The sequence below is a fragment of the Ornithorhynchus anatinus genome, chromosome X1 (genome assembly GCF_004115215.2).
Source record: "Ornithorhynchus anatinus isolate Pmale09 chromosome X1, mOrnAna1.pri.v4, whole genome shotgun sequence".
In the NCBI taxonomy this organism is placed as follows: domain Eukaryota; kingdom Metazoa; phylum Chordata; class Mammalia; order Monotremata; family Ornithorhynchidae; genus Ornithorhynchus; species Ornithorhynchus anatinus.
The window spans coordinates 79,914,441-79,966,107 of record NC_041749.1 but is presented as its reverse complement, the minus strand read 5'-3'; the positions used below and the strand labels follow the sequence as shown (position 1 = coordinate 79,966,107).

Below are 51,667 nucleotides of genomic sequence, written 5' to 3'. Positions count from 1 at the left end.
CCGTTCAGGAATTGGAGTGGCAGGAGAAAGCAGTAATGGACTGGGACAGTGAACGAGCTTTCAGGGTTTAAAAGCCTTCTAAGTGCTTTCCGCCCTCAACCTCACTGAGCCAGGGCGATAGCGAGACAGCTCTGGTATCTCTGCTAATTGCCTCATTTATTTCTATAGTGTCTGCGGGGCTTAGGGTGGGCAGCTCTCTGGCAGGCAGGGACCCAGGTTCGGGGAAACCCACTCAAGAGCACAGGCCCATCGTGCGATAAGGGCAAAATCGAGTTTGTATTGATTCTGACTCGGGCTCACTTCAAGAGGCTAGGACTAGACCCAGCTAAGCTAACCAGAGGTCCCTGAGCAATGGGAGGGAAGGGGATGGAGCCTTCTAGGAGAATCGCCAAGAAGGGAGGTATGGGGGCAGGAAGGTGGGGTCTCATTGGAGAAAATCCAAAAAGGAGCCTCAGTAACTTCAGAATCCACTTTTCCCAATGGATCAGCCATGAATAAGGGGTTTCCTAAGCCTTACATCCCTGGTACAAGATTTTGGAGGCTGCCCCAAGGCTGCTGTGATTGAAGGCACATCTCCTCCAAAAGGTCTTTCCCTGACTAAGCCCTCATTTCCTCTTCTTCCACTCCCTTCTGCATCATCCTTGCACTTGGATTGGCTCCCTTAATTTACCCCTCCCCCAGCCCCACAGCACTTGCATACATATTCATAATTAATTTACTTATGTTAATGTCTGTTCCCACTCTAGACTCTAAGCTCCTTGTGGGCAGGGAAGGTGTGTACCTACTCTGAGTGTACTCTCCCAAGCGCTTAGTACAGTGCTCTGCACAAAGTAAGTGCTCAATAAAAACAACTGATTGATTGATTCTCCTATGGCCTTATCTCTGGGGGGGAGCTAATGTCTTTCTCTCTTGGGTTCCTGATCTGATGCCTCTTTGTCAGGACCCTACTCTCACTAAGGCTTTCTAGCATGGGCTGGTCTGTCTTGGCCAAGGCTTTTTCCTTCTGAGCTGGACGGTCCCGAGTTTACTCCTTCCCTCCCCGTCCTCACAGTAGCTAGGCCTGGCTTCAGAAGTCTGAGGCCTAGAGAGCCTCCCTGACCATGGCTGCCCCTCTTCCCTCTATTATGTAGTCGAGGGCCGCCTGCCTCTTCTGGTCCAAGGAACAATGCTCTTCCTCTGCCATACACACACCAACTACCAGAGAACAGAAAACCGACAACAAGGGATTCACGTTTCTCCCCCTGCCACCTCCCCGCGCCACCCTAATTCAGGCCCAACACCCCTCTCAGCACATCTGGCCTTTATAACCATTTGCAGATGGTTAGCATCCCTCCTGGAATCCCCCAGCCCGGGTGGAAATACTCTTTCCACGACTCTCCAACCTCGAGCTAAATACTTTTCCGCATGGAAATGGTCTCAGAGCCCAGAACCAGCTCTGTGCCCAGGAGGGAAAGCTCCCGGCCGGGAGCTAATCTATTCCATATGTCTGAGGGGTGGGGGCAGAGTGGGATGGGGGACCCACGAGGCTGGGAGCTGCCGGGCACATGCTGAAGTTGGGCTGGATTTCCAGAGCCTTTGATATGGAGCCAGGAGGTAGGCTGGGCCCCACACTAAAGCAGCTGAGATCAAGGCCGGCCTAGAGAACTGGTCCAGTTAGAGAGAACCTTCCTTTCTTCCCCCGCCTCCCCCCCCCCCCCGAAGTGGGGGAGGGTGGATTTGCCACTGAATCCCTTAAGTCCCTGTGATCTGGGAAAGATGAGTAGAGTTGACCTTGTGAGCATTTCTCTGAATCAGTTGGCCGCAACTTCCCCAATACTTCTCCACAGCCACTTGCCTCCACGCCACCCCCTGCCTGCCCAGTTCCCCGGATACTTTCCCCAATCCCACAGCACTTATATACATAGTCTTACATTCCGCCATTTCCCCTATCTGTAATTCATTTTAATGTCTGTCTCCCCCGATAGACCATAATGAGCTCCTTGTGGGCAAGGATCATGTCTACCAATTCTGTTGTATAGTACTTTCCCAAGCACTTGGGTCAGTGTTCTGCATACGGTAAAGGCTCAGTAAATACACTGATTGATTGAAATACAAAATGAATTTTTTGGGGGGCCTTTCTTTCCAAGAAGCAGCTGGGATCATGGTTCCCAGGCTTATATTCCAACAGCTCCTTTGCCCCAGCTCTCTTTCTCTGGGCCAGTTTTGCTGACCTAGCAGCCTTTCTTTCGGATGTTTGGCAGTGACCCAAGTTTTAAGGTAGATTCAAGGCCCTTCTATTGATAATAAAAGAGTCGATGCCTTGGACTCATTTTGGGATTTTTCATGTTCCCCCGCCTTCCCTCGGTCTCTCCCTTGCCCATCAGTCTTTCTCTAACAACCCTTACTCTTGCCTCTCATCCCTCCATCCCCCATCCTAGGTGTGCTCCCTCATCGCCAATCCACTCCCTTGGTGACTGTGATCGTCTGGGTGGGTGGTAGGCTTTTCCTGCCTGGCCCCATCATTACTAGAGTAATATAGAAGGAAAGTACCCAGTCGGTTATGTTGAGTTGAGAGGGTGAAGAAAAATTGGGGGGTAAAGCTAACCTAGAATTGGATCTTATAGGCTCTGCTCACCCCACCTTCCTTCTGTGAGAAGTGAGAAACTTATTGTTCACCCAAACCCACTTTCTCGGGGATCTGGTAGGCAGCACACAATCCCAATCAAAGCCCCGGAGTCTCATCTTAAGAAGGGCAGCAGTTCAACCAGCCGAATGTGGATGCAAGGCAAGTCACTCCCCGGTATTCCAGCAATGAGTCTGTTTGTTTGGACCTCCTTCAGGGTTGGTTAGCGACCCCCTCTGCTGTCTGGAGGCAGGAATACAACACGACCCGTGACTGGATGAGAAAATGACCGACAAAGTCGATAGTGTCTTCTCTAAGGAAATCTGAGCCTCCTGAGGGCTGGGCCAGGGACAGCGGAGGGCTTAGGGGGGAAGGGGAAGGGAAGAACAGGAAGGGGAGCAAGGGCAGCAGGGAAGGTAGGAAAGTGAAGGCTGTAGTTCCCAGGAAGAAAATTTGGCTTGTTAGGGAAGGCTTCTTCTTCCTGGCTGGAATTGAGCACCCTCTTGCTACAAAATCCTACAGGAGGGGCTGGAGGAAGTGATAAAGGAACAGTTTTGGAAAAAAAAATCTAACTGAAGCATTGGTGCCCCCTCCCCCCCCCCCCCATGTGGGCTTTCTGTGAGATTGGTGGTGAGTTTACTGTGGAGAGTGGCCAGCCAGATAGTTACTGAAGAAGATTCCAGGCATGTCCCCCAAGGCCATGGGAAGGGCTGGGTAGATCAACCTACCACTCCTCCCCTCACTGATGGGGGCTCTGCCACTGCCATTCCCTTACCACACACTCCTGCCAACCAGAACACTTCTTCTGTGACTTTTTCTTATTCTGAAACTGAGTTCGGGCCTGGTCCAGCTTACTTCCAGCACTGTAAACGAAGAACAAGACATAGTTCATGGCCTGGAAAATCTCCCAAACTACAGAAATAGGGATCCTTGTAAATGCCATGTCTAAGTGCTGGCAGAACTGGAGTGGTTGGAGTGAAGAGAGGCAGGAAGGGTATGCCTCGCCTCCTCATGGTGGAGGAGGATTTTGGAGAAGGGCATGGTAGGGCAAAGAGGTGGAAAGAATGGCAAGTGTGATGGCTTGGAGCCTGATTTTTGACCTCCAAGCTGCTGCAGCCTCATCTCATTCATCTAGTTCCCAAATGAAGACTCCAAAGGAGGCAGGGCTTTTGGGTAATTTGGATCTCTTAGAACGTTCCCTTTTGCTTGCCTTTTTAAGGTCCTGTTGGGATCATCGGCTCCTTCAGCTCTGGTTGAGAAGAATGGGGTGGGAATCTTCCTGCTTCAGAGTCCCCAGGAAGCTCTTGGAAATTGCTGCATTCCTGCAAAAATCCCTGACCAAACAGGGCTGAAAGGAGGCAGAAAGTGTCAAATGACATGACATGACAGGAAGGATTGACCAAAGACGGAGAGGGAGAATCCCTAGTCCCAGGAGCTGGAAAATAGGGGGGAACACCCTTGGTGGCTCCAACCTGAATCCGACAGTCTTCCACTGACTACTCCCCCAGCCCACAACACAAAGGCTGAACTTCCCAGATTGTTCCAGCACAATGATGGTGCCCCAAATCATGGGCACCCAGTCTTTTAAGAGATCTAGAGATTATCTTGGCAGGGTTGTCCGGTTCAGTAGGGTCTCTGGGGAAAGAGTCCACAACCTCCCTACCACCTCACAACTTTACACCTTCTGGAAGACCACAGCAGTGGGCAGGCTCACCTGGTGAGAAGCATCAGGAAAGGGAGGGCCTCTGAGGCCAGACTCCTGGACCCTCCCTTTAGCCTTCTCTCCCTGGATTCAGTCCTTCTCTTTCATTATCCTGAATCTAGTCACCAATTCATCCCCATTTTGGCTGCTGCTTCTTTCACAGTAGATCCCCCAAGTGATCATTTGGGGGGAATTCAAGCAGATCATGTATGGGGCCAAAAAAGGGAGGAAGGATAATGAGTGGAGGATGGGAAGAAGAAGGGGGTGGGGGAGAGGAGGAGGGAGGAAGGGAAGGAGAGGGGAAGAAAAAGAGGGGAAGAGAGTCAGTCTGGGCAACTCACCAGGCACAGCTGCAGCTTCAGTTGCTGCTTCATCTATCAGCTGCCACTTCCTCCACTGCCACCTGGGCTGCAGGTGCAAGCACTGTTGGTGTCACTACACAGGGCACAACAGCAAATGGCAGTAGTGACAACATTTGCTGCTGCGACCACAGCCAAAGGCAAATCCTGGAATTTTCTGCTATACCCAGAAATGCATCATTTTGGATGCACCAGAAGCCTCCAGGCTATAGCCAGGAAATGGCCATTTCAGCTGCTGGCAGCAGTGGTTGCAGCTGTAAAGGAGGTAGCTAGGCAGCCTCTCCTCCATTCCTCCACTCCTTTACCTCCTACGGTGGCTACGCTGCCCCCAAGGCTGCTGGGTGCCCTTCCACCACTGTGGCTGAAAGTGGATCGCTATCGGGTCCTGTCAGCAGCTTTTTGAGGACTGGGATAGAACCCCCAAAATAGTGACCGCCCCACCTCATGCTGGACATCTGGTCATGTTACCCGAGCCACCTGCGTGTCCCGAAGGTGGGCCCCCTTGCTATCACCTTCCAAAATACACAGCCCTGAGCCCGGAGACAAAATAAAATGCTGACAGAAATAGCAGGCAGTTTCTGAAAAGCCTCGATGTGGGTTGAAATTTTCTACTTGGCCTCAGCCTAAAGGAATCCAAAGCTGTGGCTAAGCCCTGATTCAGCATTTGGGTAAGATCCCCCAGTGCCCAGAGACTTCAGCCAGCATGTAGCTTGTCTTACACTTCGCCCAATCCATCTCCTTTCCCCTGAGCAGCATAGAGATTCAGTTCTCAGTTACTATGACCCACATCTGTGACTTCTTTTTGGATTAAAGTTCAAGATTACCTAAGGGGGCTGTTGCAGGGGCATCAGACCCCCCGACTGCTTCAACCGCCCTGATTTTTCCTGACCGCTCTCATCTTCTGTTCTTCTCTGTCCATGTCCTGCATTTCAGCCAAGTAAACCAGCTCACTATCCCCTGCACCCCGACAACTCTCCATCCTGTGATTTTGCTCAGCCCATCTCCCCAGCTAGACCTTCCCTTTGTTTGCACCGAGCAAGATCTCCTCCTTCCTTCAAAACTCTGCTTGAAACTTGCTTCTTTCAAGAAGCTCTCCCAGATTGACACCCTCTCCCCCCCATGCCCCAACATGGCTATGGTCACTCGAATAACTTTATGTTGACTTAGATGTGTGTGATTCTGTAGGTGTCCTGTCTCTGCATTATACTGGTAGCCCCTTGAGGGCAGGAACCATATCTTTCTTTGTCTTCTGCCCCTCCCTGCAGAGCTCTGTCTAGGGTGAGCATTTAATCAATGTTGTTGACAGGCTACTTGACCTTTCAATCTCCTAAGAGGGTTGTGGTAGTAACTAGAACTATGAAAGGAGGTTTTCTGGCTGCAGCTGTAAAGGTAGCTTTACTAAGGAGCTCTGATGCATCCCAACCCAGAGAGGATACTGAAAAGGGAATAAGGACTCTGAGCAGTTTGTGGATGAGATATCACATGGTTTCCAGTAGGGAAATGTTCTTCTGTATTAGGTAGGACAACCAAGAGTTTTGGGGGTTCTCATCCTGCCGTCTGCAAAGATCCTGGCAGGACTCTTTAGGGTTTCATTTTCATCCGGGGTGGTGGGAGGAGCCCTGATAGCTGTAATGGTAGTGACACGACAGCAGAGAGTTGGATGAGTGGAGGAAAAGCTACCTAACTTCCTTTTCTTCTCTCTCCTCCTCTGCAACAACTGCCAGTGCTGTCCCTACATTTCAGCTCTAGCTTCACCTGAAATGGCTTGTGACTGGCTGCATCCTGGAGCAATTGATGTGTTTCTGGAATTCAGCCAGGGAGGGAGGTCGAGGCAGCTAAGGCTCTGGTGACAGTGCTTGCTGCTGCAATTTGAGAAATGATCAGACAAGGCAGTGGGCAGGGGAAGCAGTAACAATGGTTGAGTGAGTCTGTTCCTTCCCTCTTTGTTTCCTTCATTTGCCCCTATTTCTACTTCCCTTCCTTTGCCTCCCCCATTTTTTGCATGTGTGATATTTGTTAAGCACTTACTATGTGCCAAGCGCTGTACTAAACATTGGGGCAGATACAAGGTAATCAGGTCCCATATGGAATTCACAGAGTAAGTAGGAGGGAGAACAGGTATCGAGCCCCATTTTGCAGATGAGGCACAGAGAAGTAAAGTGACTTGCCCAAGATCACACAGCAGGTAAGTGGAAGAACCACAATTAGAACCTAGGACCTCTGACTCCCAGGCCCGTGCTCTTCCTATTAGGCCAGGCTGCTTCCCTTTTTGGTTCCATCTTATGGAAGTCCCATCCCCATTCCACAATGAGTCTCCACAAAATGTCCTCTTCAGAAAAAATCCAAGGATCTGGCTTGGCTCCAAGTCCTATGCAAATTCTGTATTTGGTGTCTCTGCCCCCACTCCATTTTGCCTAAGGAGTCGAGTAAATGATCTCCATGTGTTTACTATTCCCAGCACTGTAGTGCAGGTGTTAGGTAGCAAGTACATGCTTACCCAGGGACTGGGTCTTTGGTCTTGGTCTGCAGCAAACTTCCCACATGCATTCAACAAATAGCCTAGGGATCTCAAAACCAGAAGAATGTAAGTCACCCCATCCAAGCCCAAGACTAGCCCAAACCCAAGGTTAGTTTTTAATTATCAGGTCTGGGCCTAGAATCAATCAATCCATGGTATTTTTGAGCACTTCTGTGTGCAGAACACTGTACTAAGCACTTGGGAGAGCAGAAATGCTCTGGGCATGTCACCCTCTTCCTCAAAAATCTCCAGTGGTTGCCTATCAACCTTCGTATGAAGCAAAAACTCCTCACTGTTGGCTTCAACGCTCTCCGTCACCTTGCCCTCTCCTACCTCACCTCCCTTCTCTCCTTCTAAAGGCCAGCCCTCACACTCCGCTCCTCTGCTGCTCACCTCCTCACTGTGCCTCATTCTCACCTGTCCCGCCGTCGATCCCTGACCCATGTCCTATCTCTGGCCTGGAATGCCCTCCCTCCTCACATTCACCAAACTAGCTCTCTTCCCCCTTCAAAGCCCTACTGAGAGCTGATCTCCTTCAGGAGGACTTCCCAGACTGAGCCCCCCTTTTCCTCTGCTCCTCCTCCCCACCCCATCGCCCCTACTCCTTCCCTCTGCTCTACACCCTTCCCCTCCCCACAGCACTTGTGTACATTTGTACATATTTATCATTCTATTTTATTAATGATGTGTATATATCTATAATTCTATTTATCTATTTTGATGCTAATTATACCTGTCTACTTATTTTGTTGTCCGTCTCCCCCTCCTAGACTGTGAGCCCGTTGTTGGGTAGGGATTGTCTCTATCTGTTGCCAAACTGTACTTTCCAAGCGCCTAGTACAGTACTCTGCACACAGTAAGCGCTCAATAAATATGATTGAATGAATGAATAATAAAATAGAATAGGGAGATGTGATCCCTGCCTACAAGGAGCTTATAATCTAGAATATGTATGGCAGTGATGACTACCAGGACTCTTCTCAAACCTTTGTCTGAGAGGAAACAGAGATAACAATGGTAAAATGTTCTGAGGACACAGTATAAGCATTGGCCCTACTGGACTCTGACCAGGACCAGGACAATTTGTACAGAATCTTCAAGCTGGAGGGACCCTTCTGAGGTCATCCCATCCATCTCCCTGTCTTCACGAATAGGGTCTCTTCTATGCTTAAAGACTTCTGGGGTTGGGGTTCAGTAATCTTGGTCACCTGGTCTGTTGCTTAATTTTCGGTCAGAAAGTTCTTACTTATGTCCCATTTAAGCTCTTCCTGCTTTCAAAGCCTTATTGAAGGCACATCTCCTCCAAGAGGCCTTCATTTCCTTCACTAAGCCCTCATTTCCCCTTCTCCCACTCCCTTCTGTATCACCCTGATTTGCTCCTTTTATTTACCCTTCCCTCAGCCCCACAGCACTTATGTGCACATCGATAATTTTTTTTATATTAATGTCTATCTCCCCCTCTAGACACACTATAAGCTCTTTGTGGGAAGGGAACGTGTCTACTGACTCTGTTATATTGTACTCTCCCAAGAGCTTAGTACAGTTCTCTGTACACGGTAAGTGCTCTGTAAATACAATTGACTGATTGATTGATTGATTGATTGCAGAGTCAGTGGAGTTAAGAGCAATTGGTCACCGTCCTTCATGGGCTTTAAAACTGCAATGAGCTTGCCCTTCAGCCTTCTCATCTCCATTCTGGTCATTTCTGGGTCCAGTTTGGGTCAGCTTGACAACACCTGATGCAGAATGCTTTCCAGGTGTTCTCTGTGACTACTGAGAGTCAAGAAGAAGAACTGGCCTTAAATTATGAGTTAGATTAGAAACAAAGAAGAACATTATGACAGTCAGGGGGAATTAAACCCCAAAATGAGCTCCCAAGAAAGGCTATGAAATCTCCATACTTGGAGAATTAAAAAAAAATTAGACATCTACCTGTCCCATAGTTTCTTTTAATCATTCATAAGCATAGAAGCAGAGGTCTGTACCAGATAATCTCTTAAATTTCTAGGTTTGAGCTATGAGGACAGTTTGGGACCTTTTTGGACTATCTGGGAGAAGAGACGAGAAGACTGGGTGAAGGCAGGGGCAGGAATGGGGTTTTTGAAGTGGAGCTGGGGAGGTCTGGACAATGTTGAAATAATATCCCACATCTAAACTCAACCCCATTTCCAGTCAATGTTCCTACAGGAAGCAGGGCCCATGGGGGCTCATGAGTCTCTAACTGGGGTCTGTGGTCTTCTTGCTGACTGGCAGTGGGGGAGAGAAGGGGAAATGAGCAATGGTGAGTTAAGATGCCTACTGTTTGTCTGGTCCAGTCTTGCTAAAAAGAGGCAGCTCAGCTTGGCCCACACAAGGGCTTTCTGGACAACAGAGAGGAGAAAAAGTGAAAAAAAAAAATCAGTAAATGCTTCAGCTGTCCTCCCCTGAACCCTCCGGCCCCAGGCTTTCCTCAGCTACTGAGTGGAATGCTCCTCATGCATTCAGGAGCTCTGGCTCTCTGATTCACTGCCAATGCTGGGGACAAAGATGAAGACAAATGATCACCAGAGGGTTGTTCCTGAGCTTTAACTGCCACATCAGTAGATTTGCTGAGCCACTTCCCTGGGGACATAATGGCTGTGACAGACCCAGTTCCCGGCTTGGTATAGCCTTGCACAGTCTGCAAAACCCTGGCCCACCAAACCCTGGCCATTCCTGGCCCTGGCCCGAGCCCGACTTGCCCTGATTGGAGTCCCAGACCACAGTGTTCCAAGCCGGCCTGGGTCCAAGCTGGACTGGAAGTGAGCTGGGGCCAAACCAGAAGTGGTTCGGAGTCTGTAATGGGATGGGAGGGGCCTAGACTCAGTGGCAGAGAGACACCAGAAGCCGGAAGATATGCAATAGAAGAATACAGTGCAGAACGTGGAAACTAACCGCCGAAGTCATTGAAGAAGGAGCTGGCAGAGAGGACTCGAGAGACAAAGCCTGGTCTTAGAGCCACGTTCCCAGGCTCTGGTGCCAAGCTCGGGGACTGTCTGACCCGAAGCTGGGGGCCCACATCCCAGGGGCCGGCGTGGGGGAGAGAATAACTCTGGACTGAACAATGGTTCATTTGGAACAGCGGACAATGGCTGATTAGGCAAATGCCCAGGATCTGGATTGAATTTTCCCTAGAATAATGATACATCTCCCTTCCTCTATCCCATGTGGCTTCTCCAAAGTGGACCTGCGGTCAGGAGAGGAGGAGAGCATCCAAGGCTTTTGGGTCAGGGAAGGAGGGGTGCAGGACCAGCTATGGCAGTAGCAGCTTCCCCGGGGCAGGAGAAGGGAATCAGGTGAGATTTACAGGTCACCAAAAGAAAAAAAAAAAGATTCCAGGAGTCACCGGCTGTGGTGCTGGGTCCCAGAAAAACTTTCCAAATGAATTTTAAGAGTCCTGCTCAGACAGACCATGCTCTCTCACCCACACCACCTCCAGTTGGAAGTCTTTCAGCCGCTGCCTCTGCCTCTCATAATGGAGACCTAAAACAACACTTTCAATCAATCGATCAATATCAATAATACTTATTAAGTGCTTACTCTAGGAAACTGTACTAAGCACTTGGGAAAGTATAATAGAATTGGTAGACTTGATCCCTACCCTCAAGGACCCTGCAATTTAGCCGGGGAGACAGACACTTACATACATTATAGCTAGGAGGAAGAAAAGAGTATATCAGATACGGACCGAAGTGCTACAGGGGGTGGTGAGTACTTAAAGGTTTGGGTGCCATGGAAGTGCTGAAGTGTCAGTTGGGGGCAATTACATTTGGAAGATTAGAAATGAACCAGGGAAATCATCTGGGAAGAGATGTATTTCAGGAGGGCTTTGTTGAAGAGGAGAGCTGTGATCCGTGAGGTTTGAAGTCCGGGGAGTTCTGGGAGGCATGAGAAAGGGGTCTGTGGCAGGAGAGACGAGACTGAGGCACAGTGAGTAGGTTAACTTGAGAGGAATAATAATAATAATAATAATGTTGGTATTTGTTAAGCGCTTACTATGTGCCGAGCACTGTTCTAAGCGCTGGGGTAGACACAGGGGAATCAGGTTGTCCCACGTGGGGTTCACAGTCTTCATCCCCATTTTACAGATGAGGTAATTGAGGCACTGAGAAGTTAAGTGACTTGCCCAAAGTCACAACAAAGAGTGAGGGCTGGGGGATAATGGGAGAAGAGAATGGATAAATAATGGGGAGAGAGGTGATAAGAGTGCATTACAGCTAATAATAATAATAATAATGGTATTTGTTAAACACTTACTATATGCCAAGCACTGTTCTAAGCACTGGGGTAGATACAAAGTAATCAGGTTGGACACAGACCCTGTCCCACATGGTGCTCACAGTCTTAATCCCCATTTTATAGATGACGGAACTGAGGTACAGAGAAGTGAAATGACTTGTCCAAAATCACATAACAGACAAGTGGTGGAGCTGGGATTAGAACCCAAGTCCTTCTGACTCCCAGGCCAGTACTCTATCCACTAGGCCATGCTGCTTCCCAGTTTTCAGTTCAGTTTTGTATAAATTTGATATTTTGAGCTTTAGGTATCAATGAGACATCTATGTAGAGATGTCTTGGAGGCAGGAAGAAATGTGAATTTGCAGAGAAGGAGAGAGATCAGGACTAGCACGGTAGATTTGGGAGTCATCCACATAGAGGTGGTAGTTGAAGTTGTGGGAGTGGATGAGCTTCTCAAGGGAGTGAGTGTAAAACTGAGAAGAGAAGAAGACCCTTGAGATGCAGCATGGCCCAGTGGAAAGGGCACGGCCCTGTGAGTCAGAGGACCTGCGTTCTAATCCGGCTCCACCACTTTCCTGCCATGTGATCTTAGGCAAGTCACTTAATTTCTCTGGGCCTCAGTTTCTCACCTGTAAAAAGGTGATTAAATCCTATTCCCTCTTACTTAGATTGTGAGCCCCGTGTGGGACAGGGACTGTGTCCAACCTAAGTATATTGTATCTACCCCAGCGCTTTTTTTGGACACATAATAAATGCTTAGCCAATACTATTAAAAAAAATGACCCAGAACAGAGTCTTGGTGGACCCCACAGCTAAGGGGTGGACAGCAAGGGAAGAGCTGGTGAAAGAGCCTGAGAAGGATTGGCCAGAGAGGTAAGAGGAGGATCATGAGAGAATTGTGACAAATAAAACAAGCTTGAATAGTGGATAGAATTTCCAGGAGGTGGGAGTGGTCTACAGGGTCAAAGACAGCCAGTTAGTCAGAACAGGATAGAATATATTCCATTAGATTTGGCAAGAAAGAGGTCACTGATAACCTTGGAAAGTTGTTTACATCTGCTGAGTGCTCTTCCTTCCTTCAACTCTCTCCTCCACCTCTTTTGTCCCCTTCCCTCTCCTGGAACTGTCCTCTTTAAGGTCATCAGTGATCTTCTTGCCAAGTCCAGTGGCCTCTAATCCATTCTAATCCTCCTCAATCTCTCCGCTGCCTAAATGCCATCTAACTTTGGGTTCCACTGACACGGTCCATTTCTGGTTCTCCTATCTCTCTGTCTACTCCTTCTTGGTCTCTTTTGCCGGCTTCCTCCTCTGCCTCCTACACCCTAAATGAGGGGGTTCCTCAAGGTTCAGTTCAGTTCTGGGTCCCCTTCTATCCTCCATCTACACCCACTCCCCAGGCTAATTCACTCCCATAGCTTAAACTACCATATCTACACAGATGATTCCCAAATCTACCTCTCTAGCCTTGCTCTCACCCCTCCATTATCTTGCATTTTCTCCTGCATTCACTACATTGTTACTTGGATGTTCTGCTGACACTTCAAACTTAATCTGCCCAAAACAGAATTCTTCATATTCCCTCCCAAACTGTCTCCTTCCCACAACTTTCCCATCACAGTTGACACCACCACCATCCTTCATGTCTTACAAGCCTGCAACTTTGACATTATCCTTAACTCGTCTCTTTCTCCCCACATATTCAGTCAGTCACCAAATCCTGTTGGTTCAACCTTCACAACATCTCTAGAATCTGCCCCTTCATCTCCATCCAAACTGCCGCCACACTGGCTCAAGCCCTTGTCATATTCTGCCATCGACTACTGCATCAGCCTTCTTGCTTACCTCCCTACCTCCAGCATTTCCCCTCTCCAGTCCATGGTTCACATTACTGCTTGGATCATTTTCCTAAAAACACATTCTGCACATCTCTCCCCACTCCTTAATAACCTCTAGTCCCCATCCACTTCTGCAGCAAGCAGAAACTCCTCAACATTGGATTCAAAGCTCTCAATCAGTTCTTCCTCCTTTCGGTGTTCATCTCCCACTATAACCCAGCCCACACACTTCGTTCCTCTAACATCAACCTACTTTCTGTGCCTCAGTCTTGTCTCTTTCAACCCCTTGTTCACGCCTTTCCTCGTGCCAGGAACTCTCTCCCTCTTCATGTTCAATGAATCACCAACTGCACCATCTCTGAAGCCCTACTAAAATCATATCTTCTCCAGGAAGACTTCCCTGACCAATGTCTCATCTCCCCACCCTATTCTCCCTTCATTCTATGGTGTCTGTGCTCTCTCAATCATTCCCCCTAGTACCTTGATATTCACCCCACCCCCACCCTCAGAGAATTTATGTAAGCATACTTGTACTCTATTGTTTCCCATATCTGTAATTTATTTTATTATCTGTGTCTCCCACTAGACTGTAAGTTTTTTTGTGGTCAGGGATCATTTCTACCAACTGTATTGTACTTCCCTAAGCATAGTACAGAGCTCTGCACCTAGTAAGTGCTCATTAAATACCAAATGGATTGAGTGAGTGCTTTTAGTGGAGTGAAGGGGGTGGAGATTGGATTGTAGAGGGTCAAGAAGGAACTTAGAAGGGAGAAACTGGAAGCAACAGATCTATACAACCCTTTTGAAAAGTTTCGTTAGAAATGGAAGGAGGAATATGGGGCAAAAACTGGAGGGTTCAGTGGAGTCCTAAGAAGGATTTGTTAGGATAGGGGAGACGTGGATAGGTTTCAAGGAAGAGGGCAAGAAGTCATCAGAGAGTGAGTGGTTGAAGATGGAGGTCAGGGAGGAAGAGGAGTGGACACAAGTGTTGTCAGATGTGAAGGGATGGGTTGGAGGCGAAAGTGAAGGGGTGTAGATGGGAGTTCTATTGAGAGATGGCTGAGAAGGATGAGAAAGTGGTGGGATGGGAGGTAGTTGGGGAAGTGAAGGGGAGGTTTCAGGGAGCTCACATCTTATTGTTCGATTTGGTCCATAAAGTAGTTGTCCAGGTCTACCAAGGGTAAGAAAGCAGGGAGGCAGGGGAACTGGGGGGTGGGTTCAGGAGGAAGATAAAGGTTTGGAATGGTTTGTGGGGGCAATGGACATGAGAGTCAATGAGGGAGGAGAGGTAGTGCTGCTGAGAGGAAGAGAAAGCAGAGCAAATAAGGATGAGTTTAAAGTGGCCCAAGTTGTCCTGGTGTCTGGATTTCTGCCAACAGTGCTCTGGGTCCTTGAGTGCAGGAATGGAGGAAGCCTACAGTGGAGTTTATCCAGGACTTGCTGATTAAAGATGGCAGAGGGCACCATCCAGGACTTGGTGATTAAAGATGGATGGAGGGAGGGGGAAGGGGTGAAGGAATGGAGTTCTGAAGAGAGGATGGATTTGAGGGTGGGGATTTGCACTTTAAGTCAAGAGACTTGACTTGAAGACTGAGTAGGGAGTCCTAATGAGTCTCCAAGGGGAGTTCGAGGACAGAGAAAACTTTAATGGTGAACAACCCCTTTCCTTGAAAGAAACCCAACAGTTATCTAAAGCAAACAGATTTTCCTCATCCTGCCTCAGGAAAGCAAACACTCCAGATGTTTACCTAAGGGGTTTAGGCTGGTGGGCTGGTTGCAAAATCCCTACAGAGATTCTTCTAAACTTCTCCCTGTCCACTTTCAAGTGAGGAACTTAAGGCTCTGCCCTCTGGACTTCCCTCCCCCGTTCAGGTTTATGAAGATGAAAGGAATCTCACTGGGAGGGACTTCTTTGCCGTGGGAAGGGCAGGGCCTGAGGGGAAGGTGGGAGGGGAGTGTTCAGAGAGGATAGTGAGGCCACTCAGATTCCAGTGTTCCTATTTGGACAGAAAACATTTTTTCAGGCCCAGATGATGGCCTTGGCTCCTTGCCCTGTGTCAGGAAACTCAAAGGTGAACGTTGCTTGGGGAGAGGGAACCATGCCCAGAACCGGACCATTCCAAGGCCAGGAAACCCTAATGGGCAAGGGGCAGTGGGGCCATGTGCACAAGTCCCACATTGAGTTGCTAACACTCTGGGCTGAACCAGGGCTTCTTTGACCCATGGTACCCTGGATACGTCTAAAGGGGCTTCCCCTCCCTGACAGCTACCAATCCAGAAAGAAAACATCAGAATTCCTTGGATGGAAGGGACTGGAAAAAGTCATCTTGCCCCTCATCCTGCCTCCAAGCAGACCAAACCAATCCGACTCTGACAGAGGCTCAAATGATTGAGAGGGACTAATACTGACCTACTCACTGTCCCTAACTCTCACCTCACTCCTTGCTCACATCTTCCCTTCCGCCTGGAACTACCTCCCTCTACATATTTGACAGACCACCACTCTCCTCTCTTCAAAGACTTACTATAATCACACCTCCTCTAGGAAGCCTTTCCTGACTAAGCGCTCATTCCCCCACCCTATTTTCCCTCCCTACTGCCTCACCATGCACTTAGTACCACTCCCTCTGTATTTAGCTATTCCCTTCCCCGACCCTGACAGCACTTATGTACTTATCCTTATACTCAATTCCTTCCTTAACTGTCATTTTTAACTGTCATTCTCAAACTTTCATTTGAGAAGCAGCGTGGCTCAGTGGAAAGACCCCGGGCTTGGGAGTCAGAGGTCATGGGTTTTAATCCCAGCTCCGACACTTATCAGCTGTGTGACTTTGGGCAAGTCACTTCACTTCTCTGTGCCTCAATTACCTCATCTGTAAAATGGGGATTAAGACTGTGAGCCCCATGTGGGACAACCTAATTACCTCGTACCCCTCCAGCACTTAGAACAGTGCTTTGCACATAGTAAGTGCTTAGCAAATGCCATCATTATTATTATTATTATTTTTTAAAATATCTGTCTCCCCAGCTAGATTGCAACCTCCTTGAGGGCAGGGATCTTGCCTAGTAATTCTTTCATACTCTTCTGAGCACTTAGTACAGTACTCTGCACCCAGTAAGTGCTCCATAAAGACCACCAATTGATTAAGGAAAGATAGGGAAGCAGCGTGGCTCAGGGGAAAGAGCACGGGCGTGGGAGTCAGAGGTCATGGGTTCGAATCCCAGCTCTGCCACTTGTCAGCTGTGTGACTGTGGGCAAGTCACTTAACTTCTCTGTGCCTCAGTTACCTCATCTGTAAAATGGGGATTAAAACTGTGAGCCCCACGTGGGACAACCCGATTACCCTGTATCTATCCCAGCGCTTAGAACAGTGCTCTGCACATAGTAAGCGCTTAACAAATACCAACATTATTATTAAAAGAGGAGAAATAGGGAAAGGAGAATGGAGAGGGAGAAAGAGAAAAGGGGGAGAGAATAACAAAAGAAGGGATTTATCTCCTTCTCTGCCACCATCTGCTGGTGCCCTCTGCCAGCTGGTTCTGCCACCTTCACCACTTTTTTTCACCAAACTGGGCAGCACAGGAATGAGTGGCAGGGGGTTGGAGGCTAGTAGAAATCACAGCCACCCAAATGTGCCAAAACTGAACCTCAGAGCTGTAAAATGGAATTTCTGGCACGGAGGGCACTATGTCACCTGCCTGGGCCAGAAACTCATGATCCTGACTTGCAACAGCGATAAAGAGGAGGATTCCTTCTCTTCCTCTTAGTGGAGGCAACTGTTACCACTGCTAACTACTAATAATAACAATAATATTTAAGTGCTTACAATATGCCAAGCACTATGCTAAGCACTGAGGTAGATACAAAAAACATAGTCCCTGTCCCTCATCTAGATCAGAGTCTAAAGGGAAGGGAGAACAGATACTTAATCCCCGTTTTATGTATGAGGAAATGGAGGTACACTGAATTTAAGTAATTTGCTCAAGGTCACACAGCAAGCAAGAGACAGAGCCAAGATTAGAAACCTGATTCTCAGACTCCTAGTGTTCTTTCCTCTAGGCTATGCTGCTTTTCCATCAACAATGCGACTGCTGGACTCTTAATAAATCCCGTATTAGGCCTGTTGGGATGCAGGACAAAAGCCCCAAAAGCATGACTGGCCTTCTTATAATGGGGCTTCTGGTCATCTTGGTGAGTTTACAAAAAAGCCAGATTTATGCCGGGAAAATAACACTGTGGGAAAATCCACATTGCCCAAGACTCTGCTCCTTTTGCAGCAGAGAAGTAGTGGCAGAGGGGGAAGGTGGGTTGGTTTCCATTCAAAACTAGAATTCCTGATCCCCAGTACTCTCTGCAGTTGGAGACCTTCAGACTCAGCTTTCTTTTTCTGATGGGATTCAGGAACACAAAGATGAACAGGGCAGAGGGGGCTGGATTCCCAGGAGACCTAGGAATTTTCCAATCTGATAGGGAGCCAGGGAAGCAGGGTGCTTAATGACATCTTGCCGAAGAGGGACCCCCTCAAATCATATTAGTTGGATGGAGAAAGGGGAATTCCCTAAGTTCCCTAGGCTCCAACCACTTTTTAAAAAAATTGCTGCCCTCGACTGGCCCCTACTCCCCAATAGACCAGATGGTGGGAGGCCAGGTGGGGGCCTTGGTAAAGTAGCTCTGACTTTAGGTTATCTCCAGAGTGAGGGTGGAGCTCCTGAGTAGATTTCTGAGGCAAGGTTTTCCCACTGAAGGGAAAATTAGAACAAGACAGCTGCCTTGTAGGGTCAACCTAGTGGATGATTCTGGACCTTCCCTCTGGGATGGGGAAGTGGAGTAGGATATGTATCTGTGTGTGTGTGTGTGTGTGTGTGTGTGTGTGTGCATGTGTGTCTGCATTGATCCAACTCCACTGCAGGAGCATTGCCAGCTCCGTGTCCCAGTAGGTTCTGGATTAGGCTGCCTGTTGAGTCAACTAGTCAATCAGTAGTACTTCCTAGTTTCAGGTTGGTTGGGGAGAGGGTGTGAGCAAGAGGTGGGTAGCAGAAGAGATGAGAACAAGACAAAGTGAGTAGGTGAGACTGAGAAGCCAGATCAGTAGAGAATGAAATCAGCAGTCCCTAGACTTCCCTGAACCCCCAATCCCATTCTGCTCCAGTGAAAGGAACTGGGATCAAGAAGAGAAGTGAGTATGGCATTCAGCATAACCAAATGCTTTGGGACACCTAATACATAATGTGTATTGGGCTATGAGATTCACCGTTCCAAGAAATGACATCTAAAATGTGTCCAAATCTGAAACTACCATCTCCTAGGCAGCAGCAAGACCATTAAGTACAGAGCACTCTAGTGCTGTCTAGGAGAGCAAAAGTGTTAATAACAGAACTGGGCTGGAGGAGAAAGGTGCTAAATGGGTAAGGACTGTGGGTCTGATACTGCTGGCTGGATGTAAAGGGCCCCCTTTCCTTGACTGGAACCCCCATTCAGTAACCTGGGATACTGCTTTAAATTGGGTGCCTTGGCCTTGCACTTCTCCCCTTGCAAGCAAGAAGCATAAAGGATTTACTATCCGATAGTGGTAATGCTAAAACACACACAAGAATACAAAGAACCCCTCCCTCCACAGTCCTGTCTTCTCCTACCCCTGGCCTGCAGTTTGTGACTCAGAGTAACTTGTCCTGGGAGGGACTCCAATTGCCCAGTAGCTTATATTATTATTATTATTACTATTATTTGAGGTGTTCTTTCTGCTGTTGGATGGGTTTCTGGCTGCCCCTGGTTTCTGCGTCTTAGCGGACAGTTTGCACAGCCCTTCGCTCCCCTTGAAAGCACCCACCTGGTGGCCTGGGCACTGTCTTATCTTCTGTTGCACATTACAGCACATCAGTATCACCATCAACAGCAATTATTGCATGCCTATTGGGGACAGAACAAGGTACTAGGAGAACATCCAGAAGAAATAGGATATAGTCCCTGCCTTTTAGGAACTTACAGTTTAAAGGGGATGACAAGTTGACATAAATGAGTGAATAGAAAATAATCTTACAAGGGGAGCCTAGATATAAGTAGGCTCATTAGGGAGTATGGTCTAGTGGAAAGAGCATGAGACTATCAGAAAACCTGGGTCACTGACCTTGGGCAAATCACTTACCCTTTGTGGGCTTCAGTTTCCTCATCTGTAATATGATGATAAGATACCCACTCTTTCAATTTCTTAGGCTGTGTGTGGGATAGGGACTGTGGCTGATCTGACTACCTGGTATCTACATCACACACAGCCCAATGCTTGGCACTGAGTAAGCCCTTAATAACTGTCATTAAAAAGTCAAAAGTAAATCAATAACAAACTAATAGATAAATACATAAGAATGATGAGGTGTAAGCTCCCTGTTCTGTTGTACACCATCTGTTCTGTGGTGTTACATGAGGGGAATAATGTGGACTCAGAACTAAAGAGTAGACAGAAGAACAGGCTGGCGGCCTCATTATTCCCGCTTTTCCCCATGTTTCCACCATGATATTTTGGGTCCTCTAATTAGTTTTAACGATCATCATTTCCTAAAGCTTCATCCATCTGTGGGGCCGGACACACGGGGAGATAAAGTGCTTCTGTCTCTTAGGCCTAATCCCCCGCCGGTCTGGAGGCCCCCAGTCCAAATATTCACATCCCCAGTGTGGCTACTCAACAGTAGTAAATTCCTGCCAGAGTCTCCTGGGTAATTTGTGGTGCAGACTTCTCGTTTGGCTTTGAGAACTTAGCACATTTGGTCAGCGCCTGCTACTCAGGCTGCCTCTGTGTGGTCCGACCACCCCCAGCTCCTGGGGCTAAAGAATGGCATCTGGGCAGGGTCGGTGCTCCTTGGCGCCTGCCAATGAGCTAAGGAGCTGGAATCCTGGAGACGAAGGACCTGGCTGAAAGCGAGGAGATGCCAAGGACATGCCTTGCCCTGGCAGGAATAAGCCCAAATCTTTTTGAGACATAAGCCTGTTACCCCACACAACTCCTCCTCAAATGCCACCTGCAGGTAAGCAGAAAATGGAGGCAATTATCCTCTTATGCCCAAGTCAACTATAGTTGCCTCAATTCTCCTTTTTCTATGGCCCATCGAGGCCTGGCTAGAGGCATCATGGTGGGTACAGAGGGCCCTAGACCAGGAGCCAAGTCATCTGGATTCTGGACCCTTGCTCTGCATGCTCCTGATTTGCTGTGTGACCTAGGCAAATGGCCTAACCTCTCTGAATCTTCATTTCCCAATGTGCAAAATGCCCTCACACCTCCCTTGCCCGGAGATTCTGAAGGCAAATGAGACAATATGTACATGAAAGTTTTGGGCCTGGAAAAGACTGTAAGCCCATCATTGGGTAGGGATTGTCTCTATCTGTTGCCGAATTGTACATTCCAAGTGCTTAGTACAGTGCTCTGCACATAGTAAGCACTCAATAAATACTATTGAATGAATGAATAAAGGAGCTTACATTGCAGACATTTCATCCTAAAATCCCTGGAAGTTTCCTCAGCTTGGCTGAGTGCAATTAGGATCTATAACCTGCAACATTTCTCCTCTGGTACAGCTTCACTAACCCAACTCTATCTCCACCTCTTCAAACTAATTTAGCTCCTAAAGCAGACAAGATTTATAGCATCACACCTCTATCCACCTGCCCAACCCAGGGGATAAGACTGGGATTCAAGTGACCCAAATTTTAATCCTAGCTCTGTCACTGGCCTGCAGTATAACTTTGGGTAAGTCACTCAACTTCTCTGGGCCTCAGTTTCCTCATTTGTACAAAGAGGATATACTTGTTCTTCCTCTCTTCTAGACTGTGAGCCCCAGGTGGGGCAGGAGTTGTGTTTGATGTCATTTTCTTGATTCTACCCCAGTGCTTAGCACATAGTAAGCACTTAATAAATGGCACAAATATCATTATCTATAACACTCCCCTTTTTACATGATATGAGTGGATTATCCACACTCTTCAGGTTTCTAAACTCTCACCTGTAACTGATGATAGCAGCTTGCTGCATGATCCTTTGACCAAGGCTACTTTTCTCTCCCCTTGCATTGACCAGACAGATCCTGGGGTCACCACCTCCCCTTACTCATCTGGTATTCGAGATGCTCGGCGTTTTGTATTTGTGATTTTGTATTTTCTGCACCATTCTCCTTTATGGGAGAGTAGAAAGTAGACCCAAACAGAGTAGACCCAGAATCAAACGGAGAGAAATATAAGTGAAAAGTCTTTTAATCAAGTCTCCTTGCTACCAAAATCTTTCTTATTCTGGTGGCAGTTAGCTGTTTGGGTCTTGAATTCCAGGCTAGGGACTGAGCTGGTCCAAGTCAGTGGCACTTGGTGCTGGGCATCCAGAGTGATTGAGAAAGAGACCCTGGGGTCCCAGTCAGTCAATTGTATTTACTGAGTGCTTACTGTGTGCAGAGCACTATACTTAGCACTTGGGAGAGTACAATATAACAGAGTTGGTAGACAGGTTCCCTGCCCACAGTGAGCTTATAGTCTAGAGGGGGAAAGAACTGGTCCCAGAACTTGTCCAGGGGGCAAGGAGGTCTCCTATCAATCGATGGTATTTATTGAGCATTTGCTAATCACTTGGGAGACTACAGTATGATAGAGTTGATAGACACAGTCCTTGCCCATAAGGAGTTTATGATCTCCTCAATCCAAAGTGTGGAGGAAGACAAATTAGAGACCCTTAAATCCTCAAAGCAAAGAGAGTCTGCCTGGGCTGAGGAGTTGGGTGTGGCCATACTGGAGGAAAAGCTCATTAAACTGGAAGAGAGATTTCTCTTTTCTCACTTTCTCTCTAGTGGTTTCTTGTTCTTACCCAAGGGGTCTGGGCTTTTGCACATGCTACCAATTACCATGAATCAGAGTTAAAGCGAGAAAGGTAACGTGCCTCCTCTCTCCTCTATGAGCAGAGCGTGTAAGAAAGGCCTTTTCTGTTTTACAGCAAAAGTTTGGAAAGTCCAAGAAAATAGGGAAGGCAAAAACAGACATGTGAAATATTCTGGGAGTCTTGGAAGGCAGGGGGTTGTCGGAGGTTATCTCATCCATCCCTCTGCCTCCGGACTTGCCTGCACCATTTTTAGCCCAATCCTGAGCTGGGGGGAGGGTGGGATGGTCTTTCCTGTTATTTCAGATTTGCAGGGAAGGAGCTCCTACTAGGCTAGGCTATACTAGGCTGGACCAAGGCCCCAGAAAATTCTTCCTCATGTCTTACCTAAAGCTCTCTTACTGTAACCTAAGCCATTTTCTTCTGGATCTTTCCACAGTGGATACCGTTTGGTTTTGACATTGCCTACCCTAGGATTAATTTGCTCTCATTCATCATTTCAGATGTTCAGTGGCCACGAGGGGGTTGGGGAGGCACAGTCCTGCATTGACTGAGCATTGACAAAGCAAACTCAAACCCTGAGCCCATGATCCATCTGCTCTGAGCAGAGCCCTGCTGCCCTTTGAGCCACTGCCCTTCATGTACCACTTTCCCCATTTCCTCCCACCTCCTTCCCCCTTCTCTCCCAGCAAGTGTCTCATTAAGTACCTTGAGATTTATCTGACTGATTATAACAGAATTAGGAACTCTGTTTAAGATGAGCCTGGCTGGCTCTGCTGTGCAGTTTGTTTACCCTCCCGGGTTACTAATGGAATGACAGTTTAAATTCACTCTAATTGGCCCTTCTTATGGAGCATCTCTCTCAGGCTGGGATAATTGCTCCAGCAGGAAAAGAGAGGTCAGGAGACAGAGAGGAGGATGCAGTTTCCCTAATGTGTTTGTAGTCTGAGTGGACCCCTGCAGTTATCCATGCTGGATTGTTCCTTGACCATGAAGATCTTTTGTTATGAAGGGAAAAACCCAAACCCAGCCATTCTAAGGTTCAGTTGGGAAGATAAAACAAAGGGGGGGGAGGTGTGTGTGTGTGTGTGTGTGTGTGTGTGCACGCACGCGCACACACTGCACTCACAGAGATCAAGGAAAATCATTGAAGATTAACTGGTTCTTTCCCTTAAAGAATGCCATATAGGAATGAGCAACCCTACCTGAGGGTGGTCACTCCGACCTTCCCAGCTTCCCCTTAGCATTTATATTCTTCTCTGTAAACTGGATGTAAGCATATCTGTTGTTTTTATACTCAAGTTTCTTTTTTGCTCTCTCGAGCTTTTTGTCCACTGTCTTTTGAGTGTGTCTGTCCAGCCTCCCTCTTCTCTAACTCTGCTGGGCACCCACCCAATATAGGGCTCTGCCCACCACAGATGCTCAGTACAGACTATTAACTAGCTGACTCAGGGACAGATCACAGCAAATGCTTTAAGAAAGACCCAGAGGAAATCCCTGATCAGACAGACTGGGGAAAATATGAATGGGATAAGCAAGACAGACAAAAGATCTGAGTTTAAGTGGATGACACCACCAGCCCCTCCCCACGCCTGCAGGTTGAAGCTAGAAAGGCAAAGCCAAGTGAGGCGGGTGGAAAACCCAAGATAGGACTGGCCTTGGAGCAGGGAGGTGGGAGATGAGGGGGGAGAGAGGACTCTGGAAAACATGTGAGATGAGAACCGGGGAAGGGATGTCAGTGATCTAGTGGGCAGCTAATTAGCAAAGACATGATCAACAGGAAATTAATGAAGACTCAAATGGCTGGGCTTCCAATTCATGTCTAACAAGCTCCCTTTGGAAAAAAAATAAAGCAATTGGAAGTTGGGAAGAGCTTGGAAACAGCTCTTTTTTAAAAGTCAGGTGACAAATGTGTTTGTAATGCCAGCATTTGAGGATCTAGCATCATTATTGAATACTCCATCACCTTCACTTCCCACTAAGAGGCTGTTAGATACAGGAGGATGAATTGGTCTGATGGACTGTTTTCATTTCAGGTAAGCATATTCCCCGAAGCCAGCTCAGTTTCAGGAAAAACAAACACAAGAACCCATTAAGATCATGACGTCAAAGCCTCTTCTCTCAAAGGGCTGAGTTGGGTAGGTTTTTTTTTTCTTTTCAACAAAAAGAGCCTGCAAATGAGAATCCCACATAGTAAGTCAATCATGAGAACAATAGGTTTTGAAACATAACTCAGAGAAAAGGGACGAGAGGGAGAGTACTAAGGAAATGAGATGCTGCTTGACAACAAAAATGGGAGAGAGCCTGGTCAGTTTGGGTTTGTAATGCAACATAGTTTCCCTCTTTGTACTGGTACAAGTCCTCAGGCCCTAATGTCCAGAGTAGGGGGCTTGGGGGGGGGGGAATCTGTCTCTCCCAAGGCTGCATCTTCTTTAGCCCAACACTCTGCTTTGTTCTCCTGGGCTGGCTTATGGCTATCAGGAAGAAGGCAACTTCAGCTTCCAGCCATGTTCAATAGCAGGCAAGAGGAGGTATGGGGGTGGAGGGGTGGTGTGTGTGTGCGTGTGTGTGTGTGTGTGTGTGTGTGTGTGTGTGTGGAGGGGGGCAGGGAAGGGGAGAGATTGTTCCTCCTCTGAACTAAGAGGTTACACTACCTAGAGACAGAGACCCAGATTCAGAGCCTGATGGAGGAGTTTAGACTTTATTAGGGCCATTAATGCTAATTCAATAGTAGGTGATTATGGCTTTTCATGTACAAAGAGCTTAGACATGACAGCACCAAGTGTTGCCCAAATCTGCCACCTTGTAATCACAACTAGGGGGTCCTCTTGAAGGATGCAGTCTCACTTAGAGGTATCTACTCATTCCAAAGTTTCTCTAATCTCCTCCCCTTTGCCTTTCACCCTGGCAGAATTCAGTTCCCAGGTGTCCAATGGTGAACCAGTTCTTCTCTCTACATTCATTCAGCCCCTCGGTCATGTGGCCCTCTAATTCCGTGAACTCCTTTGACTTTGTGGGGGTCTTTCTTGGCGGATTCTGAATCTTGATCCAAAATTCCACCTGCTTTTCTCTCAGTTTTGCTGCCACCTTTTGGTTGAGATCAATAGCCAAATATTTCTCCTCTTGGTCATAGGGTGGCCAGCTTGTGAGATTGCCACCATTGGGATTTCTGAAAATAGAGAAAACTGCCACTGGACTGGGAGGCAGGAATGATTTGCTTTCATCCCTCCCTGCAACAATACCCCCACCCCCCACCCCCAACACACACATATTTTCCTCTGGGGGACTTACCCTGTCCGAGCAAAGTTGACCCAATATTTCATCATGGTCACACTGAGGCTCTTTTCTGCTTTTGAACAGAAACCTGATGGCAAGAGGTGAAAAAAAGATGTGTCAGGGGCAGGGTAAAGGGATTCCTACACTGGCCATGTCCTAGAGAGGAGGGCCAGGAGTGATGTGAGTTAGTTAGGATTGACCTTTATAATAATAATTATGGTATTTGTTAAGCACTCTAAGTGCTGGGGTGGATACAAGCAAACCGGGTTGGACACAGTCTCTCTTCCATATGGGGCTCACAGCCTCAATACCCATTTTACAGATGAGGTAACTGGGGTCCAGAGAAGTGAAGTGACTTGTCCAAGGTCACACAGCAGGCAAGTGGCAAAGCCGGGATTAGAACCCATGACCTTCTGACTCTCAGGCCCATGCTCTATCCACTAGGCCTTGCTGCTTCTCATAATGGAGGTTCAACCTGCTACTAGGGTTTGCAATCCATCAGAGTTCATCATAATTATGCTACAGACTTTTTACTCTGAATGTCAAAAAATAATCAGATGGAGAATGTTACTTAAATATTAGCTGAAATAGGAATTTAGTGAATAAATTACAGGGATATCAAATCAACCAGAGAATCTAGCATTCACTGAGCCAGTTTACTCAATCAATGGTATTTACTGAGCATTCACTGAGTGCAGAGCACTGTACTAAGCACTTGTCTATACCATATCCCCAATCTCACATATGAGTTTGCCCTCACCTTGCAATAGTAAACCTTCCCACATAAAAATCCCTGCTATTATGTGACTTATGCTATTTCTGCTCCCCCAACCAATCAATCAGTGGTATTTATTGAGCACTTACTGTGTACTGAGAACTGTATTAAGCACTTGGGAGAGTACAATACAATAGAGTTGGTAGACACTTTCCCTGCCCACAACGAGCTAAGTGATGGAAGGCAGAGGTGAGGGTCAGACCTGTGTGGGACATTTCCCTGCCAGTCCTGCGTATCAAATTCTGCCCTGTACAGTCCTGGCTCCCTGGGTAGTAGGAACTGGAGCCGGCACAGCCAAGTGAATGGGGCATAAATGGGTGCCTGCCACAACCCCAAGAGATCACTTTTGTTCAGATGCGGGGGTGCAGATCCAGACTGAGGTGGGCCCAGGGTTTCCAACTAGTCTAGAGAGGCCTGGGAGGTTTGGCCCAACCCTATGTCATGAAAGGGCCAGGATCCTTTGGGAGATTGGGCTAATATAAGATTCACCCTGGGAAGGGCTCAGAATGAACCTTATCCCTAAGAAACCCCAGAACCTTTCCCTTCTCCTGGGAATTCCGGGGCCAAGGCTCACTTGGGTTGGGCTGAATCTCCCTGAGCCACTCCCATTTGGAGAAGCCCTCATGCTCCCCAAGGCTCACCTTCATCTGAATCCCTGCACTTGGGGTCAGAGCAAAGTGGAACTGGCTCCTGGGGGTAGGAAGGAGGGGCACTCCTGATTCTGTTGTTCATTTGCCTGTGTTTGACCTGTCTGTGCAGGCCCTGGACAATGGGTCTGTCCAATGCCAGACCCTTCCAATGCCACCTATTTGACTAGCAAGGTAGAAAGGCAAAATGAGTCCCATTAGGTCTAGGTATCTAGGTATCTGGGGAGACTGAGGAGAGAGAGGAGACACTTGAAAAACAGAGACTGGAGCCTAAGACTGAAAATCCTCCTTGCTTGGTTGGCTGGGTTGGAGTTATACCTTGTGGACCTTTTGGCAAAGCTATGGGCAAAGATCCTGGTAAGCTAGGAGATAACATTTTCTTCACCCATGTCAGTCACTGAAAGAGCACCTAGCATGCTTGCCCAGTGGCCCTCTTCTAACTGGCCATTGGTAAGAGAGTCATCAGATTTTCCTGAGGAAACCAGGAAACTAGCCATTTTGGGAAAAAAAGACTCATTTATAGTCAATCTGTCAATGGCATTTATTGAGCACTTACTGTGTTAAGAGGACTGTACTAAGCCCTTGTGGCAATACAATAGAGGTGGTAGAAATGAACCCTTCCCTCGAGGAGTTTACAGTCTAGTAGGGGAGATGGTCACATGGCCTACTGAAGAGAGCACAGGCCTGGGAGTCAGAAGGACTTGGGTTTTAATCCTGGTTCTGCCACTTGTCAGCTGTTTAAGCTTGGGCAAGTCCCTTAACTTCTCTAGACTTCAGTTACCTCATCTGTAAAATGAGGATTAAGATTGGGAGCCCCATGTGGGGCAACCTGATTACCTTGTATCTACCCCAGTGCTTAGAACAGTGCTTGGCACATAGCGCTTAACGAATACCATCATTATCATCATCATCATGTGAAACAGGGACTGTGTCCATCCTGATTAGCTTGTATCTACCCCAGCACTTAGACCAGTGCTTGACACATTGCTATGTGCTTAACAAATACTATTATTATTATTATTATTACAGGTAGGGGTAGCGGCAGAATAAAAGGATACCTTCTTAAGGGCTGTGGGGCTAGGGTGGGATGAGTATCGAAATGCTTAGCAGGGACTGGCCCAAGTGCATAGGGAACATAGAAGGGAGGGAGGATAGGGTGGGGAGATGAGAAGTGAGTCAGGGAAGGCTTCCTGGAGGAGATATGATTTAGTAGAGTTTTGAAGCTGCAGAGTGTGGTGGTCTGTCAGATATTGAAATGGGAGCAAGTTCCAGGCTGGAGGGTAGGATGTGAGCACACGGTTGATGGCAAAAAAGATGAGAGTGAGGCACAGTAAGTATGTTGGTGTTAGAGGACTGGAATGTAGTGGGAGAAGAGGGAGGTTAGCCAGGATGGAGAGAGCAGATAGAATGCCTTAAAGCTGCAGGTGAGGAGTTGCTTTGATAAATGGTATGAATGAAAAGGTCTGAGCTCACAGAACAGTTGTAGCCTCCTCTTTTCCCTCCAGTGCTTCTCCAGCTTCACCATGGAAAGGCTAGCCCAATATTTTTGAGGTTATATTGACTAGCTGGGGAACTGCAGGACAATGTCCTCTCCCTGGACTCTTGGATTTTTCCCTGCTGTTTATATGAAAAGAAAAGCCATTTCCCAATCTGTCATATTGCTCCTGGGACTCCTCGTCAAGCAGTGAATCAGTAAATTTTTTTTAATGGGGCAACGGAGCAGGCCAGATCTCATCACCTTGTGAGAATGGACGTCCGAAGATAAAGCCAATCTCATCTCCATGATCTGCTTTTACATAACAGGGCTTCACGAGGATCCCTGAACTTGCGTGATGTTGAAACTGGTAAAAGTAGACAGGCAAGCCAGCATCTAACAGGAGACAAGGAGATCAGGTCAATGCCATTTCCTGGAAACAAAAGATGTGAAGCGGTAGGTTCTGCGGGTTGGGACTGATGAGCCGGGCGTGCTTGGCTGACCATCCAGCGGCAGCATTGCCAACTGCTGAGAATGATTTTTACGAACAGTATGAATAAAAATGATGACTTTCAACTTTTTGACTGGCAGATCAAAAGCGGTGGAAAACAGGCATGCTGAGGCATCCGTTCACATAGGGGCAGCCAACCGGACCCACTCATGACAAACTCGGTTAAAATCATTTTCAGTAATAGGCGACCCTGACAACCAGTGAGGAGGCAGTGGCAGGGCTGACAACGAGGCCTCTGGGACTCCTCCTGCTGCTACCCGGGATTGGCAGCTGCCTATATTTACAGACATTGCAATGTTTTAAGGGCTTTACAGACACAACCGATTTACACTCTTTTTTATGGACTGTCCATGAATGTCTGGGTGGCTTGCAACTCTGTTCAGTGGTCAGGGAGCAGCTGAAAGCCTAAGGCGGAGGCTGTAGAATTGGAAGGAGAGTGTGATTTGGCTTGACTGATCCTCCAGGGAGGAGGAACTCACCTGGAGTTTAAATTTAAGCTGAAGTGGGCACTGTTCCTTTGGGGAGAAGGTCCAGGACTCTTAAAGAACCAGGAGGGGCGCTGATTGGGTCTACAACCTGCCGGGAGCCTTGGAACAAGTCAGGAGATCTGAGATGCAAGTGGCTGGAAATCCCCCTCCACCCCCAGCTCTCCAACCTCAGGGGAAATTGATCTGGCACAGAGACAGGTGCCAATTTGCTGGTCTTTAGCATCCCTCAGTACAATTTGAGCAATGAGCTTACCTCGGTGGTACCGGGCTGTTTCAACACTTGTTACCACAAAACTCCCATCAGTGGCCAGGTCCAGAATGAGATTTCGCAGCACAATCTTGTTCTGGATATTTCCTAGGTACTCCTTCATGATCACAGGAACCTGCTCTTCAGTAATATTCTGTAACAGTCAAAAGGCATACTTGATTTTTACCAAGGAAAAGTTCCTAGGAGGCCACTGAAAAAGATTGCCATATAGCCAGGCCTTAAAAATGTGGCCACGAGGGACTCAATGTGGGGAAAATTTCTGAGGGAGAATTTGGGAACATCTCCCTGTATTTACAGTGTTTCCCCAACCTGAGTCTACCAGAGACTCATTCAGCTGGCAGATCAGCTGAGGAAGTAGTCTATATTGGCTCTTCCAAACTGGTGGGAAGGCAGGAAACAGGCTCAGAGTCCAGGAGAAACTAAGCTGCTTCAGCCTTGTCCAAAGTTCTAGGTCCCCAAGTATGTAGTGGTTAAATGCTGCTACTTCTACCTGCCTCATTTTCCCCTTCAGCTTCCACTGTGGTGGCTGCTTTGGCTCATTGTTTCTATCCCTTCCCATCTCTCTGCAGCTCTTCCTTCTATCTCTTCTGCCTTATCACTTCAATCTGGTCTCAAATGATAATCTTAGCCTGAAATGCTCTTTGTCAAATCCCACAAACATGGGCCTGGGTGTTTAGGGTTAAATTAACCACCTGCATGTTTTTGGAAGAAACAGACACCCCATTCCCCATTTCCCTCCCTCCCATGAGGTAAGTCTTGCCTTATGCTGCTCCAGTCACTGATTAATGCTAAAAAAGGCAATTTTCTCAAGAAATTAGGAATGATTTAACCTAATGTCACTAGTAGAGAATGGTTCAATGGGAGTATGGGTGTCACACATTTCTTAAACTGGGGAAAAAGCTTGGCCTAGTGGAAACAGCACAGGCCTGGGAGTTAGAGGACCTGTGTTCTAATCCTAGCTCTACCACTTACCTACTGTGTGACCTTGGGCAAATCAATTCACTTTTCTGTGCCTCAGTTCCCTCATCTGCAAAAATGGGGATTCAATACCTGTTCTCACTCCTACTTAGACTGTGAGCCCCATGTGGGACCTGTTTATTTTGTATCCACCCCAGAGCTGAGTACAGTGCTTGGTACAGAGTAAATGCTCAACGATTACCACAATTATTATTATAAGATTAGGATTTCTTACCAGAAGTTGGCTGGATTTCCAGATCAAATAATATATTTTGTCTCTTTTCAGTCCTAGAAGAGGGATGTGATATTTCATGACCTGTGTATGTAACAAAGTCAGTAATGATTCCAATGAAACATAGAAAGGGAAAAAAGAATGGGCAGAAATTACAGTTGATAGGCAAAACTTTCTGGCCATGAAGGTTGAGGGACACTGGAACACGTATTTTGGAAACTCTTCTTTGGTTAATTTGAAAATAAAGAGTAGACAACTGTCTGTTTGGGATGGGTTAGGGTTAGTCCTACCCAGGGGAGGAGGATGAATGGGATGCCTGCTGGCAAATATATTTTCAAATAGGGAAATTCCTCAAACTGGTTGTATACACCTATTGCCTCCACTTCCTGTCCTCCAACTCTCTCCTTTACCCTCTACAATCCAGGTTCCACCTCCTTCATTCCATGGAGACTGCACTCTCAAGTGACCTTTGACCTCCTTCTTGCCAAACCAAATAGACTTTGTACTTCACTTCATTCTAATCCTCCTTGGCCTCTAGGCTGCCTTCGACCCCGTGGAGCTCTCCTTTCTTCTGAAAACACTATCTAACCTTGGTTTGTTTGTCACAGTCATCACTTGATCCTCATCTTGCCTCTCTGGTTGATCCTTTTCAGTCTCTTTCGAGGATCCTCTGGGAACCCTGCCTCCTCTCCACAATGACTCCCAGGGCTCCTGCTCCTGACATGCCCTGTGTATGGGAGGCCACAGGCAACGTTCCCCTTGATCTCTCTACCAGACTACCAAGTGAAACAAGTGGAGACCCTGCTGCCTTCCCACCATGACATCTACAATGGGCAGGGATTGTCTCTATCTGTTGCCGAATTGTACATTCCAAGCACTTAGTACAGTGCTCTGCACATAGTAAGTGCTCAATAAATACTATTGAATCAATGTGTCTCCATCTACTGGACCACCAGGCTGCCTCCCCAGGATCTCACACCAGTTCTCTGTGTCACTGAGGAGCACCACCCTGGCAAGAAAGAGAAAAGCAGCTGCAGCCTGGCACCGCCACAGAATCTAGGGAAGACTGTGGCAGCTGCTGCTGGAGCTGTCACTGAGGCCATGGTTGTGACTGTGGGCTGTAAGCTGCGAGGAGCCAGAAATTCTGCTTCTCTAGCCACAGTGCCCTAATGCACTTTGTTTTTATTTTGTGGATCTGCCCTTGTCTTTACGTTGTCTTAGTGTTTTGTGTCATCTCTCCTTATGTGTCTGTCAGAGCCCCTGAGGACCAGGAACCATGTCTAATTCCCACCTATGAATTCTTTCTCAGTGCTTAGTTCAGTGCTTTGCACACAGTAAGCACTTAATGAATACTATTACTACTATTACTCTTTCACTGGCTCTACCTCTGCATTCCACTCCCTAATGATGGGTGTCCCTCAGAGTTCTCTTCTGGGTCCCCTTCTATTCTCAATTTAAAGTGGCTCCTTTGGGGAGCTTACCTGCTCCCCTTGCTTTAACTACTACCTCTATGTGGATGACTCCCAAATCTACCTCATTAACCCTGACCACTCCTTTTCTGTGCAGTCTTCTGCCTCCAGGACATCTCTACATGGATGATATCCTGCTGGCATCTCAGGCTCAATATGTCCAAAGATGAACTCCTCATCTTCCCTCCCAAATTCTCTCCTCCATCTAACTTTGCCAACACAGTTGACAACTCCACCATGCTCCCCATCTCTGAAGCCCCAAACCTTGGTATTATTCTTGATTTCTCTCTCTTTTTTAACCCCCATATTCAGTCTGTTGACAAATTCTGTCAGTTTTCTTTTCAGAACATCTTCAGAATCTGTTTTTCCTCTTCATCCAAATGGTCCAGACCCTAATCATGTTCTGGCTCGATTTCTGCATCAGCCTCCTCATGGATCTTTCTGCCTCAAGTCTCTCTCTTCTCCAGTCTTCTTCACTCTGCTGCTGGGAAAAATTTTGAAACACTGTTCTGCACACCTCTCCCTTCTCCTTTGATGGTTTTCTATTCCCCTCCACATCAAGTGGAAACTCCTGACCATTTAAGGTTCTCCATCAGCTCTCTCTGTTACTTATCTACTCTTCATTCTTCTCAAGCTACCCTATTCACTGTGCCTCATAAATCTCTCCCACCTCGGACCTCTTGCCCATGTCCTTCCCCCAGCCTGGAATTCTTTCCCCCTTCAAACTCGACAGACCACCGCCCTCTCCATTTTTAAAGCCCTTCTGAAATCACATCACACCCAGGAGGGCTTCCCTGAGCAATTTCTAATCTCCCCAATTTAAATCCCCCCAACTGCCAATTCAGCACTTTTGTGCCACTCATACATTCTTAACATCCTCTAGCACTTATATTCCTCTTGACTGTAAGCTTCTTGTGGGCAAGGAACACGTCTACCAGCTCTGTTATATTGTGCTCTCCATTATAATTATATTATATAATATATAGAGAACCCTTTTTCCTTATTCCTATCTGGAACTTATTTTAGTGATTATCTCCCTTGCTAGATTGTAAACTCCTGGAGGGCAGGGATGATTTCTACAAATTCTGCTGTATTCTCCCAATTGCTTAATTTAATGCTTTGTACACAGTAACTGCTCAATAAAAATATAGATTGACTGGTCAAGAGGAGGAGAAAGAGGTAGGAAGAGGGACATGAGCAGAGAAGAGAAAGTACTGTTATATTTTTTCGAAATGCTCAGACATTTCCTCCGAGGGGCACAACGTCCTTGGCAAAGGATTCTGGGAATGGCTGCTTTCAGGGCTCTGAGTGGTGAGGGAGGCACTTTGAGCTCCCTCACTGCCCAGGAGGCAGGAATCTCTGGACTCTGGGGTTCCATGGTTCCAGGCCCCAGGCAGACCCTCTCGATCCACCATCCCTGTCATCCCCTTAACAGCCATCCCCAGAGGGCCAGCATGGCTCCTAGAAGGTCTCTCACGTGTGGGAGCAACCACCCGAAGTCCTGGTTGTTGACACCCAGCAGGTATGGGATGCGCAGGAAATCTCCCCGAGCCAGCAGCTCCTCAGGGCTCACGGGGAAAACCACTCCGTCCACCACAGGAGACACAAACCAGATGATCTAGAGGCAGACAAGCAGTGGCATCATGCAGTCAACCAAGAGCCAAGGGTCTGGGTGGGAAAAAGCCTCAGAGTATGGTAAGTAGATGACCACTTCAGGCCAAGGTCAAGAATTTGGGAGCTTGTCCTGCACCTGAGAAGCCTAGTGTGGGACCTATCGGATTCTGGCTTTTGGTCAGGCCTAAGAGCGGTGGTATCATGAAAATGGTAAAGAGAAGAGGAGGGAAGATGGCATAGGCTGCTCAGCCTCCTCCTCCTTCTCTTTTCCTTTGGTGGCAGCAGCAACAGTTCCTACTACTACTACTACCACTGGTACCTCCACTGACCTGGCTCATTTAGGCCATTTCTAGCCCTGACAGCAACTCCCATAAATGAGGCCAGGATGGACCACTTCAGCCGGGGCGATGGTGGTGGCGGCAGCAGCCGCAGCTGGAGCTGTTTCTGTCATTGCAATAGGGGAATAAGAGGGCAGGGAACAGCCTCTTCATGCTTTTTCCAGGCCATTCCATCCCGCCAGCTGCTGCTACCAGTGCCACTAAAGATTTTGCTCCCTCTTCTGCTCTACTGTGGAGGGAGGGATCAGTGACAATGGCGCCAAGTGTGGCTCAATGGAAAGAGCTCGGGCTTGAGAGTCAGAGGTCGTGGGTTCTAATCCCGGCTCTGCCACTTGTCAGCTGTGTGACCTTGGGCAAGTCACTTGACTTCTCTGGGCCTCAGCGACCTCATCTGGAAAATGGGGATGAAGACTGTGAGCCCCACTTGGGACAACCTGATTCCCTTGTATCTACCCCAGTGCTTAGAACAGTGCTTGGCACATAGTAAGCACTTAACAAATACCAACATTATTATTATCTCCCCTCTTCTTTTCCAATCTGCCCCTTCATCATTTTTCTTTCTTTCCCTCCCTGTCTTTGTACCCACACTCTTTTCAGCCCCAGGCACTGAAAGCCCTGCTCCCAACCTGCCTAAGGTCATCAGAAAGAAATCTGGTGGCCTTACCACACAGATCTACATGGGAGACGGACCCTTTGAGTAGGGTTCCTCTGCCCTCTACTGGACACATACCAGTCAGATGCATAACATGCGGATGCTGCAGGGAGCGGCAAGGCATAGTGGATAGAGCAGGGGTCTGGGAGTCAGAAGGTCAAGGGTTCTAATCCTGGCTCCATCACCTGTCTGTTGTGTGGCCTTGGGCAAGTCACTTCACTTCTCTGTGCCTCAGTTACCTCATCTATAAAAGGGCCCAATTGAGATTGTGAGCCCCACGTGGGACAGGGACTGCATCCAATCCGATTTTCTTGTGTCCATCCTAGCACTTAGTACAGTGCCTGACATATAGTAAGCACTTAACAAATACCACAATTATTATTATTGTTATCAGGCAGGGGCTGGTCTGCAGCAGTTGGAATTGGTCTGTGGATCCAAACTCCATCAGTAGTGACTCCAGGAACCCCGGGTAGAATGGGAGCTGAGCAACTTCTCCATCTCAGGTTGGGCGGCCACTGATGTCCCTCAAGAACATCAGATACGCAAACGTATGTGACATCACCTGCATTATTCCAGGCATGCAGCGTGATGTAATCATGTCCTACAAGTCATTTGGTGGAAGTCTGTCCAAGTCCACCTGAACCTAAAGCGTTTCTCTGGAAGGACTCTTACACTGTTCCCGCCCTCCTGCCCCCTTGCTCCAGAATATTCCCTTCCCAGGTCCCTTGGAACATAGGTGCTGCTTCCAAGCTGCAGGACCTGAGGCAAATATACTGGACATAAACATGTCCAGTGGCATATCAGTACCAGACAGAGAGCAGTGTGGCTCAGTGGAAAGAGCCTGGTCTTGGGAGTCAGAGGTCATGGGTTCTAATCCTGCCTCTGCCACTTATCAGCTATGTGACTTGGGGCAACTCACTTAACTTCTCTGGGCCTCAGTTACCTCATCTGTAAAATGGGGATGAAGACCATGAGCCCCACGTGGGACAACCTGATTACCTTGTATCAGCCCCAGTGCTTAGAACAGTGCTTGGCACATAGTAAGTGCTTAACAAATACCATAGTTATTATTATTAGAAAGAGGACAGACCAGGTGAAAATACTACTACTACTACTACTAATAGTTATGGTATTTGTTAAGCACTTACTATGTGCCAAACACTGTTCTAAGTGTTGGGGTAGGTACAAGTTAATCAGGTTGGACACAGTCCCTGTCCCACATGGGGCTCACCCTCTTAATCACCTTTTACCGATGGGGTAATTGAGGCCCAGAGAAATTAAGTGACTTGCCCAAGGTCACGCAGACATGTGGCAGAGCCAGGATTAGAACCCAGGTCCTTCTGACTCAGGCCCTGCTCTGTCCACTAGGCCATGCTGCTTCTCAAATGATAGTATTTGTTATGTGCTTACTATGTGTCAAAACTGTTCTAAGTGCTGGGGTAGATACAAGCTAATCAGGTTGGAAAAGCAGGCTTTTCAGTATAAAACCAGAGGTAGGGCCATGCCACTCCACTCCCATGACAGCCCTGGACCCATTTCCCTCCCAGAACCTGAGCTCAATGGGGTTGGGAAGATCTTGGACCTGCCAGCTTAGAGTTGTGTCTTTTCCTGTCCTGAGGTCGATCTATAGGTCTGGGGAAGAAATGATCCTGCAGGAAAATGACAGTTTAAAACTTTACAACTTCCAGGAATAATTAAGGGAGGAATCAAGAAAGACTCACCTTATTGGGATCTGGGTCTACGTCTATTCTGAAGAATTTCTGTGAGGGAAGAGATAAGGAAAAGGTGAGCCATAAAAAGGCTTTTTGGAGGAAGACAGTGAACACTTCAGTTAGGTCTGGTTTTGATCACACCAGTGAGTAGCCGAGAAAGCGTGAGCGAGAGAGCCAGCGAGCCACATTTATCAATTCAGGGAGACTTTATAAAACCTGAAGGATCAAAATAAGAGCAATGGGAGGATTGTGGCTGTTACACTGTTGTGTTGTACTCTCCCAAGTGCTTAGTACAATGCACTGCACATAGTAAGTGCTCAATAAATATGATTGATTTGGCCTGTCTTCTGCTTGGTGTCCCCAGTGAGTTGTAGGCTCCAGGTAGGGCTGGAAGGAAGTTGGAATCAATCTGAACTTGGCTCCAGAATGTGAAAAAGTCCCAGAACAAGTGCTCCAGGGCAGTGGGGGCAGTGGGCAGGTTGGGGGGGGGGTGCTTTATTTATTGGGGGCTGCAGTGATGGCGACAGTGCTAGACCACAGAGAGGCTGCATCACCTGGCCCTAGGCTCAGCCCTTGCTACCTGTTGTTTCTTTGACTACCATCTGCTGCAACAACCCCACTCCCATTTTGCCTTGCCCTGAGTCCCCGGGCTGTGTCTCTCACTCTTTTTCAGTGGTTGGCCCGCCCCCTCTTTCAACATTCCTGCTGAAAGCCCACTTGCTTACCACCTTGGCCACCCCCTCTCCTCACCCTTTCCCCACCCCCAAAAGCCTACCTCTGGGGTGGCAGTGGCCACCAGCATTCTGGGTAGAAATTGTTTTTTCTTTCAGCATTGGCAGCAGGGGACAAAGAAAATACCACAATTACTTGGGTTGGAGCCAAAGCAAAGTCAATTTACTGATTTTTAACCCAGTAGGGAAGGAGTCCCCCAAGGAGAGGGTGTGGGGAAAGCCTACGAAAGCTCTCTGTGGCAAGGAAGCAGCCAGATTCAGTCAATGGTCAGATTACTACCCTTGGAGGTTTAAGGAGGAGAGTAGAGGGGAAATCTCCAGCCATCCTGAGGAGGGATTGATCCAGAGACAAAGGATTTCCCCCTCAGAGATAGGACCATATCTTCAAGCCAGTCCAGTCCCTAGACCTGGTTGGATCTCAGCTCTTCACCTACCATCTTCCTTGATGCCTTCACAAGCTGTCTTTCAGGTTTCTCTCTCAGACATTGCACCAGGTCACTGGAACTGCTGTTGTCACATCCAGCTACCTTAGCTATCTTCTGCATTTAAATCAAACAAGAGAAATAAACCTGTTACTCTCTTCCACCTTTTCCTTCTTTCCCCAGCTTCTGTGGGTCAAATGGTCAAATGAGCTTTCCTTTAAGTATAGGTTTGAACTGGGTGAGAAACAAATTCTCTTACTCCCTGTAAAGAGTCTCCTAGGGCTGTCCCCCTAGAAGGAATATGGGACAAGCTAACCCTTGCCTATGCTGGGAAAGACCAAAATGGAAGAGTGGGGATGGCTGAGGATTAATGAATTTGGAGAAGTTAGTAGCAGCCCCCAACTCCCTCACCTCAGCTGCTCTCATATCCCTCACTCAGCCCCAGGCTGTAGGATCTGTCCCTTAGGTCCTTACCCCTTTTATGAATCCAAGTCTTGCACTGAACCCTGATCCTGGAGGACACTAGAGTAATGTTTGTAAACCAGCGGGATCTCTAGTCTTGTATTAGTCACTGAGCATGTGAGAAATAGACCCTTAAGACGCCAAGGCTGGAAGTGGAGCATTGCTAAACATCACCATTCTTCCAACTGTCTGGGTTGTGGTGGGACAGGGTTTTCCAGAGCAGCTGATTTCAGGGGTCCATTTTCTAGACAAAGCTTCTTTGGATCATTAACTATTTTCTTTTCCCTGGGGCCAGGTTAGTCTGGTTAGCATTGTGTCACAGGTATCATCTGAGTGCTCCTCTGTGTCTGGTCTCAAGTAGCCTGACTCACTTAACCTTGCAAGGTCCTAATCTCTCTGGACCACAGGTTTCCCTGCTGGGTTGACATCCTTCTGGAATTGTTGGGTGACTGCTTTCCCTCACACTCCATGGGGACTCAAAACCTCAGGGCTTGCTGATCCAAAATATATCCCAACCCCCTGTTCCACAGCACTTACTTTGGCGAGCTCCAGAGGCCGGTATGTTATGAAGGGTTTGATCAGTGCAGTTCCACTCTGGGAAATGGCTCGGTGGAATAGGCCTCTGGATAAAGGGGAAAGCATCTGTGGGAACCCGGACAAAAGAGGGGGCAGGTGAGAGGTTGCCCTGGAAGCAGGGATGATGATCAGAAGACTTAGTTGGAGATCTGGTTGAAGGCCAGAATTCCTTCTGAGAACCCGAGGTCCTAGTTTACGGTGTCTTTGTGGAGGTCCGATGGAAGCCAGACCCAACTAGTCGGGCGGTCACCACCCTTTCAGCTCTGAACATCTACCAAACTGGAATTCTCTCTTCTCCTCACCACATTGCTGGGCACTAGATCCAACCAAATCCACCAGCACATCATTCCTATTTTTGCCCCACCTTCTCCTGTCCTTTCTCTTTCCCTCTTCCTTCCCCACTGATACTTGCTTTAACACAAGCGGTTTTGTTTTTGATAACTGGCAAATTATTATAGAAGTTTAGCTGATTGTGCTGCATGTAGATGTCTTGCCTGTGGTGGGGAGGTCTGGAGAAAGGGAGAGGTGAGTTATTTAAAAAGCAGAACTTCTAAATTCCAAATATGGTCAAATTCTCTCCCTGTCTCTGCCTTCCTTCTTTGTCACCTCTGCCTCAGCCTCTTCTCATTTCCTGCATCTCTCATCGCCTCCTTTTACACCCATGTTACTTGTCCAGGTTGGGAGGTAGCATGGCCTATGGAAAGAATATGAAACTAGCAACCAGGAGGACTGGATTCTAATCCTAGCTCTGCTGTTAGCTTGCTATGGGACACAACACTTGACCTCTTTGGGTCTCCGTTTCCACATCTGTAAAATGGGGGTGAGATACCTCCTCTCCCTTCATCCTAGACTGTGAGCCCCACTTGGGCCAAGAACTGTTTTCAGAACTCGAGAAAAATTCTCTTTCTCAAGAATTCCTAGCACCCCAACTTACAAGAGCAGAAATGGAGATTCCGCCTGCCGACTGCCCAAAAGCTGTCACACACCCAGGGTCCCCGCCAAAGCCTTCAATGTTCTCCTGGATCCACTGCAAAGCTGCCACCTGGTCCAGGAGTCCCCAGTTTCCACGAGCATGGACATCCCCAGTACTGAAAGCAAGAATGCCCAGAAGACCATCATCACTACCTTTCATAGTTTAATAACTGAGCACTAACAGAGAACCTGATGTCAACCTAGGTACTGTGAGTTTGACAAAGTCTTTTGGGGAACCATAGAGAAACAGCGTGGCCTAGTGGGAAGGACACAGGAGTGGGAGTCAAGAGACCTGGTTTCTAGCCCTGATTTTGCCACTTAACTGCTGTGAGACTTTAGGCAAGTCACTTCATTTCTTCTGTGCCTTAGTGTCCTCATCTATAAAATGGGGGTGAAATACCTGTTCTCCCTTCCCCTTAGGCTGTGAGTCTCAAGTGGGACAGGGACCATGCTGGACCTGATGATCTTGTGTCTAGCCCAGCTCTTAGTACAGTGTTTGACACACAGTAAGTGCTTAACAAATACAGTTATCACTATGGTTGTTCTTATCTAGGCTCAACCCATCCTGTACATGTGCAGTTTGTTCAGCCCTCTCCATGAAATGCCTAGTTCAGATCCCACCCTGAATTCCATCCTGATTGTACCATACACTTCTCCATCTCACCAACTACACTGGATATTTTACCAGATCTCTCCAGGGCTAGTGACCCCAGCAATCCAGTTAGTTTACTCTATGTGAGGGCTCAGCCTCCCTAGAAATGACAGAGGGCAGGTCCCCTCTGCTGGTGACCCAGCAAAGCAGGATTGATGTGATGGTCTCTCCCACCCACTCTCCCAGCCTGGCACAAGCCTCTTCTGGCCTGCTGGGCTGCTCCCTCACTGGCCCTCCATTTCCAATGAAAGTGTGGGGGTGGCATTGGCACTGGGGATGGGGAGAAAATTGAGCTGGTTCTTGGGCAGACTGGATTTAGCCATGGGCTGTACTCGGTCAATTTTGGTTCCATTCTAACAGCTGGCCACACTACCTCGGTGGAGCTGCCCTTGATCTCTATCCCTAGGCTGTCCCCTGAAATACCTCTGGAACCAGCCCACTAGCCAGCTAATTTTTAAGGATCCAGATTATATTTTTGTCAATTCTTGTTGGGAACCATGTCTTTGGCAGATTCTGTGCAGGGTCTAGTTCACTTTTAGAACACAACTAAATGCAGTTCAGGTGGGAACCCTTGAAGATCCAAGAAGCCTCTCTGCCTCCAAGTAGGATGATGCTTATCCCGGCTCTCACCTGAGGAAGCCGAAGACTCCCAGCCTGTACTGGATTATCACAACAACCACATCCTCAAAGGCTGATAACCAGGCCCCATCATATGTGGAAGCTGCTCCTACCAGGAAAGCCCCTCCGGGGAACCAGACCATCACCTGCAATGAGAAGAAGCAGAGAGAGCTATTCCTGGGAGAAAAATGACTTAGAATCCCTTCTTGGGAAATGTGGCATTCCCATTCCCCATGAGCTCTTTCTTTTCCTTCCCCAGCCATCAGTCTGTCCCACTCTTTCTGCAGCATGACTGTTTCTTACCTTCTCTTCTCACTCCCTATTCCCTGGAGCAGAGGTTTACTATGTATCAAACACTGTTCTAACCACTGGGGTAGATAAAGGTAATTAGGTTCATTCATTCATTCATTCAATAGTATTTATTGAGTGCTTACTATGTGCAGAGCACTGTACTAAGCGCTTGGAATGTACAAATCGGCAACAGATAGAGACAGTCCCTGCCCATTGACGGGCTTACAGTCTAATCGGGGGAGACAGACAGACAAAAACAATAGCAATAAATAGAATCAAGGGGATGAACATCTCATTAAAACAATAGCAATAAATAGAATCAAGGTGATATACATTTCATTAACAAAATAAATAGGGTAATGAAATATATACAATTGAGCGAACAAGCACAGTGCTGAGGGGAGGGGAAGGGAGAGGGGGAGGAGCAGAGGGAAAGGGGGGAAAAGAGGGCTTTCATTCAATAGTATTTATTGAGCGCTTACTATGTGCAGAGCACTGTACTAAGCGCTTGGAATGAACAAGTCGGCAACAGATAGAGACAGTCCCTGCCGTTTGACGGGCTTACAGTCTAATCGGGGGAGACGGACAGACAAGAACAATGGCAATAAATAGAGTCAAGGGGAAGAACATCTTGTAAAAACAATGGCAACTAAATTGCTGACGGGAGGTGAAGGAGGGGTAGAGGGGGAGCAGAGGGAGCAGAGGGAAAAGGGGAAGCTCAGTCTGAGAAGACCTCTTGGAGGAGGTGAGCTCTAAGTAGGGTTTTGAAGAGGGGAAGAGAATTAGTTTAGTGAAGGTGAGGAGGGAGGGCATTCCAGGACAGCGGGAAGACATGGCCCAGGGGTCGACGGCGGGATAGGCGAGAACAGGGGACGGTGAGGAGGTGGGCGGCAGAGGAGCGGAGAGTGCGGGGTGGGCAGTAGAAAGAGAGAAGGGAGGAGAGGTAGGAGGGGGCAAGGTGATGGAGAGCCCTGAAGCCTAGAGTGAGAAGTTTTTGTTTCATGCAGAGGTTGATAGGCAACCACGGTAGGTTTTTAAGAAGGTGAGTGACATGCCCAGAGCGTTTCTGCAGGAAGATGAGCCGGGCAGCAGAATGAAGAATAGACTGGAGTGGGGAGAGACAGGAGGAAAGGAGATCAGAGAGAAGGCTGACATAGTAATCCAGCCGGGATATTATGAGAGCCTGTAACAGTAAAATAGCCATTTGGGTGGAGAGGAAAGGGCGGATCTTGGCAATATTATAAAGGTGAGACCGGCAGGTTTTGGTGATGGATTGGATGTGTGGGGTGAATGAGAGAGCCGAGTCAAAGATGACCCCGAGGTTGTGGGCTTGAGAGACGGGAAGGATGGTCTTGCCATCCACTGTGATAGGGAAGTTAGGAAGAGGACAGGGCTTTGGAGGGAAGATGAGGAGCTGAGTTTTGGCCATGTTGAGCTTTAGGTGGCGGGCAGACATCCAGGTAGAGACATCCTGGAGGAGGAGGAGATACGAGCCTGAAGGGAAGGGGAGAGAACAGAGACAGAGATGTAGATCTGTGTGTCATCTGCATAGAGATGATAGTTGAAGCCGTGAGAGCAAATGAGTTCACCAAGGGAGTGAGTGTATATGGAGAACAGAACAGGGCCAAGAACTGACCATTGAGGAACCCCAACAGTTAGGGGATGGGAGGGGGAGGAGGAGCCTGCGAAGGAGACTGAGAATGAATGGCCAGAGAGATAGGAGGAGAACCAGAAGAGGACGGAATCCGTGAAGCCAAGGTGAGATAAGGTGTGGAGGAGAAGGGGATGGTCTACAGTGTTAAAGGCAGCTGAGAGGTCGAGGAGGATTAGGATAGAGTAGGAGCCATTGGATTTGGCAAGAAGGAGGCCACGGGTGACCTTAGAGAGAGCAGTCTTGGTACAGTGGAGGGGACGGAAGCCAGATTGGAAGGGGTCTAGGAGAGAATTGGAGTTAAGGAATTCTAGGCAGTGAGTGTAGACAACTCGTTCGAGGAGCTTGGAAAGGAAGTGTAGTAGGGAGATAGGGTGATAACTGGAAGGGGAAGTGGGGTCGAGAGAGGATTTTTTTAGGATGGGGGCAACATGGGCATGTTTGAAGGCAGAAGGGAAGAAGCCATTGGAGGGAGAGCGGAGGTCTCTGTGGGGGAGTAATACAGATTTGCAGGGAGAGAGAGTGTGAGAGAGGAGGCACGTGAGAAGGTTATGGTCTGAGAGAGGGATTTCAGAGTTGGTGAGGGAGGAGACAGTGCAGCGGTAGGAGATAAGGAGATCGAGGGTGTGACCGAGTCAGTGAGGGGGCGAAGTATGGTGGAGCAGGAGGTTGGCAGAGTCGAGGAGCGATAGCAGGGGGGTGGCAGAGGAGTCACTGGTTACATCCATGTGAATGTTGAAGTCTCTGAGGATCAGAGTGGGCAGAGAGAAGGAGAAGGAAGGTGAGAAAGGGGTCTAGGTGGTTGAAGAAGTCGGTGGTGGGACCAGGAGAGCGGTAGATGACAGCTACAAGTATCTGGAGGGGGTGGTAGAAGCAAATGATATGGGCTTCAAAGGAGGGGAAGGAGAGGGAAGGGGCAGGAGGGATATTGCGGAAGCGGCAACGGGGTGAGAGAAGGAAGCCGACGCCTCCTCCCTTTCTGGTGAGTCTGGGGGAGTGGGAGAAGGAGAGGCCTCCGCTGGAGAGAGCAGCAGCGGAGGCCGTGTCGTCAGCAGTGAGCCAGGTTTCCGTAAGGGTGAGGAGGAGGAGAGAGCGGGAAAGGAAAAGGTCAAGGATGAAAGGTAGTTTGCCTGTAATGGAGCGGGGGTTCCAAGGCCACACTTGAAAGTAGCTGTGGGTGCAAGGGCCGGGGGGGAGCGGGGGGAGGGGAGGGTTTGGATGGGAACGAGGTGGCGGGGCCCTGGACGGGGAGCAGGGGTGGAGGGGCCCTGGACGGGGAGCAGGGGTGGAGGGGTGGAGGTGGGACAGGAGGACAGGGATGGGGCGTGGGTGGGGAAGAGGGAAGGGGGGAGGGTGGGAGGAGGGGGTTTGGTGGGGAGGAGCGTAGGGGGAGGGGGAAGAGGGGTGGCGCTGGTAAAGCGGTGTTCTAGGGCAGAGGAGGCGGGGGGAGGGGGGGAGGAGGCAGGTGAGAGCGGGAAAGGGCTGGTAGAGAGAGGGGAAGGGGAAGGAGAGGATTGGGAGGGGCAGATGGGGGGTGTGTGTGGAAGGACATGGTGAGGCCAGAGAGGTAGGTGGCAGCACTGACAACATGCGAAAGCGGTAATATAGTGGCATGTTACAATAAAATAGTATTAATAAGCGGGTGATGACCAGGATCGGGGGTCGACTTGACTAAGGGTCGACATGATCAAAATCAAAGTCAAAAGGCCAGTGGCAAGGAGAGTCCCGGGGCTCATGTCCAAATGTCTCTGAGGCGGCGGCAGGGGCCCTGAGGGTGCCTGGGGTGGGTTGCAGGCGTAGGCGGCGGCTAAGGTAAAGTAACACGGTGAGAACAAGGACATCGTCGCCCGGGGCGGGGGCAGGGGAGATCAATCATTTCACGGGGGAAGAGGGGGTGAGGGCTTCCCAAAATGGCCGCTTCTGGGCGGAGTGGGGGGAGGGCGGTTGGGGAGTACAATGTCCCCGGGCCCGAGCAGGGGAGCACAATGTCCCCGGGCCCGAGCAGGGGAGCACAATGTCCCCAGGCCCAAGCAGGGGAGCACAAAGTCCCCAGGAGCACAATGGGAGCTGGTGGCTGGGGGTCTGCGGGGGTGGGTGGTGGGGGGAGATACTTAGTGTCAGAGTCCTTGAGCGGGGGTGCAGAGGTCCGGGTTCCAGGGCTGACTGTAAGCTCAGGGGCAGGTCCTAGAGGACTGATAGCGTGGCTCCAAGGAAGCGGAGGTCTCGACACAGAGACCTCGACACAGAGAAGCGGAGGTTGGACACAGTCCCTGTCCCACATGGGGCTCACAGTCCAAATAGGAAGGAGAGCAGGAGAACTGAGGCACAGAGAAGTTGAGTGACTTCCCCAAGGTCACACAGCAAGCAATTGGCAGATCTGGGATTAGAACCCAGGTCCTCTGACTCCCAGGCCCATGCTCTTTCTACTAATCCCTGCTGCTTCACCCTGAATAACTTTTTGAAGAAGGAAATGATTGGGGTGGAGGTGGGGGAGTTCCCCTCTGGCACCCTCCAAACTTTCTCTTTCTAAGGGGAAACTGCCTCTCTCCTCCCTCAAAGCTCTGTCTCCCAAGCCCTAGGCTTTTAATTTTACAGGGGAGGTTCTGGGAGACAGGCTAGGCAACAAGCTCATTTCAGGATTAGAGACAGAACACAGGAGCCTGGACTCTCAAATAGGTATGCTAATCACAGATCACACTTCCATCCTGCAGGGTAACTGCTGTGGGGTTACTGTAATATATTTCACCTGTCTGAGGGGGATTGGTCCAGGCCTGGCACCCCAAAGTACAGCCCCGTTCCTGGGATGGGGAAAGATGACATTCCCCTCAAGGAGCTGGTAGCCTTTTGCATCTGTAGAGCTGGCTGCTACCTCTGACCTCCAGGCCCCAGTCTTTCAATTCCACAGATGAGACCCCCGCCCCTGACAGACCGAGGTCGGTGAATCACCGGTGGCAAATGGGGTAACAAGCCCCTGCTCAGACCAGAAGCAGCCCAGGAGCCCTGACCCTCAGCCCAGAGCCCTAACCACTAGACCATACTCTCATCTCACAGAGCAACTCCTACGGTTTCCGAGTTGGGTCAGAAAGAGGTGGCGGAGGCGCAGTCGGCACCTGACACTGAGGGGAGAGCTGGACCCCAAGCTAAGGCTGCTGGGAACCTTTGGAACCGGGCTTACGGGCAACTTGCTCCTTCTGTTTGCATGGGCCGGAGAGTACACATTTAGGTACAGACAATCCTCTCCAAACTTCAGCCAGACATAGTTCCTCCTGTTTGTGAAAATCATGGATGCAATCTGTCCCCAGGACTCTTGTAGACACCTGAAAGATAAAGAGAGGAAACCTTCTGTGGAAACAGTAGAATTCTCTCACTAAAATGTTTTGAGAGGCCAGCCATAGAGCCAGTCAGGCCCTCAAATGAATGCAAAATTAGGCCACATGCTGGAATCAATCAGTGGCATTTATTGAACACTTATTGTAGGCCAAGCACTGTACTAAGCACTTGGGAGCGTACAATACAATACAGTTGGTAGACACATTCCCTGTCCACAAAGAGCTCCCAGTCTAGAAAAGGAGACAGACATGAAAATAAATGACAGATAGGTACATAAGTGCTGTGGGGCTGAGGGTGGGATGAATGTCAAGCACTTATAGGGTACAGATCCAAGTGCTTAGGCGATGCAGAAGGGAGAGTGAGTCTGGGGAAAGAGGACTTAATCAGGGAGGGTCAGGATAGATTCTGACCCAGACCTTCACGTTTTTCAGCACTTCTGTATATGTCTACAAATTACCTAATTCTAATTATTTCTTTACATTAATGTCTGTCTCCCCCTCAAGACTGTAAACTCATTGTGGGCAGGGAATGTGTCTGACTCTGTTGTGTTGCATTCTCCCCAGCGCTTAGTACAGTGCTCTGCACACTGTAAACATTCAAAAAATAGCATTGATTGATTGATTCCAGCAAGCTGTGTACCCACTGCCAGCTGCTCTGAAAACCCTACTTAAAACTCACCTCCTCCAAGAGGCCTTCCCAGACTGAGCTCCTCTTCTCCCTCTACTCCCTCTGCCACCCCCCCTTTACCTCTCCGCAGCTAAACCCTCTTTTTCCCCTTTTCCCTCTGCTCCTCCACCTCTCCCTTCCCATCCCCACAGCACTGTACTTGTCCGCTCAACTGTATATATTTCCATTACCCTATTTATTTTGTTAATGAATTGTACATCGCCTTGATTCTATTTAGTTGCCATTGTTTTTACGAGATGTTCTTCCCCTTGACTCTATTTATTGCCATTGTTCTTGTCTGTCCATCTCCCCCGATTAGACTTTAAGCCCGTCAAACGGCAGGGACTGTCTCTGTCTGTTGCCGACTTGTTCATTCCAAGCGCTTAGTACAGTGCTCTGCACATAGTAAGCGCTCAATAAATACTATTGAATGAATGAAAGGAAATGTTTAACCAACTTCCACCAGTTATACCAGAAAGACCTGGGCATTGCTTATCTATCTTCCCATGCTGCATTCAAAGCTGTTCACTGCCTCCCCAAATTGTTCTGGGTAAACAACTGATACCAAAGATTAGAGCAAGCCCTGTCTTACAGCCTAGCAGGCACATGATCAATCAGGGTCTTTGCCATGCCAGGAAGCATCAGTGTAACTGATGCCTAGGGACAGACAGAGGTGAAAATGTGAGCTTAGTGGCCCAAGGGCACATCAATCAATGGTATTTAATAAGCACTTACTGTATGCAGAGTACTGTACTAAGCACTTGGGAGAGTATAGTATAAAAGACAGGTTCCCTTATGTTGGTATTTGTTAAGCGCTTACTATGTGCCGAGCACTGTTCTAAGCGCTGGGGTAGACATAGGGGAATCAGGTTGTCCCACTTAACCCCACCCAAATTTAGGGGACAGTTTTCCTGGGGCCCACTCCCAAAGGGGTCAGAGTGGAATGCCGAGATCACATCCTCTCTCAGAGGAACAGGGTTTTATTGCAGATGAGGCCAGAACTACCAATTCAGGCCCCACTGAGGCTTGCAAGGGATCCATCAATCCTCTTGGAAATATTCCAGTTCTACTGATGGAGGATGTTTCTCAGCCCCAAAGAAACAAGCTTCCCGTGGGCCAATTGGGAAGAGTTTGGTCTGGATTAGGGTCAGGAGACAGCTATCCCTGGGTCACTGTCACAAAACCCCCCTAGACGCTGATTTCGTGATCCCTGAAGGCTCTGTCCGGCTGGGCTGGGCTGGGGTGACAGCAGCCTAGGGTGAAGCCAGCTCTGTATCAGCTGGTCTCTCAAGGTCTTGTCCACGTTCTGAGCCTACAAGAGGACCATGGTTTGAAGTGAGGTGCTTACGAGTTGGGGTAGGTGGTTGCCTGCCTCACTCCTTCCCAAGGCTCAGGAGGCTGCGGAGGAGCAAATCTCAGGGACCCCAGAGGGGGCTTGGCAAAAGGGACTCCCAGATAAACATTGACGGGTATTCCTCTGATGCAGTTGGTCTTGCCCTGGAGCACCCCATACTGTGTCACTACCACAGGTGGGGTAACTTGTCCTGTGTCACCTATGGAGGAAAAGAGAAGAATCGGGAGATGAGTCTGGAGGAGGCAGGAAGGGCTTCCGTCTCTTTCGCTCATCATGGAATCTCACAGGCCATCAACTGGAAGAGCCCTGGGACTCTTTCATCCTGACCCCTGACCCCACCCAGAGGCTACTTATTCAGCCAAACCGATGTAAGTTTCAGACACCGTCAACCCCTACTTTTCACTTCCAAAAAAGGATTTATCCTTTAATCTTGTGAAATGGCAAGCACCAGTCCCAGCCTCTGCTCCTGTTGGGAGCATTTTACAATATAACTAGTAGAGGATGAAAAAATATCTGGGGAAGACTTTCAGAGGCTGTTCTTATTCCTCACACCTTTGCAAATCTTTTCTGGCATATTAGTAGCTTAGTTAGTCATTGCCCATCTTGGAAGGCTCACCCACCCCTGCTGGGGAAGCTCCATCTCTTAGTTATTGCTGCCTCTGCCCTTGAATTGTGCTACTGAGGCAGATGCCATTATGAAGTCTTCTCGAATACATGACAGATGGTTCTGTATATAAAGTAGCTGAAGCCATCTCTCTGAGTCACTGTCAAATACTCTGGCTCAGAGATGGCTCCCAAATGGTGATTGGCTGGGAGGAGCTGGGGGCAGGGACAAAGGAGACCAGGAAGGAGGAGGAGGAGGAGGAGGAGGAGGAGGAAGGGAAGAATGAAGAGACATCTGGATGGTCATACCCCAAGAGCTTGTAGACACTGGGATAGATGGGGCAGAACCAGCCCTCACTGGGGGCCTGGGAACCTGGGAACCTGGCTGCGGAGGGGACAGTGGGAGCACTGACAGGGGATGAGGAGAAGGGCGAGGCGGGAGTCAGGGCAGGGACAAGGGCAGAACATCCAGGGCCCAACCAGTCTTTTCTGCTAGTTGGCAATTAGGAAAGCAGTGACTCTCAAAGAAGGAAAAAAAAAATTAAAATATCAAGACCTGCTAAACAAAGGGATTTGAGAGTCTTACCCCCAATCACCAGAGCTGGGGCACAGATGACAAAGGCCAAGCCCAAGAGCCACAGCATCTTCCAGGCATCCATCTAAGAGATTCAGTGCTTCTCAATGGACCTGAAGCTCTTGGAGTGAAAGGTGAGAGCTGAACTGGGGTAGAACCAGAAAGGGGCTGGCTTTTATATGGCCTCACACACGGTCATGGCTAGATAACATGAAGTCAGCCCAACTGATCTTTGAAACTCCGCCCCCAAGAAGCTGCACCACCTCTTCCCAGTCAAGAGGTAGGCAGCTGTCAGACGTTCCTCATAGCAGGAGCCTCTAAATTGCCACTCCAAATGGGCTCTAGATGGCCAGCAAGTTCTTCAGACTTCACCTGTTGGATTTTTTACAAGGCTTGATTAAATGGAGCATTTCTTTGCCTACAAACATCAGATTTTTGACAATCTCTTAGAATCAGAGATTTCAAGGATTAGAAGGGACCTCGTGAGGTCAGAAGTCATCTAGCCTATCTTCCCATTTCCAGGCAGGGCCCCACTTAAACCTCCCTAGAATCACAACAAAAATCTCTGCAGTGCGGAAAGATTTCCAGAGACAGGAGGCTCCATCAGTGCCAGGGACGGGGGCCAGCCCATGGTGTTTGGATACCCTGGGCAGATTTTTAAAAATCTCCCCATCCAATTAGGCCATGGCCTAAGGTGCTGCAACTGATGTCACCTTGGGACATATGCAAGCTAGATCCGAGACCTAAAATATGCCTTCTGTACAATTTGCAAAGTTCTCAGCAAAGTTCTATGTGAACACAGACAAATATGCTTTTCTATTCAGTTGTACATTCTTAGAGAAGCAGCATGGCCTAGTGGCTAGAGCATGGGCCTGGGATTTAGAAGGAACCTGGGATCTAATCCCTGCTCTGCCACTTGTCTGCTGCGTGACTTTGGGCAAATCACTTAACTTCTCTGTGCCTCAGTGACATCATCTATAAAATGGGGATTAAGATTGTGAGCCCCATGTGGGACAGGGACTGTGCCCAACTTGATTACCTTGTTCCTACCCATTCATTCACATTTATTGAGCGCTTACTGTATGCAGAGCACTGTACTAAGTGGTTGGGAGAGTACACTATAAAAATAAACAGAAACATTCACTGCCCACAGTGAGCTGACAGCCTTGTCACTTAGTAGAGTGTCTGGCACATAGTAAGTGCTTAACAAATACCAAAATTATTATTGCTCAACAAATGAAACTACCCTAAGGAAATGGCACCCCAGGCTGTAGCCTGGTTGACCCACATGCGCTTGGGCTGGCCCTGCCACTAATGACCCTCACTGTCAAAAAGGTTTTCCTTATGTCCAACCTGAATCCATCATGCTGTGGTAAAGCCCTGGTCCTCTGGTCTTCTTTCCAGTGAGCAGCTAGTCCTCCTCCGCTGCAGTGTGACAACTTGTTTTATGTTGGGAGGAAGTGATTAAGCTGCATTTCAGACTGGGGGGTTGGAGGGAGGGCAGCCACCCAGAGTTGGGGGTTTTAACATACAAGGAAAGACTATGAGATGTACAGTATTTAACATTCAGAATCTGGAATCACAGTTAAAACTCACTCTGGGGATTAACATTTTAGGGAACAGCTGGAATGGAGAAGTGTTGGGCAGCCGACCTGAAGATAGATATGGAGTGAAGGCTGAACAAATAAAGGAACACTGGTTTTTAAGAGTTTTTAAAAGTAATTCTGTTTGAATGAAGTGCTTTCAATGGAAAACGCCATATCAAATAAAGAAAACCTTTTTCTTTTCCTCACCATTCTTAACAAACCAAGTTTCTTTAACCTTTCCTCCACCCTCCTGCTTTTCAGGCCTAAAATCATCAGTCCATTCCCTGCCTCCAGGCAGCACTGGGCCTCCACCTTTCCAAGTGGGTAAGTGTGGCTCTCTCTATTAAAATACAAAAGCTATGTCAACAGAACAGGAAAGAATCCCCAACTCTGTTTATATTCTGAGGCAACTGGAAACAGACAGACCTGGGACCTGCTTGGTATGAAGCTATAAGGAAAAGAGTAGCTCTTTTGGAGCAGAAGCTTTGAGAGGATCAGGAGACTAAAGAAGCAAAACTGTAAACAACCACTAAATCAGGGGAAGCAGCATAGCCTAGTGGCAATAGCACGGGCTTGGGAGTCAGAGGTCATGGGTTCTAATTCCACCTCTATGGCTTGTCTGCTTTGTGACCTTGGGCCAGTCACTTCAC

At 48.3% G+C, this 51,667-nt stretch overlaps 1 protein-coding gene across 1 annotated transcript; it reads right to left on the bottom strand.

The window, feature by feature from the left end:
• Window positions 1–24,801: 24,801 nt before the first annotated feature.
• On the bottom strand, window positions 24,802–49,516 carry CES4A (carboxylesterase 4A). Its single transcript, XM_029051461.2, has 14 exons — window positions 49,444–49,516; window positions 48,249–48,453; window positions 46,080–46,221; window positions 40,975–41,108; window positions 39,655–39,808; window positions 38,682–38,786; window positions 37,695–37,799; window positions 36,539–36,577; window positions 33,691–33,831; window positions 30,748–30,828; window positions 29,541–29,688; window positions 28,553–28,684; window positions 25,408–25,480; window positions 24,802–25,285 (listed from the first exon to the last, which is right to left on the bottom strand). The coding sequence occupies exons 1-14, from the start codon at window positions 49,514–49,516 to the stop codon at window positions 24,994–24,996; spliced, it is 1,824 nt and encodes a 607-aa protein (XP_028907294.1). The 3' UTR covers window positions 24,802–24,993.
• Window positions 49,517–51,667: the final 2,151 nt, after the last annotated feature.

What these genes read in the sequence shown, in the direction of transcription:
- CES4A (XM_029051461.2), bottom strand. Translation starts at nt 49,516, where the DNA reads ATGGATGCCTGGAAGATGCTGTGGCTCTTGGGCTTGGCCTTTGTCATC. An exon ending in ACAGAAGGAGCAAGTTGCCC is followed by an intron (nt 41,109 to 46,079) that starts GTAAGCCCGGTT and finishes TTCTCATTGCAG; the next exon opens with GTGATGGTCTGGTTCCCCGG. An exon ending in GAATCTCCATTTCTGCTCTT is followed by an intron (nt 38,787 to 39,654) that starts GTAAGTTGGGGT and finishes GGGTTCCCACAG; the next exon opens with ATGCTTTCCCCTTTATCCAG.